The sequence below is a fragment of the Schistosoma haematobium genome, chromosome 3, assembly GCF_000699445.3.
Source record: "Schistosoma haematobium chromosome 3, whole genome shotgun sequence".
Lineage (NCBI taxonomy): Eukaryota > Metazoa > Platyhelminthes > Trematoda > Strigeidida > Schistosomatidae > Schistosoma > Schistosoma haematobium.
In genome coordinates, this window is record NC_067198.1 from 33,336,400 (window position 1) to 33,408,488 (window position 72,089).

Genomic DNA, 72,089 nt, shown 5'->3' on the forward strand with positions numbered 1-72,089 from the left:
AGAATATGAGAGTAGGAAGTCTTATACGTTAACAGTCTTCACCTGGAACACTTTTGTGAGTAACCCAAATACATGACTTTGAATACCTTTGCCTCCTGTGAGTCTCGTATAACAGTGTCGACTGCCTCGGATGCTCCATAGCGTCGAAGAGACCCACTAAGGTCTTCCTGTCATAGCTGTCGGGTGCATTTCTGTAATTAATGAGGTTATACAAAAACATGGGTTCCATTCAAGCGATTGTTCAGCAATGATCCTCACAAAGGTCAGCCTGTTGGTTTCACTTGGGCTTGTCACACTTTTAAGATTTTTGTGGTACTGATAGCTGTGTGATGTCTCTGTATCTCGCACACTTACTTAAATCTCTTTTTTAATTTATCTTGATGAAATATTCCCCATTCCAGTCTGTTGGCACTACTTATAAACCTTTGCATTTATCAGAGTGACATGCATCCTGACAAACTCACTCTAAGATTTGTTGTGATGTCTTTCTTAGGAACGTCTCTCTCAATCACAAATATAATATAAAATTTAAATATACGTGTCATCGTGGTTGCAATTTTCATCTTGCAGTACAGTAGCTCATCAGGTAATGTCTATTTGTTGAGAGGTTTATATGTAGTGGTATTGGTCCTAACCACGCGATACTCAAAGCTGAACATAAGATAACTGAGAAATAAGATATTCAGCATTTGATATGGAGCGAGGGCCAACAGTGGTGAACGCGGGAATATGCATTCAGTCAGATGGCATGGCTTAGCCTTGTAGACGTAGTCATTCCGTATAACTAGTCTCTACTCACATTAAATATATTATTCTATCCTTAACCTAAATGTGTTCTTTACTAACTTCAAACGTTTTATCGCGGATTGTTACGAATCGAATCAGAATAGATGATATAACTTCCACGTAAGATCTTATAGATTAGGTTGTCATATCATGATAAGTCTACAATTTTAGGATAAGGTCTATCATTATAGTAGTTCCAATAACGAAGTAGACCATAACTCTACATATCGTTTAGTTACGTTCGTCTTTATTCGGAGCCATGTGGAACGATTACCTATCAATGACACATAGCGAAAGCTAGTGAATAAACACAACTTTCATGGCTTTAAGTTTATGAGGGACTAATCAGCTGAGTTTTGCGAGTACGAACCATCTGTTTGGTGGGAGATGTTGTTTTCGATTTCGAGCGACTGGAGACCCCTTGTAATTAAATGTGGAAATTCTCTTATTCCTCGGAATTCAACTTGTGAACATGGTTTAAGTAAATATATTTCCAGATTATCTCATTTAATTTTTACTTCGCTCGACACTTCTTACGGGACACATCAATGATTTGCTTATATGTATGGCGTCACTCAAAAATCCTAGCAAATTTCTTCTCAGTTTTGATTTAGTAAGTTATAGAACTGACAACCGGGATATGTAGTGCCTAGTAGTAAAACATACTCATATTATTCACCTTAGTGTTGGTGAGACATTGATGAGTCAGACAGCGCGTGACATTGAGTTGATGTCATGCTATCAAATCAGAATTGGATCAACATGCCACTAAAAATTTCTCTAAGTCTTACCCGTCGTTTAATTCTATGAATAACGCGAATTGTCCAATCCTTTGGTCCATGGAAAGAACATAACAGGAATTATACTCTTTTTTTTACCAATCCTGCTCTATAACTGATCGGATACAGACCGAATGAAACAAACAGTTAATGAAATCTCTAACAAAACGATGTTATGTCATTTTAGAGTGTTTAAATGTCACTATGAGGTCCTGAACTTCCTATATATGCTAACAGCTTATGATACTTAAGATTCAGATCCTAAAACGTGTTTGTCGTTTATGCCTGACAAGGATTGAAAACTGAAAGAGAATGAAATGCGCTGACTATCCTCTCATTGTGTTCTAGCGCGGTTTGTGATATGTAAGGTTTTAGCGGGTTAGGCCATATGCTTCTCATTCCCATTCCGAGATTGTCTTAGTCTGAGTCTTGTGTTGTTTCTGATTGTTGTAGATTGATACTGTCTTTAAATATACGTGCTTTGTGTGCGCTTCCTGGATCGTCGATCCACCTTTTCTTTTTTCTCTTTACTAGTCTTCCTCACGCTACTGTATGCTACCCTAGTATACAAAGTATATTCTGGCTAGACGCGAACCTCCACAAGGTTGAAATATGATACCGGCTTTGATTCTCAATTGTTTATTACCTTTATCGTCCGGTTTCGTAACCAGACACTTTCCGTGGTCAACCATCAAGAATCCGGAGTTCACATATGAAACAAGATACTTTTGGACCAGGGTACTTATTCACACAAGCAGTATAAAATTCTCAATAATTTAGGTTGATCACTTTTCTTTCGTAAATGATGACAAGTTCTTTATCAAGTATCTAATTAACAACGAATCGTTCACTCCGGGTGGCCCGATATTTTTTTACACAGGAAATGAAGGTGCCATAGAAATATTTGCAGAGAACTCAGTAATTGCTTGAGCACTATAACTTTGATGACTCTAACTTCTATAATTTTTACAATTTAGGGGTTTATCTGGAAGCTTTCTCAAGAACTTAATGCTTCTGTTGTTTTTGCCGAACACCGGTATTACGGAACCTCTCTCCCATTCGGGAATAATTCTTTCAAAGTGAGTTTTAATAGTTTGTCATTTGTTATCTCGCATAGTACTCTTTGTTCATGGCCATTTTCCTAGAGAACCCTCTTACTTATGGTTGCATTTAGTTAAGTGTTTTTAAAATTTGATCATTGTGCAAAAAGTTGTTTTTCAGTGGTATCTTGACAGTTTTTCAGAATACTTACCATGATATCTTAACGGTAAAGTAGTTTTATGGGCTTAAGAACTTACAGCTGCAGACTCTTCAGCTACTTTTAAAATATTGTATATTTACCCACTGCGCCTTAGACTTTCCTAATTAACAACGTCTGGATGCTGACTTAGGCTGACAAAAACTAGTAAACAGTCTTCTTGATCTACTCTCAAGTTTTTGCTTTCTGCGCCTTCATGGGGTATTTAAACATTAAAATTCTGTATGGATTTGTGACATAAATGGTTCCTATCTAGCTAAACAATTTTTACTAGAAACCAAGCTGTTTATAACATTTCATTCCTTCAGTTTACTTCTTGATTTTACTTATGCCTTGCTGTACACCCTTAATATATCGAGAGTTAACTAATTTTTCAATACTTTGCTTGGAATTTGTTGATATCAGAACCATGTTTTTTTTTAAATTCCAAAGGACCGTCAGCACTTTGGTTACCTAACTGCAGAACAAGCGTTGGCTGATTATGTACTTCTAATTAATCAACTAAAAGCTAATTATTCATGCTTTGCTTCATCACCTGTAATCGCTTTCGGAGGATCCTATGGCGGTATGCTCTCTGCTTGGATCAGACAAAAGTACCCTAATCAAATTGCCGGGTAGTTAAAGGTGTATTTTGATAGATTGTTTTTCACTTATTATAAAGAGTTGTTTGCAGTCCAATACATTCATTTTTGCTCTCAGTGCTTAAATTCATTGAGAAATATGACTCATTGGTGATACTTGTTGTGATTAAGAAGTAAGTTTATAACTAAGATTTGACCATTGAAGTGATAGGTGCAGTTATGATAAGCTGTTGCTGCAAAACAATAATATGATACCTAGTAATTGTTGATTGCATAACTGATTTTATTGATCTATTACATTCACTGAACAATAAGAGCAGTTGATTTATTGATAGTACAATTACAGTCATATTCTTTGGATGAATAAAACTTTACGTTCTATCCAAAGTACACGAAAAATCTGTATGTTCAGAAATCACAAATCGTTGTGAAACAATATTCAACTGCTATTAAATGCTCAATAAATTTTAGACGTTGCTGAGAAAATAGTGTAAGGTGTTTTCATGGCGACATTCCCAATAAGTTTACTGTGTAGTTTCTTCCTGTCTTTGTTCATAGCATGTTTATGTTTCTTTTGTAGGTCAAAGCATTAATAACTATGTTATCACCTCTCCCCCATTTTCTTCACGCAGATTGACTTGTAGTAATATTGATACAATCTGCCGAGTTTCAAATAACAACCTAATTAGTCTTCCTAACTCCGTTTGTCGTGATGAGATCAAACGGATGACTCTAGTGTGACAGTTGGTATTTATTATCTTAGGATTTGTTAAACCTTCATTGCTGTATGTGTACAAATATCGTAAGCTTGTATTGTTTTGAAATTCACATTTTCTACTTGAACTGTTGCAAGTTTTTCGTCATGGTCTTTTTTTAGTGCTAGGTAATCCACACAGCTAGTACACAACTAACTTTTGGAAATAGTTAGTTCGAGATTTTTGTATGGAGGCAAAGAGACAGCCAAACATAGGTTACGCTTCGTTTTAAGTACGGATAGTCAGTCGGCCAATGAATTCATCAAAATACATTAATTGAAATTGCTAGATTCTGTTACGCATACTAATGGATCATAGATCCCAGAATGTTATGTTAACTGGAGTAAGTGTAAATTAGAAAAGTTGAAAGTGGACATGATGGTATAACTGTTGGGTTGTTTTCATGGACAGGGACCACCAGATATAGGAAATCATCATTTCAAAGCCTCGTGTAATGAATCTCAAAATCTATCCTTGTGCTGCGAATCCGTCTACACTTTTCGACCTTTTCTCAAATCATTAGCATGTCATTCTGTAAATTTTTACTCTGTTTAATGATATTTTTAAGAGTTCATCTTGTTGGTTTTCTGCTTTCATTATGTTGGTATGAGTACTTGAGACTGACTCCTGTTTATCTAACAATCATAACCAAAGTATCTTTATTGTAAGCTACATTTACAATGATCCGTTTATTTTTTGTTACTCTACTTACAGTGCTATAGCTTCTTCTGCACCAGTATGGCTGTTTCCCGGATTATCTGACTGCAATGGTTTCAGTATGACAGCAACAAATAGCTTTTTGAAATATGGTGGCGAGAACTGTGTGAAGAATATACAACTTTCCTGGAGTAATATTGTAGACATAGGTCAAAGTAGTAAGTTATGAACGAATACTAATGATATTCAATGTTGTTGCAAATTAATAAAATGATTTTATTATTAGTTGATTTATACATCCCCCATAATTCATGTTACTACTATATGATACAGCGTTCTACCTTATTACATATTATTCAAGAATAACCAGACAAAAACATGGCATTGGTTTACGAAGTCACTAATTGTTGACTTCAGTCGTGCAAGTTTGCCGACCGGGGTGTGTTGGGTTAAGTGTGGTCATTAGTTGAATATTTTGAGTAGTACGACTTCAGTTCTTTGTCAGTGGCATATTTATTTTTTTCAAGTCCTGAAGACAGTATTTCAATATCATCATAAATTTCGTTCTGAACGTTTTTTTTTTTCATTGTGTGACAGCTTGGCCCGGTAAACATTTGTGGCACTTTTTGATATGCTTGCATCTTCGACTCAGTCAGTCATAATCCACGTAGATCACGACACAAGTTGCATTACTAGTTCAGGACAACGAAGTTGGTCTATACCCTAAAACCTGGCGAATTGTCAGGATTTGGTCTATATTTTCACTACCAGTTCTGGACTGACTTCTTTTTCTCGGGTTTGCCGTTTATGAGCTTCACCAGATGTCGAACAACTGTGGAGGTCATTATTTTAGACACTACATTTGTTAGACTGATTCCTTTGTGGTTGTCATAAGATTTCTATACTTTTGTAGAGTAGGACGAGCAGAGATCGAGGCTAGTCAAATGGTCATATGTCCAGTTTCCAGACTTCAGCTAATACCTTGATCAACTTAACTGTTAAAACTGGATTATTATTATACTCAAAGACCTCTAGAGTTGGCTTACACGGTCCCGTTGCTCATCGATCCAAATTAATTGTTTCCTTTTCAGTTTCGATAAGAGCTAGTGGGCTTGTTTCAATCTTCCCTTCAGGTTGTTTAAAAAGCGTTAATTCATTTTTTGGTAGTTCTGGAAAATTCATGGCTATAGCTGTCTATATTTCCCTAATTATCTAGGTGAACTGACATTTATTAAATCGTTATTAAGCCTTCTAAAATTCTGACTTATATTAACCTTTTCGTCCATTTAATATTTATCTTTATTTATATGATCTTTGTTTACTGGACATTTTTCAGTTACTATGATTAAATATACATTTAATGTATATGTAATATATATAGTGATTGAAACACGTTTATTGATCCCTTATCCTAAAACTACATTACTGTTACATACACCCGGTTGATACGTTATATTTTAAATGGAAATCGTTCGTTTCCGTTTTTTGCTACACAATTTTCAGGTCATGTTATGCGAAAACACTGTTTGAAGTGTTTTCATCACATTAGCTGCTATTACAGAAGTAGTCTCTGAAAATGTTATCTGGCAAATACTACTTTATACTTTCGTGATATTAAAGTATGTTTGTGTGTGATAACAAACGAATCTCTAACCTCATCGATTGTTGAAAACAACAGGTTTCCTAGGGATCATGCGCTGCGAATAAAACTGAAAGTGAAATTTTGGTACAGATTTATTCTTTAATCACTGCATAACCCATACTACAAAACAATTGAGACTCATTAATTTTTCGGGATAGTTGCCATTAGGACTTTGTTTCTACTCATTATGTTCGTACCGTTCACGTAGGTTACTAAGTAGAGCAAACAAAACAGTTTCTTCATAATTATTCATCAAGATATTTGTGTGTGTACTGGTACACTGTCCCCCGACCGTTGTTGCTACCTTGACGTGGTGGTCGGGCTTGCCTATCGTGATGAAGCAACCGAGCTATACTGGCTGGAACAACCGTTCCTCGAGGTCCTACCATGTCAGACAGGTCGGTTGGTGAACGGTAAAACTAAAAGCAGCAACTCAAGGTCTGAGGGCGAAGTCGTACTGCTGACTGTAGAGAGGTGTGACAGCAGTAAGGTGTTTCCCTCGGACAACCAGCATGACAGCGATGTTGCCTTCCCACAAGGAGGGGTGAGGTTAGAAAAGGTCGACCCTAAAAATGTCACACCTCACCTTACCTCACGGATTTCCGTCTCCGGCGGTAAGGCCCTTTGAAGAACGGAGCTAACACGTCAAAAACCTTCCACAAAAGGCCGTGCGCGACCGGCCTCAAGCAGTTGTCCCTTGGGCTCTACGGTCACGCTCCCAGGTCGTTAAGACCAACACTAATCCAATTTCCTTTTCAGGTTCCTCAAGAAATACCCTTCCACGGTATGGGCAGCCGAGAAGTGACATCAGCCCTCATACCCGTAACAGCACACGAGACCAAGGTGGTCACATTCAAATCCTTCCTACACCTCCTAATACCTCTCTTATCTCCCCGACTAACCCTCCCCACGTCTCTTTATCACCTCGCACCGCTAGGGCAAACGATTCGAGTACGTGGAACGCCATTCCTGGTCTCCTGAAACCACGCTCTAAACTACACGTAGGAGCTTTTAACGTACGAACACTTTGCCAAATAGGACAGCAGGCTTCCTTAGCTAAAACTTTAGAATCTCGCGCCATCGATGTGTGCTGCGTCTCCGAAACGCGCATACAGGATCCAAGTAGCGTCATTCATTTGACCTCACCATGCCAAAATAAAGAACCGACTCGATTTACGCTTCGTGTATCTGGAAGCCCTGATTCTGCTTCCCGTGGTCTCGCCGGCGTAGGTATAGCATTGAGTCCTAGGGCAGAACTAGCTCTCTTAGGGTGGATCCCAGTAGACAGTTGTTTGTGCGCTGTCCGACTGAACGGAACAGTAAGGATACGAAAAGATAGGGACACTCGTCGTTGCCTCTTCGTCGTCTCTGCCTATTCTCCCACTGACTGCAGCTCAGATGATGTAAAAGATGAGTTCTACAGAAAGCTTTCGGACCTTCTCCGAAAAGCTAAGCGCTCGGATGTAGTAATAGTGGCCGGTGACTTTAATGCTCAAGTAGGTAAACTAAGCGATAGGGAAAGACACCTAGGTGGATCTTATGGTGTCGTGGCTCAGAGAACAGATAATGGCGACCGTCTGTTGCAGCTATGCTCAGATAACCGCCTGTTCCTTACAAATACTAACTTTCGGCATAAGGAAAAACATCTTTTAACATGGCGACCCCTAATTCGTCCCAACGTTGGACCCAAATAGATCACATCGCTATCAGCCACCGATGGAGGGGCTCGATAGAAGACTGTCGCTCATTCTGGAGCACATGCCTAGATTCAGATCATGCTCTAGTGCGAGCTCGTATTTGCTTGCGTCTTACTGGACGTAGGAAAGACGCTGCAAGGAAACCTCTTAGGGGCCTACTTAATGATAGTTAAGCTAAAAGTATATTCCAGGAACAACTAGGAAAACAGTTAGGCAGCCATGTATGTGATGCCCACCCCGATGCAGCATGGAATGATATCCGAAAAGCTGTGGAAACAGCAGTGATATTTGCTAGTAAGGTAAACCAGAAGGTTAGGGAGCAACACTGGGTCTCAGCAGCATCTATCGCACTGATAGATGCTCGGAAACTCATTCCACCTGGCTCTGAACATAATGAAGAGCGGAGTCAGCTTAAGCGCAAGCTGACAAGAAGTCTACGCAATGATCGTGAACAGTGGTGGGTAGCGAAAGCAAGAGAGATGGAAAAGGCAGCGGCAATAGGTAATAGCAGACAATTGTTCAGACTCGTTAAGGAAACCGGAACTAGGAACCCGACCGTTAGCGAAACACTCTCAGAGAAAGATGGACGTATTATTCATTCTCAATCCAGGAGATTGGATCGATGGGCAGAACACTTTAGGGATCAGTTCAACTGGCCTTCAGCCACACTTCGGTTTCCCACGATCTCTAGTCAACCTGAATGGCAAGTTAATGTAGGTCCTCCGTCCCTTTACGAAGTTGAAACAGCCATAGGAAATCTGAAACGAGGGAGAGCAGCAGGCCCTGACAGGTTTACTCCTGAGATTTTTAAGGATGGTGGTCCAGTATTAGCCATGAGATTAACCGAGGTCTTAGGTAGGATTTGGGAACTGGACGTAATCCCATCTGACTGGTCTCAATCACTGATTGTGCCAGTCTATAAGAAAGGACAAAAGTGCTCTTGTGACAATCACAGAGGAATCAGTTTGACTAATATAGTATCTAAAATATTAGCTTCAATAATACTTCGACGCCTTACTAAAGCTCGTGAGGAGCAGACTAGAGAAAACCAGGCCGGTTTTCGACCTGGACGTGGTTGTATAGATCAGATATTCACACTGCGTCAGGTTCTAGAACACAGACACACATTCAGACGCCCCACAATTGTAGTATTTCTCGACCTTAAGGCGGTATTCGACTCTGTTAATCGTGAGGTTCTATGGCAGTGTTTGTCACTGAAAAGAGTACCAAAGAAGTACATTAACCTTATAAAGGCTCTCTACTCGAACACAACTGGTCGAGTAAGAGCTTATGGCGAACTGTCATCAGAATTGATTACCTCAAGTGGTGTTCGTCAGGGCTGTCCACTCTCCCCATTCTTGTTCAACTTTGTGGTCGACGTACTTTTAGAGATAACACTCTCCTCATCTAAATTTCCAGGGGTTGAACTTCTACCGGGAGGTTCACTTGTTGACTTAGAATATGCTGATGACATAGTTTTATTTGGTGAAGACCCTGACAAAATGCAGAGTCTTCTGACCACTCTAAGCAACAATGCAAGCATGTTCGGGATGCGATTCTCTCCCTCGAAATGCAAAATGTTGCTTCAGGATTGGGTTACATCGACACCCGAACTAGTGATAAGGAGTGAAGTAGTTGAGTGTGTCGACCGCTTCACTTATCTTGGAAGTCTCATCAGCCCTTGTGGTCTGGTGTGTGTTGAAATCTCAGCACGGATACAGAAGGCTCGACTAGGTTTTACCAACTTGCATCATTTATGGCGTAGACGAGATATCCGTCTATCAACCAAAGGACGTGTTTACTGCGCAGCAGTTCATTCCGTCCTACTTTATGGCAGTGAAACATGGCCGGTAAGAGTAGAGGATATCCGTAGGTTACTAGTATTCGATCATAGGTGTCTTCGAAATATTGCTCGTATATCTTGGGACCATCGAGTAAGTAATGCAGTTGTTAGGAAACGGGTACTAGGTAAGGATGGCAAATCAATTGATGAAGTAGTGAAACCTCATCAGTTGAGATGGCTGGGACACGTGTTACGTATGCCCAACCACCGACTGCCCCGACGTGCTATGTTCAGTGGTATAGGAGTAGGTTGGAAGAATGCTAGGGGCGGCCAAACCAAAACATGGCACAAGTCCATGAAGTCACTGACAAGTGGACTGAGTCGTGTTGGTAGGTGTAGACTACCTGGTTGGGGACCACGAGATGATAGCAACCGATGGTTAGAGATCCTGAATGACATGGCTCAAAATCGTTTGCAATGGCGCAGGTGCATCCACTCTCTGTGTTCTCCCAAATTCTAATCTTCTGAATTCTTCATGTCCCTTTTTTCCTCTTTCCAAATTTATTTCACTGGATTATACTCTTTAAATAACATCTCCAAACCCTAATCTTCCCGATTACTGCTTATACTACCTCTACCACTACGGGATTTGAATCGACAACTGTATCTCTGTGCTAATGTGGTGTGGCAACTCGAACTGATGTACGTACGTACGAAGTTCTACGTTGTTACTGACTGACTGACTGACTGACTGGTACACTGTCCAGAGCATCCAAACCGAAGTAGGTGCTTTCGTTAGGGTGCTACTTCTCAACCATTTGGTTTTAATGTCCAGTCTACAAGCCAGTTAAGTACTATCAAGAAATATTTTTTCATGATAGCCAGTGACCAAAATAAGTCCATGCGCCACTCGTCGCTTCAGGATTCTGGAGCCCATGTACACTATTCGTTTGGAGTCGGGATTATCCAAATCCTTTTGGTGGACCCTCCGAATCCACCGACTTGGTTTCAAAGACGGACGTTTGTTCTTTGTCACTTTTTCGTATAAACAGATTCGCCACGTGAAGCTAATGAGTAAAAATTCCCCGAAAGAGGCTATTAACATGGCCATTTGATTACGTGTTGAGAGTCAAATAGAGGACTATCCATTTTCGACCGTTTCATATTATTCGGTGTACTATTCCCTGGTTAGAGTCCTTGAAATGTTTCAACTCGGTGGATTGAGATGTTATGACATATCGCTTAGAATGGAAACTAGTGGTTATCCCGTTGTACTTTCCTGTTCCACACAATAATACTGATATAATCCTCCTTAAGTCTTTCTGTGTTGTATCTTTAACTGAACTGTATTTTCTACTAAATACTTTGTTTATTTTCACTGATTGTTACCATTGTCTCCTATTTTTCCACAATTTCATTGATTCATTTACTTCGCACATTCTTTTGTGGCTCTTATTGTACCAGGATTTATCTGAATAAATAAAATATCCTTCACCCATCTACCATCCAAAGGACAAGTTTGCTGAGCAGCAACTCGCTCTGTTCTGTTCAATGTGTAAAACGACCATTAAGAACAGAGGATATTAGTGGGTTACTCGTATTCAATCATATGTGTCTTCAGAGCATTGTTCATGTATTTCTGCACCATTGAGTGAGAAGTGATAGGGTCAGACACGGGATACCAGGTGTTTATTTTATTTTATTTGAACACATATATTGGTACAGGAGTGCGCCAAACATATATGCGCCACACAATTTCAGTTCATTAATTGCGTGTGGGCTGCGTTACTGCCCGGGTGCCCAGACCGAAGCAGGTGGTTCTCTTAGGGGGCCACTCCCCGAGCCTTTGACCTAAAGGTCTAACCCACAAGGCAGTGGAGCATCGTAAGGAGATGCAGTCCCATGGTAGCCGGTGACCAACGATTGGTTCATACGCCATTTGTTCCCGCAGGATACTGGTGCCCATGTGCACCATTGGTTTGGAATCCGGTTAAAGCGCCGGACATTCGCTTTTCGTCCTCTCATTTTCGTAAACAACACCCCCGCCACGAGAAGGCAGTGAGTAGGACTTCCCTGGCAGAGGCTGTATAGGCGTGGCCGTGTGAGAGTATTTCGAGAGGGAGGGCGAACCCACCCCGCTCTCGGCCATACAGGGCGTTTGGGGGCGAATTCAAGTCTTTTGGTGAGGTAGTGAATCTTCATTGATTGAGGAAGTTGGAACATTTATCACTTATGCCTAACCATTCCCTGCCTCGACATGGGATGGTTTTTGGTGTTGAAGTAGACGGGAAGGTCACAGGGGTGGCCGCATCAAGACATGGTATTAGTCCATGAATTTATTAACTGTTAGTCCGAGCTATGTGGACAGGTTCAGACTACCTGGTTGGGGTTCACGCGGCATTCACGATCAGTTATTGTAGACGTTGGGTGACCTGACTCAGAATCGTTCACAATAGCCCAAATGCATCCAGTTTTTATCTCATCTTAGATTCTGAGTCTTGAAATCACTCTGTACTTTTATTCTCTTTCTATACCCAATTCTTTCTATTACTACTGGTGTTACTACTTTTACTACTATGAGATTTGTCTTGATAATTTTATCTCGTTGCACAAATATGGTGTGAAAACTTCAACCGATACACATATTTGCTAGGTTCTCCATTGCACATGACTGGTTGTATTTCAATAGTAAATGAACTTAAGTTTCTAGACTTTATTGATGCCCTCTCTTTTTAGCTTAAGACTGAGTAACGCGCTACTGTTGGTAAATGGGTTCGTTTAAAGCGTCATCTGGCTAGTTGAAAAGACAATATTATTGCGAGTATTCTTAGGGTAACTAGTGTAGTGAACAAGAACACGGGTGGGGACAATCGGATGTATTTAGCACAAAAATTACAGACTATCTCAATAAAATCTGAATACCATATATTAAATCATCAATTTGCAAAATATCAATTCATCATATCAAACTGGACTGTTTCCGTTGCAAACACCAATCCATTGTCTCCCATTCCGTTGTTCACGCGTTTTCTTACAAATTCCATTATGTTCTCGCTCTTCCTTTCTTGATCTTCTGCTGCCAGACATTCCGTTTTAACTCGCGTCATATACTACTTATATCAATATAAGTAGTACGCACCACACTAGTACCAACGAAATTAGAAGAAAAAGTAAGTAATCAGTTTTTAAATTAAATCAGTGAGTGTTTTCTACATATGTGCTTCCTTCTTGTAACACAATACTTATGTTCGCTTATGCGTTATCATTCCACTTCTAGTTTGCCATATGTATTTGGAGTATAAAAAAACTCTGGTTAATATTTCATGCTAAACTATATTAGATACATTTTAGGCTAAGATGGATAGTGGCTAGCAATGAAAACCAGGATGCACACTTCGTGCTGTTCGGGACTAGCCAGCTGGATATATCTACATCCCAGAGTTGATGTTCATTCCGTGACTCAAACCCAGTACCTCTTGCTTCAATCACCGTTGCGTTATCCACTTAGCTACTGATTACAGATAGCCACTGATTTTATGGACTCGTCTCAACTCTTTGATATTCTGTTGATTAAATAAACTCATTTTGTATCTTCATTTGAATAATAGTTTTATTAAAAATACATGTTTCTATAGCAATCTCTTTTTCTCTGTTCACAATTATTTTGTTTTTATTAGTTGATGGGAAAGAATTATTAACCCACATGTTTAACATCTGTACGCCTTTAACTGATGTTCAGAATATCATAGACTACTTCTCCGATTTTTTGGGAACGATATCTATGGTCAATTATCCTTACCCAGCCAACTTTCTGCTTGCTTTACCTGAATGGCCAGTCAAGGTTTGTGGTATATTTATTGTGTGTCATACATGTCTATCGACACTCAAACTATACGGGATTTATCCTGGTTATACTGTTGGTTGAACTCTATTATTTCCATATCGATTATTTGTGTTATCTCCTCTTTCATATTTGTTCACGATATTTTCATTTTGTTTCATATCGTATGTTTCTTAGCGTCTTTGTGTAATGTACCAAACTTTTTGTGTTATAAATCATAAAATATACTACGATAGTTAATTTGGGGCTAAGGTGAATTAAATTTTCGTAATAAAGTCAGTACAAGATATAATCAAAATACACTTATAGCATCTCTCTGTGACTTTCTTCAGAGTTGAATAGTGATTTGATCAACAAAATCGGTTGTAATTAAAATTTTATGTTATGCACTTTGTTATAACCTAATTTAAGCCATAAAAGATGCATGTAAGTTTAACCCGCTATTGTATGTCACTCGGAAATAAAATTTAAAAGACTACATAGGATCTATTTCCTCGTAAAAATCTAACCCGTTACTGTTAATTATCGTGCGAAAAAATTTTAATAGTTCAAAAGACAATATCTCATGGTTTTAAAGTTTTAGCCCTGATGGCACATTGTATTTTGGAGCAGTTTATATTACATGGTCAATTGTGCATAAATTGACCTCAAGTAAAGTACTATCTTGTTTTAGGATTATTAACGGATAAGATGTATTCTTCACAATAATTTTATTATTCAAATAACAAATTTTAAAAAACCGAGTATACTTATTGCGTAGTTAAACATGATTCACTATATCTGTTTGAGTTTTCAGTCATACTGTTTATTTCTAAAGCACTAATTACTTATAAAACGTTTTTAATTGACTAGAATTTCAGTAATAATGTTGTTTCTTCGTATTCTCCTCTGATAGATACCGACAAACTAGAACTTGCGAATCCATAAAGAATAGGCCTACTAATATAACGTTGAAGTTTATTACTTGATTTTTTTCATTATCAGAACCTTTCTAAGGGGTCTGTAGTCAAATACTAAAAACTTACGCGTATCTTCTACTCTTAATGACCACGTTTCCCACTGGTAACAGATTTTTCACTTGGGTTTTCCTCATTAATCCAGTATTTGTGTACCAATTTATCTGCATACGACCCTCAACAACCAGTGGTAACCAGAATATCTTTATTAGCCAAGGCTATACTATCACTGACAAATTATACTGGGAATCAAACGTGTTTAGACATTTCAACGAGTTCGCCAAGTCTGGACACTACTGGATGGGATTTACAAGTTAGTCCCATTGATATTTACTTTGTTTTAATGCAGGATACTTCATTTTCGCGTGTGAGAGTGTTTATTTATTTATTTATTTTAACACATAGATATTGTTACAATCAGGCACCAAATACATATGCGCCACACAAATCTCATTCGATATGTGTGAGGGCTGCGATACTGCCCGGGTGCCCAAACCGAAGCAGGTGGTTTTCTTAGGGGGCCACTCCCCGAGCCTTCGACATGAAGGTCTGATCCACAAGGCAGTGGAGCATCGTAAGGAGATGCAGTCCCATGGAAGCCGGTGACCAACAATCGGTTCATACGCCATTTGTTCCCGCAGGATACTGGAGCCCATGTGCACCATTGGTTTGGAATCCGGTTAAAGCGCCGGACATTCGGTTATCATCCTCTCATTTTCGTAAACAACACCCCCGCCACGAGAAGGCAATGAGTAGGACTTCCCTGGCAGAGGCTATACACGCGTGGCCGTGTGAGAGCATTTCGAGAGGGAGAGCGAACTCTCCCCACTCTCGGCCGTACCAGGGCATTTGGGGGCGAGTGTTACATCTTATCTAATTACTTTTTAATGATTACTCATATGTTAACTTTCCAATTAGTAATAGCTCAGTGATAATCGAAAAACTCACATAAGGAGTACATTTATCTTTTTTATGAAATGTTTCTTCAGTGTTAATCAGTATCCAAGCCTTATTTGACATTAAAATATAGAGAGATTGACTACAGTAAACATTTCGTTCATTTTTAAAAATCTCATGATTACTAGAATGTTGATTACCAATAGAAGCGTTAAGAATAGAGAATTGGTTGGTCAATATTATTTTGGTTAGAATCTATTAAAGTCAAATCACTTTTAATTGGATACTGAGTTCACACTCCTGTTAACCCATAATTTATCTATTCCATATTTTAATTTATTTGAAATGAACTAATAAAACAATTTCAACTTTATTACCGTATCAAGAATTTGTAAAACTCGATAACTTATCAGATTAAAATCAAATATTGAATATTATTAAATAAGTATATAATCACGAGAATAATTATATCTTACAATAAATATTGATAGTCGTTACCTTTGAATTCTATCTGAAATCATAGTTCATTGAATATGGTTATCTATAGATTAGGACTCATCTAAAAAACGTGATTACTCTGCCTACATTGAACTTTGATTTATTATTTCATTTAGGAAAAAAAGTATATTTGAATGCACGATTAATGCAATAGTTATACTATTTCGACCGATTACAATAACAAAAGGTGAATATAAAGCGATAAGATTTACTGTAATAAGTTAGTCAAGATAGTCATGGCATGAGAATTATTCAGTCTATATTGTTTAAATCCTCCTTGTCAAAAGTACTTGGATTTCATAGTACGTATATCAACAGTTAGTTATACCTATAATTTTCTAATCTAATCAATCAACTCCACTATATACAGAATAAATTGTAAGAAAGATACAACTTAGCTTTTTCCCATATTAATAGTTAAATAAGTTACTTTTGTATAACAATGAATCTAATTAACATCGAAAAAATCAAAAGAAAGCTTACAGTAAGGGCTACATAACATTGTCATAAAACATTTGTCTATCCAAAGATTCTACAAATTACATTACGCAATTCAGTTAAGTTCAATTATTCGACTTCCACATTTCTAATTTTCTTTTCGTCTTTGTCAGGATATAGTAAAAAGCATTGTGTTCTCCACTTCTCTCAAAGTTTATGATTTAATACTAAAAATATAAGTAATGTTTAAAAAGTACGTAGGAGGTTTTAATACTAGTCTTTCACTTGAAGTGAAAGCACAAAGCAATGTTAGATGGGTATGCAGTGTTTGGATATTAAAAATGTTAGATACCACAATGGAAAGATTGACTTGATTGTCCTCAAACATTCTACTTATGTTGTTTTGATGACCACCGTATAAACCTTCATCAACTCAATTGGTTGAAACATGTGTCATATATAATTACGCACAGCCTACCTGGATGTCCAATACTGGAACAAAAGTTTTAAGTGTTCATATGGCACAGGATCTGACTTAGTGATATAGTCTCATCTATACCTCAATTGAATTCACTTTTAACTATATTTTTCATGCTTCCGTTTTAGTGAATAATATTATTTTCTCTCCCCTTCTGACCTTGTTAACCCCCTCTCTGGATTTAATAGTGTGAAGTGGGTTGTTACTCATCTGTGTTATTTTCAACGTTATTTATAGCTGACGGTCAATCTTCTGTGAATGCTATTCTTGTCGAAATAATATTTTTTTAAATCTAAGATTATAATGGGCATTGTTATCTTATCTTGTAGACTTGCATGGAGATGACAACACCTATGTGTGCATCAGGGCCGGTAAACATCATGCCTCCATTAAATTGGGATCTTAAGTCTTTCTCAATCTCTTGTCAAAATCGATTTGGTGTAAGTCCACGCGTTGAATGGCCAAAAGTTGAATTTTGGAGTAAATCAGTACATACTATTACCAACATAATTTTCAGGTAAAAAACAAAACGTCTTTGTTATTTTTTCTAAAGAGTAACTTTTTTTATATAGAACCAGAAATAATCTTTTAGTAACAATTTTACATGTAAAACCTGTCTGTAAGTGAACATTTGGTATAACATTTGAATTATCTGGAGTCATGACGCTTACATGGGAACGAAATAAAGGAACTTTCACAACAGCAAGGATTAGATCAGCAATTTAATTATAATAAACAAAGCATCTGAATTTAAACTACCAGGTTAAAAGTTTGGAACGTATTCCAGGTATTTCCATTTCAGCAAGAGACTAACTTCACTAGCCCTCGTCAAAATATATAAGCTAAAGTCGAGTCCATAAACCTGTGCTTCGTGATTGCTTCACATCAACACTCACCAACAAACGTGTTTCTTATAATGTTGATGTCTTTATCCAGTCTTACCGGGCATACATTTAGTAATCTCAGTATTTAATCTAGAAATTTACCTAGACCAATGGACCTGTTATTAAAATTTGTACATCAAGTCATATTGAAGTAAGATTTAAATTTGTTGCTATCACGTTACTTGGTTCAGACTCAGTTGACTAATAATATTGGAATTAAACGGTCAGTCAGCAATTCAGTGTTGTTAGCTTAAAAATATGTTAAAAATATATAGATCTTTCTATGTATACGTATGCAGGTATGTACGATTTCTTTAATTCAACACATGAGACAATGTTTTTATGTTGTTCACATGTAATTTAATATCTTTTGTCAGTAGTTGTCTTTTAGTCATCTAACCGTTCCAACCTGTCAAAGTTTTTGTTTACCTTAAAAAGACATTTCCAACATAGTAAGTTATTATTTATTGTCAACAATCATTTGAAAATGTGTTTGGTAATTGCATTATCTAGGTTGCGGTTCGTATGTCTATTTTTTCAATACATGATAGTAATAACTGGCTATTTCGCACGCAAATATATGACAGTGTCACTTAAACATTACTCCATGTTTAGATTATTGAAGATGAATTGCCTAAATTCCTGTGTCAATTCTCTGTGTACTCCTTAAAACTTTATTTCTGCATTGTAAGACTATCTCACTAGTCTAGACACTTGATTCAAAACTTCTTCCTTTATTGTCTTAAGCCTAATGTACGTATATCAGTTTGATGAGCCTCATCATCATAGCTTTTCATTAATAAGTTTTACGCCTCATAACGTACATTTTCTACGTTCAGTTTGAGGTTGAATGTACTATTTTCTTAATGTTAAAAACTATGTCAATATTTTTGTATTCCGCTTCAATTAAGTAGTCTATTTGTTTACGATAGAATATTTAAATTCTTTAATAAATTAATGGATATGTTTCTTCTTATTTTATTTCTAGCAATGGTGAAATTGATCCATGGTCAGCATTATCAATTACAAATAATAGTTATGTCCCATTTGCTACAGTCATTAATATCTCTGATGCTGCTCATCATTTAGATTTGAGAACTCCTAACCCGGCTGATCCTCAAAGTGTGATTAAAGCAAGAGAAATTGAAAAACAGAAAATAATCCAATGGATAAAAGAATGGAAACTTAAATACAAATTATTGAAATTTTTCAATAGCATCAGATCATTCATCTCTTTACTAGATTACCTTGGCTAATGTTTAAAGAAATACTTTGTATTTTTTGTTGTTGCAATTTTCATGATAATAATCCTAATTTAAACTGACATTATAATTTATAATCAAATTTTTTACATCTTGAAAAGTAGTTTTTCATGATTGACATAATTTACTCATACAGTGTTTATGGACGTATTGGGACAAGTTAAAAATTCGTTCATTTAAATAGTGCAAAAGGATCCGTAAAGCGTAGTTAGAAATGATTGTTGGTTATAAAACGTAAAGTAAACAATGCTCTAGTAGGTCTTTTTCTGCTCTGCAATTGGTGAGCACGAAGGTTTCAAGCCAAATGTGGTCAACAGCGTTATGTACTGCTACCGTTATCCTTAAAACGTTGAGATCATGTAAAGAATGTTTATATCTGATAGAGGAATCATACGTACATAGCTTATTTTACAACTTCATATTATTGTGTTGAGTAAATTTATCTTATATCTATGGGTTTATTATTTTCAAATTACGTACAATACATTGGTTGTCTTAACGGATAATGGTGTTGCAAGTTGGAAATTTAGTGTAACGTACGCTTTATTAAGTTTTGTATGTGATTATAAGCAAACCAGAATAATGAAACCAACAATGAATTAAATCTTAATGCATCGGTATCTAATGATACTGTTTTCAAGATATTTCTGGCATATACTGGTAGTCAGGTGTAAATAACTTGCAGAATTTTCTCTAAAGAACTAATCAATAATAAATATACATAATGAAATAGGGTGTTGTGCACTTTGTTAGTAAATGTAATCGAGTGATTCAGTAATTACTTATCGACTTTCTGTCTTGTTTTAGTGGGTGGACCAAATGTTTGCCAATTCCACTTGAAGGCTATGTAAAAGATTGGATCAAACCGTATTGTGATTTCTTGATCTGAGATAAGTAACTGTCTAAGGTTTACATAATAATCACTCCAGACCATATTCAAGCTATACAATACGCACTTGTTCATTTAGCAGCTAGTGTTCAAAGGTATAGCGTGTGCTTTACACCTACATCCAAAGTACTTTTACAAGATTAGTAGGAGGTTGTGTTTGCACTCATTCTTGCTAGTGAGCAGTTAGGAGTAGTCGAGTTCATTTATTTGGATAGGTATTTAAGTCCTGGTGATGGTGTTGTTGAAGAGGTGAATTTACAACGAAAACCAGAGCTACCTATGCCAATCTCGTTCATCCTTGACGCCTTTATGATGTTACCCTGGCTGTAAAAGGTCAGATTTACAATGCATCGGTTAGAGCAGTCTTGCTCTAACCTTGTGAAACCTGACCTCCGAGTTCAGAGTGGTGAGCGACTCTCTGTGTTTGATTATCGTTGTCTTTGAAGGATCGCTGACAGTGGCAACACCAGGTTATTATGCAGAAGTTTGGCAGTGTATGTTCGAGCACTGACATTAATTCGATTCGTGTCGACATTTTGAAATATCGGCTTCGGTGGTTGGTTATGTACTACGAATGTCGTCTCAACCAGTTCCACGTCGTATCTTATCAACGCCGGGAATAGTTGGGGAAAGCGGTGAGGTGGTCAGCGCATGTCGTGGTATAAAAGGAAGTTATACATGATTGGCTTCTGTTTGGAGTCATGGAGATGGTGCGACATAGTACATGAGACATTATCAGATATTGGTCAGAATATATAATTATTGAAAGCTTTTTTCAACTAAATAAAGTGAACCCTTCGATGGGAATTGTTCACGTCTACATACTTTGATCATAGGTTCAAGATAAATAGGATTATCATGAATTATTTTTCCAAACTTTCATAAACTATAATACCCGATTAGTTTGCATATTGATTAATTAATTGTTTTCACATAATAGTGAGGGTATTAGTGAATTTCCCAGTATTCATGATTTGGCACTTCACTAATTTTTGAATCGTTTAAATATTTATCCGTTCAAGATGAGTCAACTTTCATGTGTTAATACTATCAATAAATAGTTATGATGGCACTTGAAAATACGAACATATTTCATGATTCGAAAAGGTGATGAAACCAGAAGTGAGTTGTATAGCTTTGTCGAACTTCGTGATTAAGGTTGAGCAAGGCATTTTGAGTTATTAAATCTCTTCCATTGTTCAGTGTATCTGACTTTATTGCAAATGTGAAGGCGTTTATCCGTCGCTTTCTGTCGAATAACTCATTTATGCTCTAAGTTAATTGTTATATACGGTAAAACTTGTATACAGGATATACTCAAAATACTTAACAATAAAGTCCAGATTTTTAAAAACTTTTAGTATTCAATATGTTATCGTTAATACGTTAGCCAATCACGAACTATGTAATGGAATCCTAATTGCGGAATGTTTGGTGTTGTGAAAATTCTTTAAATAAAACCAATGGAATTCATATATGTAATAACTGATTCTTTTCAATAAACGGTGAAATTAAAGAAAGTAGATGAACTATCTGTTTGATACAAATAATCTGATCTAAACAGGTGGGGACTGTACAAGGCTTGTTATTCACCATGTACAAATTTAGTGCCTAGATTAACAAAGACATACTTGTTATAGTATTAGATAAGCCAAATGATTTGATGTGCTCTGACAAACAAATGTTAAGATTGGAGTTATTGTGTAACAAACAGAAGTAGACTCAATGGCAAAGCAGTTTTCTCGAGTGTCTAAAGTATTCAGGACACCTAAAAAAAATTGCGAATCGATATTATCCGCAAACATTTAACAAATTTTGAAATGGCACAACCGAAATCAAGATTTTGAACTGTATCTCATCACAAGTATCGATGGAATTAATTTCTAGTAAACCACTTATCAATAACACATATTATTCCGTTGAATTTAGTGTCACTTTTTAACTTCTAGTGGGTCTTATCCAAATGATCGAGTTCTTTTTTTCTATCATATTGAATACCTCTTTTTCTTAGTTCTTCATTAACATCAATATATAACCATACGATATTGTTTTAACCGAGTGTTTTCTTGTAAATATCCTTATAAGTTTATTTTTAGATCAGTAGAATGATGATGGAGAGAGAATGAGAGTAATACAAATCACTAATTTATTCAAATTATACATTACGATAATTGTCATTATTATTCAGTATGTTTGTATTATATTTATTATTCAAAAAAATAAGTATAAAGCAACATTGTTTCTCACTTAGAAATTGAGAACTGTTTAGTACACAAGCAATACTATCAACTGGTTCATAATAATAATAATATTATTATTATTATTGTTATTATATATTTAGAGAATTCATCATCTGAAATATTTGGTCAGTAATGAATTGCTATGGATCTCAAATGCTTTCTTTTACATTACAATAGACGAGTAATTTGAACTCCAATAGCTGAACAGACATAGTGAATTCACTTTAATGATACCACTTTGAATTTCCATGGAAAATTTTCATTCTTGTTATGTTTTCTTTTAAACTACTATTATCATTACAAATAATGAACAATGGTGTACAATTTTATAATCTATTCGTGTTTTCATTGTTGTATTGTATCAAGAGACTAAAGTATTTTGTTATTTATTACGTAATTACAAGAATGTAAAGAAATAAATTGAAGTTTTAAAGTTGAATAATTTTTTGAATTAAATGTTCAGTGGTTTATTGGACTATTTTTTCTTTAGTTTGTTAATAGTCACTGGTTTCAACGTGATGATCTTGGTGTGTTTATCATAATCACCATCAGGAACAATAATAATTCTGAAGGTGATTTTGTTGTTGTCGTTGTTGTTTTTGTTGTTAAATTCAATTATATTTTTAAGTCATATTAACAAAAGAATCATAATCAAGGATACATGATGTAACAGAATTCGTAGAAATATTATCATTCCATTGATTAGCTGTTCTGATAAATTTTTGTTTATCAAATAATGTTGAATATTGTAGTTCACTAAAATTAATTTTACTATTGTCATCATTTTGTTGTAAAGTTTTTTCATCGTTGGAATATGATAGAGTTTTCGATTTTTTTGTTTTCATTCTACGATTTTGAAACCATACTTTTACCTTGATTATATGTAAGAAAAAATAAATCACATAAATTACCATTAAACAAACTTTAAATTGTGATTATTGTACTTTATGGGTAGAACTTTGCCTGGAGCCTCTCTTGAGCTACTGCCGGTCCCAAGTCCGGATAAAGGAGGAGGGTTGGACTTGGGGTTAGCAACCACACCTCATAGGAAACTAACTCGCTAAAAAACGCTAACCAGAAAAAACAATTCAAACCACTTAAACTCTGCCCTGGGAGTTAGAAGGTCTTCATTTAGAAGAGTTATGACACCTGATGGTGAAAATCGAGTTCCTTCGGAAGTCACGAGGCTGATGTCCCTTCTAACAACCAGAGCAACCATTAATTTAGGTACATGGAATGTTCATACAATGTGGAAGACCAGGAGTCTTCCAGATTGCTACAGAAACTTTTATTATTAAAAAAGACATGGTAAGAGTACAACTCTGGAGATTGTTTAGTAATCGAGTATACACGTAATTCCATTTGAATTCATTAAGCTATTGATTCACAAGTAGTTTCATATGTATCAATTTACCCCCGAATGTAGTATATACCTATCTAAATCTATTATGTACTGTATAATATAGTTTTGCATCTATGAATTTTAGAGTTTGACCAAAGAACACATTGCGCCGGGAATTCGAGGCAGACATCAAAGGAATGAATAGCAACTGGAATGGAGATTCTAGGACGGAGCTGTTTATAGAATCCTCGTCGATGGCCTTTGCTCCACAGGTAAGAGGGTTAAGTAACTTAGTGAGTGATCTTTATATAAATGAATTTCGTGTGTTCTAATATCAGTATGAGATAACCAAACGACTTAAAAATCAAACTTATAAGGAACTTATAAAGTAACTAGTCTGCCAAACTGATCTACTAAAACTTATTAAAAATATACTACTAAGTGAACTTCAGTGTCGTTGAATTTCTCTGATTTTCAAAAACTACTAGATTATGCATCAGTAAATAATCTGCTTTTATTTGAAACCATGTAAGCATTTTGAATAAATCATCATAATCATTATACTGATGGAAGAATAATATTTCAGTGGAGGAATCTCAGTGTCAAAACTTTTATATATTATTCAGGATAAATTACATTGAAATAATTTCTCCGTAGTTTTCAGTTTATGATAACTTGTCATACAATGATGATTTTAATTAGGAGAACTTAATATTTGTCTGAGGTTCTCTCAAGAAGTCGAAAATGTCTAAATGAATCTGAGCTAATCAAGTTGCTTTTTTAAAACTTACAGTATTTTCTGTTGTATAAGTAGTAACGTTTAATTTAATATGTAGTTGATGACTGTCATGGTGTCAGATTGAGATTGTGAGAGCTTATCTGTTAACCACAAGAAATGTAAACATTTGTAGATCAGTCGTTGTCATTCAATTGGATTCTTTTTTCACCATCCAAAGCAATTGTCTACAAGTATCGAAATCATGTTCGATACTTGTAGTATTTACGCGTACATTTAGCAATACATCACAACCTCCTTGCTTTAATAAATTCACTTATTGCTCACAGTGCATAACAGTCCCTATGCTGTTCGAACTTTTAATGTTCTAGAAAGTTCCTTAGATGTTGAATCATGTTTGTTCTTGGATGATCTGATTGGTGAACTTATTACTAATCGTAATATTATTTTAGGAACTTTCAGTTGTTTTAAAAAAACAAATAACAACATAATTAAAGCTTTTTATATTTTCATCATCTTATTGTTTTTCGAGTTCAACTGTCGAAGGTTGTACGAATTTAAAAATCTTCTGAGAAATCAACATCACAAGCATTCAGTGTAATCTCCATTGAAATTTCAAATTAAATGAAATAAATCTGTTGTGTATATAGCTGTTGACTGGAAAATGAATAAAACAGTTTGTTGTAATAAATCTGATGTATCCTTGTTTTGATCAATTTTACTACTAGTGAATGTTGTTAATTTAGAAAATCTTGAATGAGAAAAGATTTAAACCAGTTGTCATTTAACTATCGATATGGAATCCTAAATAAATATTTTTTTCAAAACCTAATTACTACTCAAATCTCAATATTTTTTTTAATCGCTGTATACGTTGTCTTAGTTCTGTGTGTTTAAATCATACACAACTGTCATTTAATTTCAAAGTAAATTTGATAATTTCATACAAAAGACATTCATAAAACTAACCATAAAAGTCAGTAATTGACAAACTATCTATGAAGGAAATAATTTTACTATAGATTGTTCTGTAATAAATACTTCTTGTTCACATATCAAAAGAAATGATATCTTGTGTTTATTAGTTGATATTAATTTATGAACTATACAGACTACAAGAGCTGAAGATCATGAGTTCGATCCTTGAATACTCACTGCTGAAGAGTCTCATAATAAGATTAAGCAGCTGTCTAGTGCTTCTTGACTGACTAGTGCTTCTAGCTTTATTCAATTCATTCTATAAAACTACAAAAATGTATAATTAATGTAAATATATAAATGATATACATTTGATAAATTTTGTAACATAATCTCACTTGTCTTTCACTTAATTGTAATTTATTGGAAATTTCCCACCTTCTTTGACGAGTAACATATGGCATTAATGCATATTCTTTTTCTAATATCATTATTTGATTTCTTGAATAAGGTTTCCTTGATTTTCTTCTAGATTGACCGACTTTTAAAAAGAAACATTGAATGGAAATGATCTATGTAGATGTTTTTCACATATTAAAACAAGTTTTTCTAGTCCCTAATTTAAATGTTACCGTTATCAAATAGCAAACATCAAAATCTTTATAGTACTGGTAAATTTACTAATTCCATATTGAAGATTCTGAATCCTTGGTTGAAATTTATAATGTATATTTTTACTGGGAAATAAATTTGTTGAAATATGCACGGTAAAATCTCTGGGGAGAGTCGACTCTTCCTCTACAAATGCACTCACATGGCTACGTGTATACAGCCACTGTCATGGAAGTCCTACTCACTGCCTTCTCACGGTGGGGCTGTTGCTTACGAAATCGAGAGTACGAAAAGTGAATATCCGGTGCTTTAAACGGATTGGTGGACACGGAGGGGAGTTGGAAAACCATGTTTCCAAATAAATGGTGCACATGGACTCCAGGATTCTTAGGTAACTAATGGCGTATAAACTTATTGTTAGTCACCGGCTACCATGGTACTGCATCTTCTAACGTTACTCCACTGCCTTGTGGATTAAACCTTTAAGTAATAGGCTCTGAGTGCAGCCCCCTATGGAAAACACCTGCTTCGGTTTGGGCACCCGGTCACTACCACAGCCCTCACACAAATCGATAATGACTACTGCTAGTCACGTTGTTACTGTGTGGCGCATAGGTATTTTTTGCCCCTTTGTACCAATATTTGTGTGTTCCAATAAATAAATAACTTCATAAACACATGTAGAATATGATAGGAATGTCATCAAATACATTTAATCTAATGGATTATCTATCTAAAGTTTTGTAAAGAGCTATAACTAGTAAACTTTTAAAAACTCAATCAATCACTGAATTTATACTTTTAAAACTCGAACAAACAACCACATGAATAGATTGATATCGATGTGACAGTATAACCGCAAGAACAGTAACAGAATTTTTTATCAATGATGATTCATTTTAAATATCTTTCTTTTGTTAAAGTATGATATACAAGTTATCTTAGTACTGAAAAATATCATTTATTGAAAGATGATCAATGGCCAAGAATGTATATTACTTCTTATTTTTAAATGTAAATGTATATATTTATAGTCTAACTAATTGGTAGTCTTGAAGTTTGTATCACCCAATCACCTTATTTAGACAGCTATTGGAAACTAGGAAGAATCGGACGGTTATTGTCTTCTCTTATGAAACCTCTTGGCAGTACACATACATGGCTGCATAGGGGATCGGAATCGAGACATTCAGGTATTGCAACGAATATTTAGCCTTTACACCACTTTATTGGTACTCTATTGCTTATATTTTTAACTTCAGTCAGTTCACAATATTATACACTCATCATCAAATGCCAGTAGTAAATAACTGTCTTACTTCCGAAGTGGTTGAATCCACTGATCATGAGTACTCACTAGAAATCCAGGTATTACCCTTCGAAAAATTCACTAGTGAGCACGGTATTGTTACTAGAATAGTGGCTTTATTGTGCTTGCTGCTTTTCATAGTCTGCATCACGGAATGACTTTAATTAGTTAACTGAATTTCAACTCCAAATGAAAATACTGCTAAAAGCATTATAAACGAATAAACTATGTTACCGATTATCAAATCCAGCTCTTCTATTCATAATTGACTAGTTTGAAAATTATCAGCGATCAATGATAACTGAATAATTGGTTGCTGTTATGATATATTCTTAGGAATATAAGCTATTCACATGACTGAAGCTTACAGCCTCTCGTCTTTTCATTATCGTGATACCATTAAGTTGGTCAGTTTGTTTTCCTAACTCCAATTAACTATTCACACGTAACGAGTCGTTCTACATATAGTTATGTACATTTAAATCATATCTCAAATACATGTAAATAATACGAATGATTTCATGCACAAGCTTAACTAAATTAACACAGAATAGCAGTTATCAGGAAACCTGGGTCCAGAATTTCCTGTCGATTATTTCCAATCACCTAACGTCATAACTTCCTATATTTATAAACATCGAAATATTGACTTAACAATAAATCGAAAATAATACAACCGTAAAGATATTCATCTTGGGAACATTTGATATCTCCTTAACTATTCTAATCTTTAAGTATTCATTATATTACCTTAAAGTTCTGAAATCAATTCCTAATATGATAATGAATACAATCTGTTTAGAATTTCTATACTAAGATTTAATCGGTATATTCTTCTTCTTTGATTTTCAATTGTATCCCAAATAAGATTAATCAATAATAACTTACTATGATCATTGGTTATTGTTGTTTTATAATTGTATATTGAATCAGTTTTATTATGATAATCCTTTAAATTATAATTACAATCAATTTCCCATTTATTAATATTATTTTTTAATTGATTATCCTCATTGGTTGTTAAAAGGCATAAATTATCATTTGGTACATTCATTATTACATTTTTAACCATGGATGTTAAGGAATTTCTATGTTCAATTGAATTATTATTATTATTATTTAATAGATAATTATTAGAAACATTAAAATATCCTTTAGGATTATTAAATTCATGAAAATCATAAAAATGATGAACAGATTTTGATGGACTATTTGGTTTCATATAAGAATCAATTATTGTTTGATCTGAATGAATGAAAGAATGATTTGTTGAACCATAAATAGAGTTTAAAAAATTATTGCCATTTTTTAAATAGTTTATCCCTGATGGTGTATTCATTATTCTTTTACTTTGTTTGTTTTTTTGTTGTTCTTGTTGTTGTTGGTGGTCGCGGTGGTGGTGGTGGTGGTTGTGATGGTGGTAAATTTGAAATCAATTCAATTATTGTGTAATGTTTGAATAAAAGAAAAATTTATTTATACATTGTATTCTTCATAGATTGATAATTAGCTTAAGAACAAATAAAAATTAACAAATACTCAATTGTTATGCCAGATTTGTTTAAAGTAAACCACCACAACAAACATATATAATACTTTATAGGCTAGAAAACAGGAATTTTAAGTTAATCGATAACCAAAATTTCACTGTTTGAAATCATGACTCATAATATCTAAAATCTCCACAAAACTCTTTCTGATAATAATCATCTGCTCGCTAGTGACTGACTTCAAGAGATACTCCTGGAGTTCTAGTGAGAAGCCGTTACCAGTTGAGTTCAACCAAGTCTGTTGTGAGATATCAACTCACCGAAGACAATGGTGTACGGTGGCGCAACTTCGTGAATTGATTGAAGTTAGACATTAACACTATTGGATGGCGGCCAGCTCAGTGGTCTAGTTGGTTAAGGGCCTGGCGCGAGACTGATAAATCCTGGGTTCGAATCTCTCGGGGCGAGGGCGGGATCGTGGATGCGCACTGCTAAGGAGTCCCATACTAGAACGAAATGGTCGTCCAGTTCTTCCAGGTTTTCCATGGTGTTCTAGCTTCAATTGACTCATGATTTCAAACAGTGAAATTTCTAAAATCTCCACAAAACCCTTTCTGATAATAACCAAAATACCATTAATTATCAATTCTTAAACCTGATAGTCAACAATTTCTGACTTCAATTACTAAATTTCCTATCAGAACAAAACCATAATTCGATATGTCGTAGTTCCCAATTGTTTCATGGTCACTGTTAATCTGTGATGAACGAAGACTACGTCAGAGGAAGATCTATTAATTGTATTATTCAAAATCATATACTGATTTGTAAAATATAAAAATAATACATTGATACAACATTTACACTTTTTCCTTGAATTGTCTCTTACAAACTCCATCGTCTTTCCATTCCTGTTACCACCCCGATTGCTACTGTTTGATTCCTTCTGTCAGTAAGAATCCTACTTCTAGTTTCTGATACATGCTACTTATATCTGTCCGTATAAGTAGCACACACCACAGTATTATTTCATAGCTAACCCTGAAGATTGATTCCATTGTCCGTTAACAGACGTGAATACATCAACTGAATTAAAAAATAATTTACTTATCAACTGTATCAAAGTCTATAATAATCAAAAACTGATTAAACTTTTTAAGTTGGATAATGTTGAAATCATCAGATTTTGACGCTATTTTCTGCTTAAGATACAACTTTGTACCCTCACGGAAATCATATTTCTTTTTTTTAAGTGATTAGAAAAAGTTCGTTTTCTCATTCATTACCAATATCTGAAATCAAAATTTTTTTTCACTTATATATGTTGTTCTAAATACCTGGAATAACTTCATATAAAAGGCTATTACAACATGAAGTTCATTTTTGGAATTTGAACATTACTTTCAGTTATTAAAGTAGTTGGGAGTGTAAAATAGGATGATCCTATAATTTATGGACGACCTTTGAGCCACGTTAAAATGACCATGAGGATGTTCACTTATGAACTAGAATTAAACGAGCGTTATAATCCAGTGTGAGGCATTAGAATTATGATTTGTAGTTGATAGTTATCGTTAGGAATTAGATTTAGTGTTTTCATCACGAACTGACATCAACTTAAATGCCGAGACATTATTTAGCCGAATGGATGACTGAATTTTGCGCCAAAACTCAAGACTCGTTATCTTATAGGTGATTGATTCGTCCATAAATTATAGTCTCTCCTACGCCTGATATCTGAATGAGTGAATAAATGCCCAAAGTTTACGTAATAAAATAAAAATTTACACAGAAACACTTTACTCAATGTGAAATTAGTTTTTTCAAAAGTACAGTACAAAGGCTATATAACAAGTATTAGTAATAATAATACTGAAAAAAACAGTCTCAATTTAAAATAACCAATTAAATAATTATCATTGCTCACTACGTGAATGTCTTGGAAATATTCTTGATTCAAAAATACTAATATATATACATGCAGGTGAAGATAGTCAGTGTGGCAGAAGCCTTTGCATCAATAGGCCTCAACATATACAATGGAAAATGCAAGATACTCAAATACATCGCGGAGAGCACCAACCCAACCACACTTGATGGAGAAGCCCTGGAAGAGGTGAAAACCTTTAGGTACCTGGAATGTATCATCGATGAAGGATAAAGATCTGATGCAGACGTAAAGGTGAGGACTGGCAAAGCAAGAGCATCATTTGTACAATTGAGGAACATATGGAACCAAAAATAACTCAACCAACGTCAAAATCAGAATCTCCAATACGAACATCAAGACAGTTCTGCTGCGTGGAGCTGAATCTTGGAGAACTACTATGACCATTATCAAAAGATTACAGGTTTTTATAAACAAAAACACACTGAAGCAGACATCAAAAGGATGAATAGCAAACGGATGATGATAAATTGTGAAGTCTATATCTTAATCGGTTCTTATTTTTAATTTTTTTCAATAAAACAAAACAGTTTAGTATAACCCTTATTTCAATTAAATTAAAAAATTCTTTAGGATTTAAATAATTAAATTTCAATATATCACGAATAGATTTCAGTCGGATTTTGAACCGTTGATTATAACCTCGTGGTGGAGTTCAGCTACTACGAGTGTGAGACAGTTACCCACTGAAGAGGACTGTAGATGGTCTCTCAATATAGCGGATTGATTAAAGTTAAACATTAATATCACCATATGTCGTCCCAGTGACTTAGATATTAGGCGTCCGTATGTTAGACCGAAAGTCCTGGGTTCGAATCCCACCTGAAGAATCGTGGATGCGCACTGCTGAGGAGTTCCTTATCAAGACGAAACGGCCATTCAAAGCATCCAGGTTTTCACTGGTGGTCTAACATTGATCGATTGATGATTTTAATGAAATACATTTGTTTTTATTTAAAAAATTTTTATATATAGACATATTGAAACATACCTTACAAAATATTCTTTTTATTGTGGTTTCATGTTACCTTAATTATTTTTTTAAAAAGATGTATGAATATGAACCCCATTTTTCAAAATGTCTTGATCATTTATTGCAATTTAATGAAGCGCAATAAACCTATATATATATATATATATATATATATATATATATTTACACCTTCAGTAAACTGTCATTCAACACTTTTCTATAGTTTCTCACCTATCTAATAATTACTATAATATTTAGGTGAAATATAATTAGATGATAAGCTGTAAATCAGGTAGAATATTTATACTGAAATAACACAGTCATTAAATAATTATATGATAAATATTTATTCCTAGTATAGGGGTTGTGTAGATTATTAAGTTTTTGATTGAGACCATGAACCTATTGATGTTAGACCACCTTTGAAAACCTGGAAGCACTGGACAGCCGTTTCGTCCTATTGTGCGACTCCTCAGCAAATTCGTGGATTGGTTGAAGTTAGACATTAACACCACTGGATGCCGCCCCAGTGGTTCAGTAGGTTAGGCGTTCGCGCGCGAGACCGAAGGTGCTGGGTTCGAATCCCACAAGCGGGATCGTGGATGCGCACTGATGAGGAGTCCCACAATAGGACGAAACGGTCGTCCAGTGCTTCCAGGTTTCCAAATGTGGTCTTACATCAATCGGTTCATGATCTCAATGAAAAAATATTTATTCGATGCAGTGTTTATTTTTACCCCATTAGCACAGAGATTACAGTTCATTCAAGTATTATTTTGACACTTACCCGTGTTTTCTGCTAGATCTATGCAAAAAGTTCTAAATGATCCTATCAAGCACAATTAATCAATGAAAGACTTATTCTACATTATATCCTGTTAAATATTGAGGGACTCATTGTTTTCTTTTAGACAAATCTATCAATAATATTGTGAATATCAGTATTTAGCATAGAGAGTTTTAATGAATTCGAATTTGATAATAATCTTCTCTCGCAATTTATGGCTTATCATATATTTAACTGTTGATCAATGTCATCCTGTAGATGCTTCGAGTATTATTCATGGATCCAGATATACTTGTGGAACTAAGTATTTACATAGAACTTTGAGTAGTTTTTACGAGATTTTAGAAGTAGATTACTTTAAGTTTACACCTGATAAGAAACAAAGCTTGATGAATAATGGACAAATCTTTCAAAATTGTTTTCAAACAAAGAATGTCATGATTAACTTCTATTCTTTCTAATCAATTAGGATTCCATGTTTCAGACTTGTATACATAAAATTCCTAACCAATCTCCTCTTGCTTAATAATGATAACTATTTCAAAGAGATTACGCTTAATATCGAACCTCACGTTTTTCCAAAACCACTAATTTTTAACTAGGCACAACCTATTGTTTGGTAATTTAATCCAGGGGTCATAACTACTTATTTTGACTTTAGTAGTATATTTATTTACTTTCCATTTACTCGTTTTTTGCTACTGATATAATAAGTTGTGATTACAAACCCTTTTCGTTAGAAGAGAAAATATTTCTGATCAAAGCAAAAAACAACAAGGTTTTCAGAATTCATTCTGTTTCGCCGTTTCTCATCAGCTGCATACAACCTAAAATTACAACTATAAATATAATTATTGACAAATGTTTAGTATACATTAGTTTATGAAGTTTAGATAGATGTTCAAAGTATAAACAAAATCATAATGATAAGAAAAATAGGGATATAAAGTGTATGAATAAAAATGGTTAAGATTGATGTGTATTTATATTCTGGAAATTAATAATTCAAAGGTTATGTAAAGGTAATGAAATGAATAAATGATTGGATAATCGCTCAAAACGATAAAATTAACAAATATCTGAACATCAGTGAGATTATGTGGGAGACAAATATCGGAACGAGGGAGATCTGATGCAGTCATAAAAGCGAGGATTGGCAGAACAAGGACTGCATTCCTACAGTTGAAGAATATATGGGACTCAAAAAAACTGACAACCAACATCAACGTCAGAATCCTCAGTACGAACGTCGAGACAGCCTTACTGTACGAAGATGAAACGTGGAGAACTACTACAGCCATAATCAAAAAGGTACAAGAATTTATAAATAGCTTTTGCGCAAGATACCTAATATCCGTTGGCTGAATACCATCATCAACAAACTACTGTAGGAGAGGACAAATTAGTTTCCACCTGAAGAAGAAATAGGGAAGAGACGTTGGAAATGGATAGGACACATATTGAGGAAAGCATCAAAATGCATCATGAGGCAAGTGTTAACTTGAAGTCCTGAAGGGAAACGGAGAAGAGGAAGGCCAAAGAACACACTGCATCGAGAATTAGAAGCAGACATGAAAAGCATGAATAGCAACTGGAAAGTATTTCCCAAGACAGAGTTGGATGAAGAGTGCAGATGGGAAGCCTATGCTACCCCACGATGGATAACATGTGTTAGTAAGTAAGTATATCGTCATCTAAGTTTATTTATATCATACTAACTGATTAAATTCATTTTGTCGTACTTGATATTTTTATACTACCTTTTAATATGTAAATACAATTCATTTAACACTTTTATACTACCATTCTTATACACTATATACCTATTTCACTGTAACATCATATTCAATAATAGACACAGATAATTATTGTTTGTATTCATAATGATTGAAATGTTTCTATATTTTGATGATTAACTTTTGAATGACAGATAATGATCGTAAATAATAACTGTGAAATACTAATTACTTAGATAGGTCATTTATAATAAAGTACAGAGAACTAGTACGTTGTAGATTGGATATTCAGTTAACGTATCATTGGCAAATATTATGTTTATAATTTTTATAAACTATGGAATATTTTGATTTGTTGTTGTTGTGCATTCAGTACTGTAGTCCTATAGTCTTTGCCAATGTGCAACATCGATGCATCAACAAATCTTGGAAGTCCATTTTTGGTTGCTGTTGCACAGGTGAATATACGCCGGGATTCGTAGACTTAGAATTCGTCTTTAAACCACCCTAACTTCGACTGTGTAGATTTAAACGAACTGTTAACTGTGAAAAGTTGGTCTTAACAGCACTGTAAGCTCACCTTTTTTGAATTTCTAAACGCAAACATTCAAACTTAAAATAATATTATTCAGCAGTCCGTGCCGGAGAATATTAAGCCAGATAGTTACGAAACACTTGTAAATTGGAATCTCAGTATTTGATACCCATTGAAGTAAACGGTACTGATAACTTTGATGTTCACGATGTAATATTCAGTTAGTTGAATGTGTAAACTTACAACCTATTGTTTGGCAGTTCAATTTGAGGCTTATAACTACTTGTTTTGACTTCAGTAGTATATTTATTTGCTTCCCATTTTGAAACAACTTTTTAAGATGAAAAGTAGATAAATGCTGTTAATTATTCTCAAGTGAACATTCAGAGTGTTAAATAGTTAGAAGAAAGAGCAGAATGAATCTTGTACAAATAATGGTTGTTGTTAAAACTAGATATACACTTTCACCGCACTCCAAAGCCATCCCATTAAAACATAGATCATATAGATTTCACTAAACACGTTATTAACATACATTGACAATGCAGTCAGTGTTTAAAAAATGGTCAACAAATATTACACTCCAGTTCATAACCCGTTGGTTTGCATTCAATGAAGTTTAGTTGTATTAATAAAGGGAATGAACTCCGCCATATTGGTTGGAGTATATCGTTTGAAGTTTAAACCGTGAGTATTACGATCAAGATATTTAAACTTGCTGGTTAATATCCAAAGAGAAACTGTGATAAAAGTTTTTCAACACTGCGGTTATACTATAAAGCTGGACATACAAAATTGTAAATAAAATAATTTTTCACAGAACACTCATTTTATGCTAATTATCACCGTTTTTAGAAGATTTCTTCGTATTTTCCCAGTAAAAATAAATAAAAACTGATCCCGTATTCAATTAAGCTCCACTGTACTGTGATTATGATTCACTTCAAATCGAAAAACTAACAATTTTCTAAAAAACATCAAGTTAGATTATCAATGTCTGTAATTAGATATGTCAAATCGGTAGTTTTTTCACAAAGATCAAAATCATTTATGCTCATATAACTGAAGACTTGTCTGTGTTTAATAGTAAAAACTATGGAAACAGTCATTTGTGAAGTTATATATTCATAAACCAAATAATTTTCCACTCTTAACAGAATTATTTTCAGTATGATATGTAGCTACTTAATTCAATCTTTAGTAGTATATTTACCAAATAATATATTTTTGGGCGAATCACGTAGGCTCCAAGAATAAAAATATTGACTGAGCAAGAGGTTATGAAGGGACGATACTTTTTTACAAAGACTTATATTCAACAAACGGAATACCCCCTGTTATTCAAATTAGTTGTCAACTTCAAATGGCATTCACTTCACTAGTGAAACGCAAATCAACAAATATCTTCATTTTATACATATATTTTTATAAACATTATTTACAACCCCAGCTAACTCTAAAATATAGACAATGATATATTTGAATGGAGATTACTACTGGTTAGTTTTTCGGTCATTTTATTTCTTTGGCAACTTAAATAAAGTCTTTATTAAAGCATAAAACCACACAGATATAAATTTGTGGTAATATTTTTATCAGATAGTGAAACTAATTACGAATTGTCCTAGATAATTGTCGTTCACCATTTTTTCGTAAATTAGGTCACTCCGACTGTTCAAATAAAGTTGACCAGAACAATGCATCATTTTTCTACTATACCCCACCCGCACTTCAATTTCTGCAGTTAAATCCAAATGTCTGACTTATTTTTCAAGAAGGAAAGATGATAGAATGAATTATCAGTTCAATTCCTATAGTAAATGAGATTCTTACGAGTGCGCAATACTGGCTGAAATTAGGCTTGGTTTTCTCGGGAGACAAATATCTATAATAATGAACGAGTTCGTGCACATATTTGGGTTCGAGTCATTCAGTAGAAACTTCCTAGTCATTCTGGGTTTTATCATACAAGTAACAGGTTGAGCTGTCATGCAGCAAGAGTAAATATCAGTATGAGACTGTGACAACTGCCGAACACATCATAAATTCTCTACTTAATATATATGTAATGGTTTGAGTGTTCCAACTGCTGAGGTTGAGGACTGTACTCGATCAGTCTCTATTAGTATATATGCATCCATTTTTACTAAAACTTATAACTAAAGACACTGTCGAGGCAACTTGCCTAATATGCACACATGCCAGTAGAGACTGATTGAATATATTTATATATATGACTTCATACACGTTGAACGAGTTGGTGGCTACCTGGACTTTATAATTCAGTCCGAAATGGGTGAGTATTCGTAACAAAAGGTTATCGGTTCAAGCCTCACTACTAACACTAACACTGATATGCTAGTATATCCAATTGGCGAGTTGCAAATGGGATAAAATATGTCATCTGGACTCCATTACTAATCACAAGATATCTTTTAAAATCAGGTCTCATATCATCGGGTTTACCATACCTTTTAAGTATGCTACAAGTAAATTGCAAGTATACAGTGCGCAAAGTGCATGCAGCCGAATACATATGATCACAGATGTGACGAAAAACTGGATCGACAGCTAAACTATTTAACTAATAGATTCGTTATTTTAAAACATAAATCGATCTCCATTAAACTATTTGTTTTCAATCAGCTTTCCAGTACTCCTACTAATAAAATACTGTTTCCTACCTGCTGCATCCTATCCGTTTTTGACATTATTACTATCGTAGTGAAGGAGAACACAGGTGAGGACAACCGAATTATATTTTGCACATCATTACAGAGTTACTTGGTAAAATAGAAGAACCTAATTTGCAAAATGTTCAATAATTGTCTCGGACTTTATTGTTCTTGCATTTCTATACTGATTGCTTTCTATTCCCGTTCTTCCTTTCTTGATCTTCCCAATCTTCTGCTGCCAGACATTACATTGCTGAATCGCGTTGTATACTACTTATGTCAATATAAGTAGCACGCATCACACTATGTTCCCTTGCATTGTTCATTAACATTGCTGTACTTTGAAAAATATTCATCTGTGATTATACATTTTGTTTACATCATATACGTTACATCACTAACATATTTTGTGACATCAGCTTATGAATCTCATCTTTTCAAATAATCTACTCATAATATTTCAAATACTATATTCATTTTATATCATTCTAATTGTCCCTGTAAATTAGTATGTATTTTGCAGTTATTTACTGGATGTATCTATTATATTACGTAACGAATAATGTTCAATGTTAATATAATGTAACACTATTTATCAATTCGAACACATTAAAACGAAGTATGAAGTTTCTCATAATTGTCAGTAAATTAGAGATATATCTATTTTTATTAGGAATAAGATGGTTTTGGATCATTTAGTTGTAAACTAAGTAGACAAAAGTTTCTTATTTACTCTTATTGGAAATTTACGCAAGTATTTCACTTAGTATTATTCCATATATATTTGACAATTATTACATCCTCTCCCAACGTTAAATGTATCAGGAGATATAAGTATGGATTCAAAGTTTTGTCAGACTGTAAAGCTAAATTTAAGTATAAAATCTGAAAGTCAGTCGAATTGTTAGTTTCCAGTTATAAAAATAAAAAATTAAGGTAATTAATAAGCGAAGTGATAATACTGAACTTTAGTTTAACTTACCGCACTATGAAATTGTCTTTAACTGGATGTTTTCCATGGTAACTTGAAGAAATGTTAAACAACAGTGGGTGATTTTTTGTATCAGGTATAGTCTACCAAAATATTTTATATTTAATGTATTAATTAAATCTGGTACTTACTTACTTACTTACTTACTTACTTACTTACTTACTTACTTACTTACTTACTTACTTACTTACTTACTTACTTACTTACTCACTCACTTCACTTCACTTCACTCACTCACTCACTCACTCACTCACTCACTCACTCACTCACTCACTCACTCACTCACTCACTCACTCACTCACTCACTCACACTCACTCACTCACTCACTCACCACTCACTCACTCACTCACTCACTCACTCACTCACTCACTCACTCACTCACTCACTCACTCACTCACTCACTCACTCACTCACTCACTCACTCACTCACTCACTCACTCACTCACTCACTCACTCACTCACTCACTCACTCACTTCACCACTCACTCACTCACTCACTCACTCACTCACTCACTCACTCACTCACTCACTCACTCACTCACTCACCACTCACTCACTCACTCACTCACTCACTCACCACTCACTCACTCACTCACTCACTCACTCACTCACTCACTTACTCACCACTACTTACTTACTTACTTACTTACTTACTTACTTACTTACTTACTTACTTACTTACTTACTTACTTACTTACTTACTTACTTACTTACTTACTTACTTACTTACTTACTTACGCCTGTTACTCCTCGTGAAGGAGCATAGGCCGCTCACCAGCATTCTCCATCCAACCCTGTCCTGGGCAATCCTTTCCAGCTCCTTCCAGTTCTTATTCATCCTTTCCATATCTGCTTTTATTTCCCGACGTAATGTGTTCTTTGGCCTTCCTCTTTTCCACCTTCCTGCAGGATTCCAAGTTAGGGCTTGCCTCGTGATGCAGTTTGACAATTTGCGTAATGTATGTCCATCGTCTTTTCCTAATTTCTTCTTCAGCTGGAAGTTGGTTTGTTCTCTCCCACAGAAGGCTATTGCTGATGGTATCCGGCCAATGGATGTTGAGTATCTTGCGTAGACACCTATTTATAAATACTTATATCATTTTTATGATGGTTGTTGTAATTCTCCAAGTTTCAGCTCCATACAGTAGAACTGCCTTGACGTTCGTATTGAAGATTCTCACTTTGATATTGGTTGATAGTTGTTTTGGGTTGCATATGTTCTTCAATTGTAGGAATGCGGCCCTTACTTTGCCAATCCTTGCCATTACGTCTGCATCTGAACCACCTTGTTCATCGATGATGCTTCCCAGATATGTGAAGGATTCTACATCTTCCAGAGTTTCGCCATCAAGAGTGATTGGATTGCTGTTCTTCGTTTTGAATTTGAGGACTTTGGTTTTCCCCCTATGTTGTGAGATGTGGTACTGATAATAGAATATTATATCAAATACTTCTAAAATCAACTTTATATCCCAAAGTTATTCGAAATCAATTTCTAACTTGATTAACTTAAATTAAAGAGCTTAATATCAGATTATTGTCAAGTTTATTTATTTATCATATTAAGGAGTTCTGGAAGATTTCAATCTACTTTTTATTACAATTCAATAAATTTGCTGAAATTTTATTTCATCTGATTCTCCTTAATTATGTAACATCTCTCCAGATTTAACATTAAATTATAATTTACTACCGATGGTACATTCAAAATTCATTCAGTCATAATTAATGTAGTATGTGACACAAGTTGTCACATTTGATATAAATAGGAAGAGAATAAATTATCACAATGCAAATCAAGGGATTTGAAAGAACTGTATTAATAATCATAGTAAAACCCAGAGAACTAATCTAATTTTTACCATGTTCAATTGAAATCAAGCATGCTTTAAAAAAAAGGATATATATGGAGATATTAAAAAAAAACAAGTGCATTTATGTCATTGCTATCGATTTGAAGCTATACTACCTAATGTCTCTAACATTTACTTACAAAATCTTATAGATCATAAGTTGAAATAATGTGACTATCTATAGAGTTCAGTCAAATTGTCAATGACTTTATGGAATGCTACCATATATTCTTAAAGTCAAAAGTATTTACTATACAGTCATTGTATCATATATCAAATAAGTTTGAATATAGGACAGAATATCTATAAATTATCATTTTGTAAAATAGTCTTCTAAAATATATTTATCACAATTATTAAGTAGGATATAGTTATATAAACCCATTAAATTTCAACGGTTTCTAATAAGTTGTTACCTTTATAATATATATAGACATTATATTAATCCTTCACCTATACATATTTACCATTATTACGAAATAATAAACGTATATACATAATGCAATTAATGTTATTTACCAAATTAACATGCTTGGTTATTTGTTTTCTCATATAAAGAAGAAAAACTGTAGTAAAATTGAAAGAAATAAGTATTCATGCCCTAACTATCCATAACTATTTATTATTTTCAACCAGGTCTGTTGTGAGATATCAACTCACTGAAGACAATGGTGTACGGTGGCGCAACTTCGTGGATTGGTTGAAGTTAGACATTAACACTGTTGGATGGCGGCCAGCTCAGTGGTTTAGTTGGTTAAGCGCCTTGCGCGGGACTGATAAATCCTGGATTCAAATCTCGGGGGGGCGTTATCATGGATGCGCACTGCTGAGGAGTCCCATACTAGAACGAAATGGTCGTCCAGTTCTTCCAGGTTTTCCATGGTGGTCTAGCTTTAATTGACTCATGATTTCAATCAGTGAACTTTTCATTTTAACTGTTAATTTGTAGTACACTTAATTTTAAAACTATTAAAGTTTACATTAACCTCTACAAGTAATAAAAATAATAACAAATACCCTATTAATAAATATTGACGAAAGAAAAGGTTTTCCTATGTGAAATTTCTTTACATGAATTAAGTGTAAATAGTTATTATGACATGTGAGTTTTATACTATGGATACTCATTAAATATTCGAACCATATACGGAAGAATGATTAGTTTTATAACAAGATATATATATGAATATATTCTATTTCTTCATTTAATTACAAGTTCTAGTGTGAGGCCTTGATCATTGGAGTTCAACTATGTCGGATGTGAGACACTTGCCCACCGAGGACAAAGGAAGATGGTCATGAAATAACATGTACTGATCGAAGTTAAATATTAACAGCGTTAGATGCTGGATCAATGGTCCAGATGTTAAGTGTTCATGTGCAAGGTCGACGGTCCCGCGTTTGGTTCCCTGCCGTGGGGTTGTGGGTGCGCTCTACTGAGAAGCCCCATACTAGAACTAAATGACCATCCAAGGTTTCCAGGTTTTTAATGGTGGTCTAATACAGGTCGATTCATGATTTCAACAAAATTCAATGATCTCCACAACCCGGTACTGATATATCTATCTATCTATCTATCTATCTATCTATCTATCTATCTATCTATCTATATATATATATATATATATATATATATATATATATATATATGCCTGTAAGCATACAGTTTGGCATTTCATTAGTGAGATGAAAAACATCTCCCTTATTTTTATTTGATATTTACCAAGTGAACTCAAGAATGTCGCCGCTGTGTTAGATGTAGATCGATTTCATATTCTATCAAACCTTTTAGTCAGAAAGTAACCATCTCTATTATCAATTGTTTTGCGACAACAACGTCATTGTTATTTGCAAGAGGAAAAATTGTTGAAATCCCCTCCCATTCGACTTCAGCAAAGAGAGCGAGGGAACATTTGTCGGAATTTTTTTTCACTTTAAACTTGATGAACAAATAGGGGCTGTCCGGTTTATTTCTCAGTGAACTGGACCATTCTGAAAACCAAGGAGAATAAATGTGGAACTATGTCGTGAGCTCAATGACCGTCCTTACTCATTTACCATTCATTGTTAATTTTCGGTAGTGGCCTAGTTATTCAGACCCGAAATCCCTATATCTGTAAATATGAAAGACAGTAAACCTCAAATAAGATTTAGTAACTTGAATTGATCTTTTGTTAGAGATTTGGTCTTAATTTGTTCTCATTCTCTATTTACAAAACCAAATTAGGCCAGGAGTTTGTCAGTTTCATTTATCACTAACTTCACTGAATATCACCGTGTGTCAGCCAGTGACGAGTTACCCTCAAATTGTTGACTGAGATAATATGAGGTTAGAGTAGTCGTCTAATTCGGTTGAACAATGTTTCTCAGGTAATAGATGAACTTTCTAAATATCGTTTAAGGGAGATACATTTAATTCGAAGGGGTTTTCATATTTCCACAACCATATGTTAAACGTTCCATTGGCTTCAGGAACGTATATAAATTCAGCCAAATTGTAAGCACTAATTTTAGACAAAGGTGAGTGTTGGCTAACAGTGGAATCTAGGACATGCGTCTCATTCTATTTAGGACTTGGCGTCTTGATGAAGCTGGATTCCAGTGTTGATGTTCAACCCAGGACTTGAATCCATTGTTTTTCGTTTTAAACCTCAGTTCGTTATACATTTAGCTACTGAGTCCAGATAGCCACTGGCTTACTAGGATTGTCTTATAGCTTTGATCCTTCCCGTTGCTGATGTTAAAGACTACGGTTATTCAGTCTTTTTTTGAGATTCATATACCCTGATTGAACTGTTGATGAAGTGTTAGTGTTTGAAGTGAAAGGGACCGATTTCGAGTCTGGAAGTGAATATCAACGCTAATATGCAAGTACATCCAGGTGATGAGTATCCATTAGGACGAAACCTATATCCTTGCTCTCATAGCTACCCATTATCCATCTCTACTTAAAAGTGTTTGTGACCAATGATAATATCTAGGCGATCCGTACAGCATTCAAATATCTCAAAAGAGACTGATCGATTTCAGTCCTTAACACTAGGAATGAGGAGATTCAATTCCTTACAACCGAATTGTGAGCAGTATTTTCTACTGATTGTAGTGCACTCGAAATAAGAACATAGGAAGTTGTTTGGTGTATCATCTTGTAGGTTATAAACATTTGCATTAATCTAAGTTGTTGCTGTAATATTAATAACTGCTAACGATTCTTTGATATCAGGATACTAATGGTACTTTTTCAGTTATCTCCAGCAACTCCAAAACGGAAATATTATAAAAAAGATTTATTCAACAGAGACCAGGAAGGTATAATTCACGTTTAAATTCATTCGTTTGTATACCTATTACGTTCAAAGATTATCAGTTAGAGACTGTCAAACCGAGGAATTGTGATGTGTCACATTGAATTAAGCAATATAATCAAATTTCACTGAAAGTCAAATATATAGGAATTACGCTACATTTATTGACTCAAATGGATAACCTACCAGGTATAGTATAGTGTCCTTGAGAAAACCCAGACACTTACTAGGTTCAAAATAGGTTTATGGACCAAAGTGAGAAATAGTAATATAAGACAAGTTTGAAAGTTAGGGAAGGGACTTAGACCTAGGGTTTTGATTATTAACTTACACAAGTTATAATTCCAGAATTTATCTCGTCGTATGGATAAATGAATTTCACACAAAAATCCAAAAGGCTATTTCATCATACATTTTATTTCTCTGTTCACAAATCATAGTCCTGACAAAACCAACTGAACAAAAATAATCTTAAATCAAGATATGAACATTATTTCTTCCTAATACTTTTGTATTTAATATCTCAGTCAAAATTATACAATGTTAAATATTTCGAGATTATTCTTATCCCATTTAATCATCATGTGATCACTTCACTTAGTATCTAAGTTACAATCGTCTCTTAAAGTTATTTTGGTTCCTAGACTTATCTTTGTCATAATATTCTATAAACTAAATTCATTTGAAATGTTTTCTTTTACAAAAGAAAATTAATTTGGCGCTAATTTCTTTTTAAAAATGTTCAATGTTCAATATAAAATGTTGAATTAATTAGATCTTTTCTTTTCTTACAGGTGGTAATTAATTTGATTTTAATATCCCATATGTTTTTGTCCATTTTTTTTACTTTAATTATTAATAACAAATGGATTTAACTGTTACATTCTTGGCTACTTAAATTGTGTGAACGATAACTTATTTACTACTTCACTGGGTATGTTTTATTTCTTTTTTAATACTTTTTCAACTATCTTCTTTGTATAAAGTGAAGGACAATCTCGGTATGTTTTAATAATTTAAAAATTATGCAAAATATATATGTATGTATATATATAGTTATATGTGTACCGATATTTGTATGAATCCAATATAGACAGACAAACACATAAACCGTCGGCGCAGTATCTAAGCCAAAAAGAAAAAAACACAGAAATAAATACGAGAAAGGACAAAGTGAAGTTAAGACCGACTGTATACATGTATATATATATCTATGTAAGTGGACGAGAGAGCGGCCGCGTAATCTATTCGATATATATTAAGAAAAATTCATAATTATCTTCAATTTTCTTGTTATTAATAATTTTGACATAGTAAAAAGTGATTTATAATATTCTGTGTTAACTTCTTTTTTTAAAGATAGAAAAAAATGAGTAATAAATAGAAGTCATTTATGCATAAATACATGCATGACTATACTAATCATATATACATATATTATGTCTATTTATATACTATACAATATGTATATACAGGTTGTCCAAATGAAATGGTATGCGTTTGACTTTTGTTATCTCGTTATAATTATTTTTGTTATTATTATCATTATTACTGTCGATGTTGATGTCGTTTACCAAGTTAACTAAAAGAAAATAGAATAAAGAAAAAAAAACAATACAAAATTTTGTTCAGACACTTTTAATTCAAGATGAAATCATGTTTAGAATAATCATTATAACAGTAGAAACAATAGTGGTGATAATAGTAGGAGAAGGAGAAGAAGAAGAAGAAGAAGGAGAAAGATAAAACAAGTCTCTAACTTCACTAATCATACTCTTTTCTCTTTCTTTACGAAGCAAAAATATATAAATATAGTCTTTATTTGTTCATTTCAGTTTATGTATTCGGCTAAAAGAGAACTCGTTTCTTTTTTTAAAAAAAAATGAATAGGGAACACTGTTCGAAAATAGTTTACAGTTGGAAATAGAAAAAAGTGCACAGTTGCTGTGATAGGTATTGTAATTTACATACATACATATAGGTTATATATGTGTATAATGTAGTTTGCCAGTAGAATGTATGAATTGATACGTAAACTTACTTAACACTTTCTTTTATTCATCTTACAATGATCAGAGCGTTAAATACGATGATGCCGCGTTTGTGAAAGAAGAATTCTCACTATATAACACTGCATTATTTTTCTAACATTTAAATTATAGAGACTGAATTAGAACTGTTAGTGGTACTGTTCTTCTATTTGATAATAATAATATTATTATTGGTGTTCATGTATTACTGATAATAGATAAAACTGAGGAAAAGAAAAACAGAGAGAAGAATATGAAGATGAATTTCAGATTAATCAACTTTATTAATTTGATAATACCATAAAAGCGTTAAATGACTAAAAGATTAATATAAAATTAAAAAACCTAACACCCGACACTCACACACACACACACACACTTTTCATGTTTATTTGATAGAAACCGTTTTGCACTTTCTCTCTCTCTCTCTCTCTCTACATATATATATATATATATATCAAAGGTATGCACAATTTACATGCATTAAAAAAGTTAAGGGTGAGCAAACCAATAGAAACTGAGAAAAGACGATGAATATGGACTACTGAAATTTAAAAAACAGTAGTAAATAAATATTATTATTGTTTTTGAATAGATCATTGATATTTACATATGCACATATTTTTGTGCACTATTATGTGCAGGTATCAACAGTCAAGAGCTAAAGGAAGCAAGCAAGCTAATATGAACGCATTGGTGTATACAGGTAGATATTATATATTTCCAGTTATTTCTATATACATATATGTATGTATGGATAAATTAACAGATTACATTTAGTCATATTGTTATACATTTATTTATCAAATACATTATTTGATTACATCTTTGTTTTTTTCCCAATTTATCATAGTTTACTTCATTTTTTTAAAGATCCACTGAAAATTGGTAGGTTGATTAATTGAATTACAGAATCCTTATGATTCTGTCTAGTTTCTATCTGTAATGGTTCTTGACCTGATCTAATATGATGTCGTGGATCAAACTTATTAATAAATATTAAACTTGAACGAAATAGTCATCTAATATTCTTTTAGTTCATTGTTTTTTTCATTTGAATTCAATGATTATTGTGTTTACCGATCTTTGGGCTCATTGTTTCTTTAGCTGTTTCTAGGAAAAGATAGAGCGTTTCAGCTTTTCATATAGCTACTTCCATTTAATGATATCAGAAGGGGTTTTGTGGATATTATAGTAATTTGAATGATATCAGTTTGTTGTTGAAGTCATTGTTCAAAGTATCTGAGTATTTGTTAGTTTTGAAGAGAAACTGCATAATAAATCTTATTACTAGGTCAACTGTTATAATACAAAAACAATGTTCCGTATTGAGTGATTTGAATTCATAGAATTTCTTAATTAATTATGAAAGAGATAAACACGAATATTCTAAGCTGAACGTTGATAACCATTGCTATTTAAATTTAACAAACAATATGGGAAAGATTAAGAATCCGCAATCAATAGTTTGTAACTGACTATTATAAAACTCATATTTACATTCAAATCTATTAGGCATATTTAACTAATTCCAATCATTCATAATAAATCCTTTAAATGATTTAACTTAATAAATTTCTGTATTAAATTGAAATATTTCATGAAAATGTATTATTTCTATCATTGGGGATTTTCGATTGAAAAAAATTTATGATTCGTTTAATTAATTGAATTCAGTTTCTTTTGTTAGACCTACACCGGTATTACACTTCTTTACAATAAAGATCTTCTTAGATATTTATTTTCAGAAGGGGTTTTGTAGAGATATTTATAAGTCTCAATAGTTCAAATTATGAGTCAATTGAAGCTAGACCACCGTGAAAAACCTGGAAGCACTGGATGGCTCACTAGTTATCGACTTCAAGAGGTATTTTCTGGAGTTCTAGTGACAAGCCGTTACCAGTGGAGTTCAACCAGGTCTGTTGTGAGATGTCAACTCACTGCAGACAATGGTGTACGGTGGAGCAACTTCGTGGATTGGTTGAAGTCAGACATTAACACCGTTGGATGCCGGTTCAGTGATCTAGTGGTTAAGAACCCGCGCGTGAAACCTATAGGTCCTGGGTTAGAATCTCGCGGGGTGGGGGCGGGATCATGGATGCGCACTATTAAGGAGTCCCATAATAGGACGAAACGGCCTTCCAGTGCTTTCAGGTTTTCCATGGTGGTCCAGCTTCAATTGACCCATGATTTCAATTATTGAGATATTTATTTATTGACGATTTTCATTGGTTTGTCCAATTAATTTTTAAGCTCAGTTTAACGATAAAACTTATCTTGAATGGCGATATTGTTATATCACATAATCTTTTCTCAGGTAATTAGAGTAAACTATGGATATCTACCCTTAGTCAGATCTTTGTTCCGGTGTTTAGAATTCAAAGTTTTCGAAAAAATTAACCACTTGAAATATATCAGTGAAAATTGATTTCATAAATAATATTGTCTATAGTAAGAGTACATACCTATTTATCTCAGAAAATTAATGTAAATAACATTTTATTAACATCAGATGGGTTTTTTGTGGAGATTGTAGTAATTTCAATGGTTAAGATCATGAGTCAGTTGAAGCTAGACCACCATGGAAAACCTGGAAGCACTGGACGGCCGTTTCGTCCTATTGTGGGACTCCTCAGCAGTGCGCATCCACGACCTCGCCCCCTGCGAGATTCGAACCCAGGACCTACTGGTTTCACGCGCGAGCACTTAACCACTAGTTAACCATTAATTAGCAAACAGAACGTTTCAGTTATATGGACCACCAGTAACTTATTTAAAAGATAATATATTAGTTGTAAAGAAAAGTGATTGTTTAGTTAGATATAATTAACTCCTTTCAATTCATAGTTTATTTATCTTTTTGCATAATAACTTCAATTCAATCAGCACTTCTCTTAGAAACCATATTGTTTTTCAACTAAGCTACTTTACAATATCAATTAACTAATGATAAATTGATTTGTAAATCTAATTTTCATAACATAAATTTATTCATCATTATCAGATATAGAAATGTATGAACTACATTAGTAATATATTTAGTGTAGATAAAGTTTGACATACCAGTATTAAATTGTATACAAATATTCATTCATTAAACTATTTACTATAGTGAATGCAACACCTTCAACAATGTACCATTAATTGTGTACAAATAGAATTTTATATCACCTGATAGAAACCACAGAAACCATCCATATTAGATTTACCATATACTTGAGAGTGTTAAAATAGATTACATTTATCATCGGACAAGATGGTATGTTTTATTTTATTCTGTACTTTCAATGATTATCTTTTAATCTACCTTTAATTCATTGTTATTGTTCTCTCCTTTCTTTTTGTTATTACTGTTAACTGGTCAATTGATAACGTATTCTAAGAGGATAGGAAGAGCTTTAAACTAATGTTAATGTGATAGGATATGATTTAAAAATGAGTCAAAATTATACAAATTAGCATATTAATGAAAAACAGAAGAGTATGATAAAAAGTATACACTTATTGTTTGTGAATACACTTAGTGTTTGATGATTTGTCTTTCAAAATATAGTGACTTATTTCTTTTTGTTTTTTTCTAATCTCCGACATAAGATAACAATCCATCATAATGATAATCAGTCAGTGTGCAAGTTGTTCAATTTAGAGTTAGAAACAACATAATGTAACTTAATTATTAATGAAATAGATAGTTGTAAAATTTATGTATCTAAGTCTTGTGTGATAATACGATATAAATTGTATGATACTAGATCAATTTATGGTTGTCAATGGGATGAATTTATTTACTAGGATGAAATGAATGTGGAAATGTTTCAAATGAAAAATAGTTTACATTATGAAGTTGCTTTAATTAGACTGTAATATAGAATCTTGAATACTGAACAGATGTTTTATGCTAAAATTAGATTTTCCATCTTAGTAATAATAATAATAATAGTCGAGTACCTACATGTGACCAACTTGGAAAAGAATTCTAAACGTTGTAGTGAGAATCCGAAAGAGTTGCTATTTATCTATAACTGAAATAAAATAGATATAATCTATTGCTACGGATGGTTGAAACATAAACTAATTCACTACATTGCTAAAAGCTCCTGGATTAGATTGGTGGAGCGAGTTCCAAATGCACATTGCTATGGAGTCCTATACTTTGGTACAATATCTGTTCAGTTCTATCTGGGTTTTTAACTGTTTGGTTACAGTTTGGTTAGTCGAATAGAAATAAAGTATTAACTGACAGGAAAACGAAGGAGGAATTGGTAAGACGAAAGATAATACTATTACCATTGGTAGGGAGAATTTAACGTGTGAAATGAGATTCTGAAAGATCAGATATAATTAAGGAATAAGAATTATGAACTAATACTTAAAATGACGATAAAGAATGGGCAATATTACTCCAGTATCACAGATTCTGATTTTCGAAGTTCCCTAAGCTTGATTTACGGATATTTGTGCCTTACGACATGAATTAACTTAGTTCCTGGACCGATGTCAGGCCTTGTTTTAAATATCTTAGCTGAGCATGGATAGTACAGGATGTGATCAACATTCGCGACTAAACAAATATGAAATTGGGTGCCACTTAGTGATTAATTTATGTAAGCAACTCAGTCCTGTAGGTGAACTGTTGCCGCCCAAATATCTCAATGGTAACACCACAGACTTTGAGGTCGGCTGACGTAGGTTTAAGTCCTAATCAATGCATCAGTTCTCTCAATATTTCATGTATCCTTTGCTGATGAGTGTCAACTAACGGGAAACTTGAGTTCAGAGTTCGCTTTCAATTACCTGCAACCATTAAAAGATAAATCATAATTACTGTAGTTGGTAAAAGACAATGATCTCATTGATTATTTTGTCATCTCTAGCTGTTACCCTACCTCTAACATCATCCTTACTAGTTAAACGTGAGAAATACTTAAAAGTAATATCAACAATCTAGAAATCATTTCCATCGTCGAAATCTATGTTTCGCAAACTAGGAGTAATACAGGGTGCTAAGTGATAGGCTTACGTTTCAACGGGGAATGGACATCTAACGTATGTTTAATGTGATCAAAGTTGTCTTCCTACTGTTTGTTTACTTCTTCTTACAATGACGTTGGAATATCCTATCAAGGCATATATCAAAATAGACTGGAAAACAATATTGTGTGCACTGCTCGACATATCTACTCCATAATGTGTTGTTCGGCAACAAACACGATCAAACTTAGTGAATATCTCAATATCGTCAGCTCAAAAAGCTAGTTACTAGTTATTTAATCTTCGCAATTTTGAAAAACAAGATTGTTGGAAAAAATTCTTTTCTCTGAAATTTCTCTGAATTATTTGACACAGAACCAGCTATTTCTTGATAACTACGCTTTCAGCTATCGACTGTACCTTATTCATCTGATAATCTTCTTTGAAATTATTCAGTCATAGTATGAATTTGCTATCCTTTATCCATTAGTCCCTCTATACCCTATACCTCTTATGGGAAAACGAATTAGGCAACAAAGTTGGCATTACTTACTCCCAATGGAGCATAGGCCGCTGACTGTCATTCTCCAACCCACTCAGTGGGGCTGGTCAATTCAAGAGTTCCCTGAAGTGCTCTACCCACCTGTTCTGCTGTTCTTCAATGTTGGTGATTACCTCGCCTTCCTTGCTTTTCACTGGTCGGTCTGGTTTGCGGCGATTTCCAGACAGTTTCTTTGTCGTATCATACAATTGTCTCATGTTTTCTTCTCTTACAACCTTTTCCACCATCGCTCCCAGATATTCCACATATTTACGTTTGTCGGTTCTGATTCTCCTCTTCATTTGTTTGTTTACTTCTGTGTATTCAGCTTGTGCCTTGGATTTCTCTGCTCTTGTTCGGCTGGTATTGATTGCTGTCCTTTTGCTCCTCCTTTCTTGAATCTTATCCAGTGTATCGACAGTGATCCATTCCTTGTGATGGTGCTTCTTGTGGCGCAGAACCTCATGGCATGTTGAAGTGATTGCTTCTTTGATCCCCTTCCAGTTGCTCTCCATAGTAGTTCCTTCTCCATTGAGTAAATCGTGAAAGGCCTGGAACTTGTTGCTGAGGACTATCTTGAATTTTTTGAGTTTGTCAGTATCCCGAAGAAAAACCGTATTGAACTTTTGTGATATTGTCCGCCCCGTTGTCCAGTAGTTCTTGAGTTTCAATTTCACCTTGGCGACTAGTAAATGATGATCTGATGCTATATCAGCTCCTCTTTTGGTTCTCACGTCTTCCATCGTCCTCCTAAACGTTCTGTTGATGCAGATATGGTCGGTTTGGTTTTGTGATCCGGTGAAGTCCATATGGTTTTGTGAATGCGCTTATGTGGAAATATAGTGTCACCAATGACCAGTTTATTGAAGGCATATAGGTTTGCAAATCTCTCACCACTTTCGTTCCTATCTCCCAGTCCGTGTCATCCCATGATATCTTCATATCCAGTGTTGTCCATTCCAACCTTAGAATTTAGGTCTCTCATCAGAATGGTCAAGTCCTTTGTTGGGCACTTCTCAAAGATTGACTGCAGCCTATCGTAGAATTGGTATTTAGCGTCTTCATTGTAGTCGTTAGTAGGCGCATAGCATTGGATGATGTTCATTGAAATGCCCTCTTTCTTTGTATTGAAGGAGGATTTGATGATCCTTGGTCCATGAGATTTCCATCCTATAAGTGCTTTTAGTGCTTGTTTTGATCGCATCAGTGTTACCGAATTTGGCATTACGTTCATTTTAATTGAATACATTATAATACACAATTAAAAGTGTTGTATATGCAGTAATTTTTACGCAACAGTTAAGAATATTTCTATCATCACAAATACTGAGATCTTCAAGCTTTCAGTTAGAACCTTTATTACAAATATATATATACCATTAGTCTCCAATCTTTCAATACCGAGTTAGTTTAACATATATAATTGTTAATACTATCTAACAATTAAATTGTCATCATTATACAATTCAAATGTATAATAATAAATTTTATTTTAAGGGTTAATAGCTTATATAAGTCAACAAATTTATGCAAACAAACTTGATTTATCATCTTATAAATGAATAAATAAAACGAAATTAACACATGAGAAACTAAATACAACTTGTTAGCTAACTACGTTACAAATTTATTTATTTATTTATCATAGTTAGTAACAATAAATAAACAAAATAATATTTGAAATAGATTAGTTCTCTCTCGAGAGAGAGAGAGAGAGAGGTGGAGGGGGGAGGGTGTGTTTATTCATACAAAACATGAGATGCTATTTATCACCTTTTCATTCTACTCATTTATTCTAATTGGCTTTCATTTAATACCATGCAAACATGAAATTCATTTTCATAATTCAGTACAATACACAAATTACAATTTTGTAATAAATATTCCATAGAAATTCAAATATATAATAGAAAAACAAAACAAAACAAACAACATCAAACGTATGTTATAAATTAATCTCTTTTTTTTGTTTGGCGCAATACATGAATAAACTCATTGAAAACTACTACTGTTGTTTACGCTTATTTGAGAACAAAATTCTATTTTTTTTTTGTTTGTTTGTTTGTTTTAATTTATTAATAAATAGAAGTGAGTCAGGAAAAAGGAAGTTTTATTTGCGGAATAGTTTCTTCTTTTTTTTCTTGCTTTCTCACAACTATACATAAACATATGTACATATATAAAATGATAAACATGTATTATACTACTCACAATTTATTTTCAACCATATATACACTAAATTTGCATGTGTACACTAATTTTATTTGTGTAATTTTGTACTTCGTAAAGCGTTTATCTAGATCCAGTTAATGTCACTATATATATGTATATGTGTTTTTGTTCCGTTTTCTCTTCCATTTTTATGTATATCTGTTTGTGTTCTCTTTAAATTTGTTTACAAAACATATTGACCAGCATTATTAAAGTATAAACTCACATAAATTTCTCATAGATATAAATATATATATTTATTAAAGTAGAAAATGGTTCACATTATGCATATTAACAAATTTATCTATTCGGTTTCCTTTGATATAATTTTCTTTTGATAATTATGCCGACTAAATTGAGAGAATCGGTTACTACGATTATTATTATTATTATTGTTGTTGTTGTTTACATTTTGTCATTTTCCATTATTTCTTGTTGTTAGATTCTACAAAATTCTAAAGATTAATTCATTATGTTTATTTGTGTATTTTTATAAATTCAGATAATTGTCATAGGTGTTCTTGTTGTTATTACATTTCAACCTTTACTTCCTATTTGGTTTATTGTTTCTTTTATATTCACATTATAACTATGATCATCTAGTTGTAATTCAAAGTGTGATATTTTGTATTTAGTCAAAGATATTAGAGAGAATGAACTAATCTGGTAATGTTATTTAATTAGTTCGTAAACAATATGATATTTTGCACAATTTGAGTAGGGTACCAATCACAGTTAGTAGGATGTTTATTTTATCAAGTTAATCCACTGTATATATATATTTTTAGAAAGTTTCCTTTCACAACCTTAACTAGGTGGTCTATATTCGAAATGTTCATGATTAACACAATAAAATGTTACTTGGTAGGTTTATACAACCAAGATAAGAATAGAAATATTTGTTGGAGAAATTAAATATATTCCCATTTAGATATTTCTTCATTCTTTCATCTTTTCTTTTTTATGGAGTAAGTTAAATTAACCCTATCTCAATGTTTCTCTTATTTTATTTTATAAACAGTTTAAAACTATAAACATTTCGAATAATAAATAGGCAATTATTAGATGCAAATGTTAAATTAACACACTAATAATTTCACAATTGATTGATCACTGGGTGGCGATCAATGTCATGCGTGTCTAGTCCTTCTTAGTGCAGATCGAATGCTATCGACCACTAATAATTGTAAAAGTCAATCAACTGTTTAAGTGAAGTTATTAAAAGTAATATTGAAGTAAATCAAAGCTGAATATGTAAATTATTAGATAGGAATTCAGTGATTTTAAGGTAATATGTTTGATAAAATGCCTAAAATTTCTAAACTCTATTACTGATAGAGATATAGATGTTTACTGAGAATCAGTTTCATACTAAAATAAATCTAATATCCAGTTCCTTCTCATTTTACTCACTAAGTAGTTAAATTCAGTCTACAAAATGAAAAATCTCTATACATATCACTTATATACTCTGTAAACTGAGTTAAACAAATCACTCAACATAAGATCTTATGGCGGATTTTTTGTGCACTTATCATCAGAATTTCAAGTTAGTTACGCTATCTTTATGTGTATATTGAAGACATTTTGTATTTGTCTAATACTTTAAAAAATCAGGTAGAATTAAATCTTACTTAAGATAGTGATTGGAGATAGTCAACAGGAAACCGTGAACCCGGGTTTCGTACTATTTGGCACTCGTTAGAAAGGTGTGTCTGTAATTTTGCGGGAACTGATGCTCCTTGACGGATTTGATCCTATGTCACCCAGCTTCACAGTCAGAGATGTTACCATTTGGCTATCCGACCAGCTACTGATCTGTAGGACTGAGATGTATTCACAATTGATTTATCACTGAATGGTGATCAGTATCATGTGTCGGGTTCTTCTTAAAGCAGATCAAATGCTCAACAATGTGCACGCAATATCAAGTCATCTAGACTAGTGGCTACATTAAAACTTGGTTGATAGCATTAAATCGGCACCAAGAAGGACCTGACATACATGACATTGATCACCACCCAGTGATCAATCAATTGTGAATAAATTTTACTTCCTATGTTGAATAAATATCTAATAGTTTAACAAATCACTGATTGACTTATGGAAACAAGAAAAAACTCGGCTCAACATTACAATGATTTCAGAAAAATACACTTTGAGTAAACTAAACATTAAGAGCATATCTAGTAATGAAATGTAGAAAAAATAACTCAAACTCGTTGAAACGTAGTCTATGAGCCAAATAAAACACTGACTTCGTTCAGTTGTTAACAATAACTTATCCTTGTCTAAACTTATCTTTTATTTGTGTTCCCAATTGAGTTATTACTGGAGAAATTACTTTTTCTCATTGTTTTTACGAAAACAATTGGTGATATTATAAATCAAATGTCAAGTAGATGAACTAGTCAATTTTCCTATTTGTGTAGTGACTTCTATTCTTCTTCCTCCGAATATTGTTTTGTTGAGTTTTCGAAAAATCCGATCGTTCAAGTCGAATTTATTCTCTAAGTAATAACTGGTCTTTTATTATTAAGAAGAAAACAGAATAATTACGATTACTGAAGAACATTATAACTTTACGTTTGTGTTTCGTGTAAGTAGATGATAGGGACCTGTTTGTTTGTTTGTTTTCATAAAAACCCAACGCATCTATCAAAAATTTTGACCTAAGCAGCTAAAAATTTACGTTTTCCTTACAATTCAATATGGTTACAATGTAATTAAATACACTCTGTATTACATTTTTCAATCAGTAAATTGACTACTACTAATAAATACTAAAATATTACACTTTTCTCTTAATCTTTTACAATTATCTTTAAGAATAAAAGAAATTTATAGCTTTACTTATCATTTTCAATGTCATGTTTGTTTTTTATATGTGGTACAATGAAATTTAAGCAAATCGTACGATGAGATCTTTAACATTCTGATAAAAGTTTACAAGAGAAAAAAAACTACCAAAAATAATATACAAGAAGAAATCAATTTTTGTATCTATGTGGTGTGGTTTTTTTATTTTTGAAAAAAACTAATCTTTATCTTACTTGGAACTGGGTTAGAGAAAAAAAAGAGAGAGAGAGAAATAATCTCCGAGTTTATTGTTTTAATGTTGGTTAAATCAACGTTGGTGGTCAAAAAGTTCCCTATGAAAATAAACAGTACTTTCTTATTATTATTATTTCTGTTTTTGTATCGAATTCTCTGATTAAAAGATTTATGATTTTATAGATATTAGAGCTGATATTTGCCTTCCTTTTTTCATGGTAATTTGTGTATATATATGTATGTATGTATGTATATGTGAGTGTAATTTATATAATAGTTGATAAAATCATCCAGACACCTGTCAAAAACCGACTTTGTGTTAATAGTGTACTTTGCACTTGACATGTATACACATACATAAATATGAACTCAGAAACAGTAACATTCAAGTGCTTGTATACTTATTCATTCATTATTTGATTTCTTTTATTTTCCCCCTGTATTTATATACATAAATAGACACTATATATCAATAATATAATAGTCACTTATTATACATTGTATTCACTGCAAATTATTCAAGAAAAATATACAGATACAATATGATTATTTACCAAGTTAACTTTAATCTTTAATCTATTTGTCTAGATTCCCGCAGAAATAATAAATTTCAATAGTTTGAATTTATTATTATTGTTTCTTCTCCGTTGCATGAAACACTCATTTGTCTTTATTATTATTATTATTTGACAATTCTTATTGATAAACACACCGAAACTATTTCAATGAATTTTGTTTTAATTAATTCATAAGGTTCAATAGTTTCGTTTGTATTTTGATGATTGTTCAATTGAAAGCGGATTTCTTTCTTTCTTTCTTGTTTTTTTTCTTTTTTTTTCCTGAATCTCCTTATGAATACAGTAGTACATAATATTGCTGTATTTGAAACGGAGTTCCATTATGAACTGATATGATTTGGAGAACTATTGAAGATATTTTTTTAAGAAATATATATTAGATAGTTATTTTATCCTCAATTAGAGAATATCTTTGTAAAACTTATGTTTATACTAAGTCAGCTATTGTCAAGTATACAATAGATATATAAATGACTGATATTGTTTCTGAGCATAACAATTAAGTGAATCGTATTATTTTGTAGTTGTTATAAACTGAATTCATAATATTTTAGTTTATTGATATAATATAAATAATAAAATTATAGAACAGTACAAAACAAAATTTATCCTTTCCAAATTCACTTGGTATTGTTTACTTGTATCGTTCCATTGTTATTTAAGACTGAAACTGGTCAGTCTCTTGTTAGCATATGTGCATCGTGTACGGATTGCGTTGATATAGCCTTAAGTCGCAAGCTTTATTAGCAAATATGGATAGTGGTTAGCAGTGGAATCCAGGAAGCGCGTCTCGTCCTATATGGGACTCGTCAGCTGGATATCCGCACAGGATGCACATATGCCAACAGGAGATGATCAATTGCAGTCCTAAATAACAATGGAAAGATACAAGTAAACAACATTAATTGAATTTAAAACTTCACCCCGTTGCGCAAGTAGGTGGTTATCAGGACTCAGTGGCTAAGTGGATAACGCTATGGTATTTGAAATGAACGGTACTGGGCTCGAGTTTCGGGGTGAACATCAAGTTTGAGATTCTTGGAATAAGTGAGACCCATTGGACCCAGGCTGAACAGAAAAGGTTAGCCTCAGAACAGTTAACGTTGTACTCGGGCCATGAAGAAAAAACGGTTTACACACACAAGGAGCTGCACTGATACTGTCAAAGAAGCACGAAAAGCACTTATGTGATTGGGAATGTATGGATCCAGAATCGTCAAAGCATTCTTCAAAACAAAGAAAAACAGAATTACAATGAATGTTATTCAGTGGTATGCACCCTCAATCATAGCAATGACGACGATGGAGACCTATTTTACGAGGGGCCACAGTCGATCGTGGAGAAGTGCTTAGAAGACGACCTAACCATTCTGATGGGAGAACTTAACGCCAAACTCGGGATGGACAACAACGGATATGAAGTTATCATGGGACGACATGGACTGAAAGAAATAGACGAAAACGGGGAGAGATTTGCAAGTCTATGTGCATCCAACAAATTGGTTATAGGTGGCACACTATTCCCACACAAACACATAAATGAAACTATATGGCTTTCATTGCTTCACACTACAGAGAATCAGATAGGTCATATTTGCATCACTAAAAATTCACAACGTCAATGGAAGACGTGAGAAGCAGCAGAGGAGCTGATATATATTCAGATCACCACCTGGTTATGGCCAAGATGAAACTAAAGCTAAAGAAACACTGGACAGCTGGGGAAACAATAGTACAAAGGTTTAATACTATCAAACTGAACGAATTCAAGATAACTCTCAACAACACGTTTCACGCCTTACGGGATCGACAGAAGTAAGAAGAAATTACTATGAAGGACAACTAGAAATGGATCAAAGAGGTACTGACTTCAACGTGTCAGAAGGTTCTGTGCCTCAACAAGTATCAACATAAGGAATGGATCCCTATGGAAAACCTGGACAAGATTCAAGAAAGGAAGAACAAGAAGACAGAAGTTAACAACAGCCGAACAAGAACAGAGAGAGTCAAGGCACAAGCTGTATACACTGAAGCAAACAAGCAAGTGAAGAAGAGCATTAGAGCCGACAATCAGAAACACACGGAAGCGCTAGCAACGACAACAGAAAAAGCTTCAAGAGAAGGAAATATCAAATAACCATGTGACACGGTGAGGAAGCTGACAGGAAATCATGGTAAACCAGAGACCAGTCAAGGACAAAGAGGGCAAGACAATCATTGAGATTCAAGAACAGAGGGATAGATGGGTAAAACACCTTAAGGAGCTCTTGAACAGACCAGCTCCACTGAAATAACCGGACATCGAAGCAGCACACACACCTTCCTATAAACGTCACTCTACCAACGATCAAAGAAATCAGGATAGCCATCAGACAAATCAACGGTGGGAGAGCAGCAAGGCCAGACAACACACAAGTACAGTGAACGAAAAGTCAGGTAGAGAAGACTAATTTATATTTTAGTGCAAAAAACAGAGTGCTTTCGTAAAATATAAAAATTACACATTAAACATATAATTGGCACATCTTTCACCAGTTGTCCTTTAAATACTTCCCGATTGTTTCAGTTCTGCTGTTGTTACAGTTACTTTCTGTTTTCTTCAACTGAATCTTCTCAATCTTCTGTTCCTAGGCATTCTACTTACGTATGGTGCTACATGCTACTTATATGTGTCAACATAAATATCATACACCAAACCGGCTGAAATATTGAAGTCGGACATAGAAATAACTGCTAAAATGCTCCATATTCTATTCAGGGAGATTTGTGAGGAAGAATAAGCGCCGACAGACTTCAAAGAATGATACTGCATCAAGATACCAAAGAAAGGAGATCTGAGCAAATGTGAAAACCACGGAGGCATCACGCTATTATCGATATCAGGAAAAGTTTTCAACAGAGTGCTGCTACATCGGACTCAATAGACGCCCAACTTCGAGGTCAACAGGCTGGATTCCGTAGGGATTGGTCGTACATAGACCAAATGCGGCACTAAGAACCATCGTTGAACAATCAGTTGGGCGGGACTCATCACTATACATAAACTTCATTGACTATGAGAATGTGTTTGATAGTGTGGATAGAAGAAAATTATGGAAACTTCATAGACACTATAAAGTACCTAAGAAAGTCCCCAACATCTTCCGGAATTGATAAGAAGGGCTACAGTGAAAAGTCGTGTATAGAGGACAGCTGACAAATACATTTCAATTAAGGACCGGAGTCAGACAAGGCTGCTTTCTCTCCCCCGTTCTATTTCTACTGGTGGTTGACTGGATTATGAAGGCCTACACATATGAAAGAAAGCAAGGAATACAATAGACAGCTTGGATGCAATTAGTTGATTTGGACTCCGCAGATGACCCGACCCTTCTACCTCATGCACATCAACAGATGCAGGTCAATACAACCAGTGTGGCAGCAGTCTCTACATTAATGGGCCTCAACATACACAGGGGAAAAGCAAGATCTTCAAATACAACACAGAGAACACCAACCAAATTGATCACACTTGATGGACAAACTCTGGAAGAGGTGGAATCTTTCACGTACCTAGACAGCATCGTCCATGAACGTGGAGGATCTAATGCAGACGTAAAGCAAGGATTGGCAAAGTAAGGGCCGCATTCCTACAATTGAAGAACATATGCAACTCAAAACAACTATCAACCAATATCAAAGTCAGAATCTTCAATACAAACGTCAAGACGGTTCTAATGTACGGAGATGAAACTTGGAGAACTACTACAACCATCATCAAGAGGGTACAAGTATTTATAAATAGTTGTTTACGCAAGATACTCAATATCCATTGGCCGGATACCATCAGCAACAGCCTTCTGTGGGAGAGAACAAACCAGCTTCCAGCTGAAGAAGAAATTAGGAAAAGACGATGGAAATTGATAGGACATACATTACGCAAATCGTCAAACTGCACGACGAGACAAGCCCCAACCTGGAATGTAGAGGAAGAAAGTAAATGAGGAAGGCCAAAGCATACATTGTTCTAGGAATTGGAGGCAGTCATTAAAAGATTGAATAACAATCAGGAACAAGTGTAAAGGAGAGCTCAAGACAGAGTAGGTTGGACGATCCTGTTCTGCAGTCTATGCTCAACGAGAGGTGACAGGTATAAGTATGTAAGTAATGCAGTACTACTAAATTTCAGAGGTTGAGAATTTGTATGAATTTAATTCATTATTTAAGATCAACATTGGCTGTAAAATTCACTCAGTAAACTCCGACTATCACTAAGCTGAGTCAAATATTGATCGTCTCCGTAAACGTTGTATGGTTGTTAAAAAAAATAACTGGCACATGTAGTCTAAAACAGTTACGTCGTATGGTATGGAAGAACTAAAGCTATAAAGAGCAAATACAAAATCCTTTGGAAATGATCTTTTGGAAGTATACCATTCACAGAAAAGTTTGCTAACAAGAGACTGACACTTTGTTAATACAATCTGATTTAGTCAATAATACTTCAGATTTCTCTGACAGTTACAATCTAATAATAAGTTAATTTAATCACTAACTGATGCTTACTCAAGATGTGTAAGAAGTAACGGATAGATATTTATTTCAAATGTAACACATCTAAAGTATCTACACTCACCACTGTATATGAGATCGAATAAAGAGTGTATTGGGTTCATTTTTTAGCCATTATTATCATTATGATTAGCTTCATTGGTAATATAACTTTAAAGATATTCGCTAACACTACAAAAGAAAGATACTACTTAAATAAACAAACAAATTTTTAATCATAAGAACATAGTAATATTGAACCAACAACAACAACCCATAATGTGAAATAAACATTTAAACCTTATCATATTTATTATTAAAGATAAATATCTCTAAACGGAAAAACAAAACAAAAAAAGGCAAGAATAGGAAAGAACAAAAAAAACAAGAATGGAATTATTTTAATGAAACAAGAAAAAAAATTAGCATCACATTATTTACATTTTTATTTATGTATACCGAATCGGAAAGATCAAAGGAGTAGTGTAATATTCATATGTGTTCTCTATACCTACACATATGTATACATACAATATGCAGATATATACACGTGCTAACATAAATTTCAAATGTCAATGTCCATTTATTCTCAATAAATGTAATGTTACTATGCCTTCACGTAAATGTATACACTAATATGCGTGTTCGTTTAGTGGTTCATGCTTTTATATATATATATCCGATTCAAGTTAAGTTATACAAAATAAAATTTGATCGGTTAGTGTAATATTTCACAAATGTATTTACTCTGGAAAAAAAGTAGTGTAAAGGAATGGTGAGAGTAAATTGAGTGGAGTATTAGTAGTAAGCATGATTGTATATAATTATACTATCTATATATAATATATAGGATGAATAAAGTAAACATTTATGTATAAATAAACAACATAGCATGATCATATATTACTTTTAATAAACATCGTGGTTGGTTGGTTACAATAAATTGATCTTAATATTAGTAAGTAGATTTCATGACGCCCATAGTTGTCCACATAAATTATTATTATTCTTTAAGAGGACTAGATAATATTACATATCAATGTAAATTTTATTTAATATAACCAAATTAAATTTCCCCCCTCCCATTTTTAATTAATTAACAATTTTTGTCTGGTGGTAGGGGGGAATGGAATATAATGAATAAATGACCTTATCTAATTGCAATAGTATTCTATAAATTGGACCTAGTATATAAGTTTATTCACTGATTAGTATAGTAATTATATAAAATAATCATTTATACACATGCATAATTAACACAATTTATCTATTTAGATTAACAAATATATTTATTCTAATTTTATTTTTAGTTGGAAAATTTTAACAATCGTTTCATAACACTTGTAGTTTAGATTTTATAAAATAATAATAAAAATAATAAATAGTACTACTACTACTACTTCTACCACTGTAGTGGACAAGAACACGAATGGGGACAATCGAATGTATTTGAACACAAAATTACGGAACGTCTTACTAAAATCTGGGAACAATACAGTAAATACTTAATATGCAAAGTATCAGTCCATCATTCATTGTTCCTGCATTTTTATACCGATTGCTTTCCGTTCCTGTTCTTTCTTTCTCGATATTCTACTGAAATACATTCTCTTCCTGACTATCAATTGTTATACTACTTATGTAGATATAAGTAGCTCACGCCACATTACTACTACCACTACTGTGGTATGTGCTGCTGATGTCGACAGATATAAGTAGTATGTATCACCAATCGAAAGTGAAATTAGTGTCGGCAGAAGGTTAAGAAAATCGAAGAAAAGAGAACGAGAACAGAGAGTGATTGGTGTGGAAACGAAGGAACATTAAAGTCTGAGATAATTCGTTGATACTTTGCAGATGAAGTATTCACTGAATGGTCCTCAGATTCTGCTAAGATGTTCTGTAATTTTGTATTCAAATACATTCCATTGTTACTATATGTGTTCTCGTTCACTATACTACTACTACTACTACTACTACCACTACTACTACTACTACTACTACTACTACTACTACTACTACTACTACTACTACTACCATGAATGTCCGAAATTCAAAACACTAAACATTGGGAGTAAACTAATTCCCGAAAATGGGTTTTAGATGCTAAAGATGAAGTTAAAAGAAAAGATATCTGTACCAATTAATAATCACTTAATCAGTAAGTTTATATAATAATTAGGTTCCTTTTTTGTTTTAATGCCTGTAGTAATATAAAGGACAATCGGTACTTTTATAGAATTTAAATATTCAAACAGATTAAATTTTCCAGACATATGGTCACCAGATGATAATACGGATTTGTTGAATTCTTAATGGATTTGCATTTAAACAACATAAAGTTAATGTATGGGTATTTATGCTGAAAATACTGAGGTTTTCAACGAAAGAAAACTTGATAAATCCTAACATATTAACAAGCCGTCTAATTACTTTTTTCATATGCCATCAGGATACTAATAATAATTTGTACAAAAGACTCCAGTAACTTTAGATCACTGAATGTAGAATTCTGAATGAATTTTCAAAATTTTTATCAGTTCCATGAGTAAGTTCATAGTTCAAATGTATACAATAACCAACTTCATAAGACCATAGTAACAACAGCCTCAGTAGCAGTAGGTCTCAACATACACAAAGGGAAATGCAAGATTCTCCGATACAACACACTTTACAGAGAAGATTTGAAAGACGTGAAAACCTTTACATAACTGGGCAGCAACACTGATGAGCACGGTGGATTCGATGCAGATGTGAAGGCGCGGATCGGAAAAGCAAGAGCAGCATATTTAAAACTGAAGAACATCTGGAACTCAAAACAACATTCGAAAAATATATATATATAATAGCACTGTCGTTTCGTATTTTTATATTTTACAGCAAAAAAGTACAATATGTGTATTATTACTCCAATTACGGGTATTCATTGCTGATCAATATCAAATAACACGAAACTTAAGTCGTAGGTTTCCTGTCGGGTAACAAAGTATCGATTATTTAAACATTCCGTTGATTAATCGCTTGAATTATGACTGCACAAAATGAGCTTACATTAATTTTGCAACATAAATAATGGACAAAATTAATTTATTATTTTTGAGGTCATAATCATTTGTTCGCAGTACTCATTGTTTGATACTGATGAAGAACTAAGTGTATACTTTAAAAGTTTAATCTTAAGAGATGAACGTTACTTGTTGTTATATCTAAAGAAGAATAAATTATGGGTAACTCCCGGGAACTATTTATAAAATGTTATTATATATATTTTTATTGTATAACTGTTAAGTAACTACATCATATATATTTATATTTCCTTTGCCATACACTTTTATTTGATCTATTGACTACTATTATACGATTTACTATTCTGAAATCATTCTCAATCTATTAGTTACAGTCCCTCACACTCACAGCCACTTTTGACTATTTAATGGTCGTATATAAATCAAGTATATCTGAAGAACTAATAAGGACTCAGAGTTGACTCTACGCTACTCGTATCAGTCAACACGTCATGGGTTTGGCATAGTACTAAGATTTTATAAGTTGCTTTCAAATTGGTGGTCAGTTACGTGGTAATTAACGGGGCAAAAAGACATAACACTTGCATGTTGATTTATTTTCTGGTAATTTGGATACAATTGCGTTTTAATATCAATATCAACTAATAGGATACCGAGAAACACTATAAAGACTGTTAAGTGGTTGATGATAGTCAGCAGGAAATCTTCTGTCGAGGTTTCAGGTTATTTGTCACTAGTCAGAAAAATGTACATACAATCTTGAGGTAAATGGTGCTACTTGAGAGATTTGAACACGTAATATCAAGTTTCAAAGTTTCAGTTCTTTGTTTAGGCAAGATAAAAATTTGTCTCATGCAACACTGCCAGAAATTTACCACTCATACCGTTGGATCTAGTTCGTAATAACATTGCACTAACTTTAAGACAAACAAGATGTAATTTTATTTGCCCAAATATGACTTGAAGTTTATACTTTTCACATAATTGTAAGTGATCGTAACTTATTGACATAAAATTAGATGAGTGTTTTCGTAATGGTTTGGATTATCTTGTTGTTGATATTTTAATTGAATTTCCACCAGACTGGCTGACGAGTCTCAAACATGACGAAACTTAGGTCCCGGATTACACTGTTTCCCATTACTCATTTATTCTATAATACTAGATATTTGTCATTAAGTTTTACGATCGTAAACTTATTTCAAAATTGAATAGTCATTTAACTTCAATGTTATTCTCAGACAATCGAACAGTGAGTTTATTTACATATAAGATAACAGAACTCAACTATTTCTTTTGTGTTTTTAAGATAGTTCCAATCCCATAGCTTGAAGAATACGCCATAGTTGTCCCGTAAATTATTCTATAGAATTTATTTGCCACAAAACTTGGAATAATTTCATCTTGACAGTCATCTACACTTATTACTTCATAATAATTGGATAGTAGAATACAATGTAAACTAAAAATGACAGATAAGTAAATAAGAAATAAGTAGATTGTTTCACATGTAACATCAATAACGTTTCAGATAACTGAATTCAGTATAAATTGGAATAGATAAATAAACATTTGATTTCTTTAAACATTCCTTAAAATTTAAACAAACATTTTGACGGAAATGGGCTCTCAAGTATACAGAAGACGTCAGATGCAAAACTTATATTTGAAGTCATCTCATGTTATGTACTTCTGATTATTTATTTATTTATTAGAAGCTTTATTCAACATTATATTTTTGGTACAATATAGAATTCTCAGCATGAAGTATTTCAACAAGTTTCCTTCTCTTATATCTTGATCGATTGTGACGATAAATTTCCAATGATGACCAGTTAGATGTTAAGAGTTCGGTAATTCACATTTGATTAATATTTATTCGTTTCAATGCATATTGCCAATCACCATGATGACGCTGATTGTACCTTTTTGTATCCCGTAAAGCGAAAGGTTGTAAACTTTTCATAAACGCGGCTGAATAGATTGTGAGCACAATAGACATAATGATGTGCTAAAACAAACAAGAAAACAGATAACTTGATGAAATATCTAGATCGGAGGAACAGGTAGCCCAGATATTCAAGCAGGCAGCCAGTGTTGACTATTTCTCTGAAGAAGTTTGAAGCAGTTCGTTTGGTAGGATAATGGGATTATAAGAATTTTCATCGTTAGGATTAGTTTTAATAAAAATTTTACATCTAAACGTTTGATTTGCATAAATTCCGTTATATCTAAACGGTAGTGTAGTAGAATATCCCATTTTCTTCAACAATTAATACATTTATTTCTGTTCTATAGTAAACTATTGAATATATATCCATAAGGGGAACACCAGAACGAATCCAACTGATGAGACTCATGCAACGTAAAAATGAAGGCACATAATTAATAATGTTTATTTTTCATTTGATTATAAGCTATTATACATCAGTACACTATTTCACAAGATAAATAATATAATTAACTGTTGTTTAGCACAGATAGAACTTCCTTTATTGTGACTAAAACACTTTCCAAGAATCATTATCCTTTAATAGATAGTAAATTTTAATGACATTAATATACATCTTACAAAAGTACATAGACATAAAATCGAATTTACTGTTTCAATTTATATTACTTATTAGTAGAATAACCTTCAAATGAAGAAAACAATTCACACTCACTCTGTGTATGCGCTATACGTAACTTGTTAGTTTAATATGATTCTTTAGAAGTGTACTCTTAAATGAAGATATCGAAGATCAATACTGAAAAAAGATTATTAAATAATGTTGACAATTAACCATGCAAATTTCTTATTCAACAGGATATTTTAAATGTATTCAACAAAAGAATAGAAACACAAATTAATGATATAAACAGGTAAAAGATAGAAATATTGTTGATTGTTTTAGTTCATTCACAATAATGTGAAAATTTGTATCTTGTGTATCGACGCGTGCGTGTGTATGTGTACCTGTGTATCCATGTATCTACCTCAATATATAAGTATTTGTGCAAGTGAATATATTTAGTAGATAAAGACAATATAAATACACACACACACACATCAATGATTTATTTGAATATCTTAAGTAATTCTTCTACATGTATATATATATATATATATATATACATATATATATATATATATATATACCAGGTATTTACAGTCAGCACACAAACGTACCATAATTTTTTCGACTTTTGTTCAATTTATTTGTGCTAAAAATTTAAGTATAAGGTCATTCTGAAAACCTTTGATCTTATACCGCTTCATGTATATGTGAAAATAATGTAGTTAGATGTACACTTTATGGAATGTAATGTAATCTATTTATTGTATATATTTGTAAAGAAAGATAACCATAAAGTCAACCTTGATATCTTGTATTAAACACAAAAAGAAATTATAGCATAAAGCGAAAGAAAAATAAGACATAAGCGAAAAGTAACCAAAGTAACCGAAAGGATAAATACGAACGCCCTCAAAAATAGAAATTATTCATAATGTTCCATGGAATGTCTTATTTCTTTTCCGATCTACATTATTACCGTTATTGTCATCCTCCGACTTTGAAGATCTCCTGCCCCTATATACATATATATATGTCACTATACTTATTTAATGTTTCACTATTCCGACCAAATTCCAACATGTTATTGCTTGTATGTGTACGAGAGAAAGAGGGAAAGAGGGACTATACATGTACATTATGCAACGAATAATAAAAACAGTAATAAGTAAGAATTAATTTCTTTAAAAAATTTATTCATAGTCTGATTGAAAAGAAGACGAAGAAAACAACGAAGATGTCTCTTATTAATTAATAATCAAAAGAAATTTCTTTTAAAAGGACTGTTTTGACATTGTTTAGTAGAGAATATATATATGATACCGACATGTATTTGTCTGTATATATATATATATATATATGTACTTATGTATGTCTGTATTTACACATATGTATAGGTGGCAATAGTGAAATACTAATAAGATTGGTAGGATATCAATAAAACAAAAGATTTTTGTTAAAAAATATGACTTATAAACGGAAAAGTACTTAAAAATACATTTTTTCCCTGCAAAATTAGTTTAGTGAATTAGATTATCGATCACTTGGTTAAATCAAATAGATTTTACACTTATGATTGATTTTTTTTTGGTTAGTTACTATTTGTGTAATTACTAAGTGTTCACTGTTTCGGAAATATATAAATACTTTTAGCAACTTATGAATCCTCATAAAATATTATATTTTAAAGACAAAGAATGATGAATGGAACAACTGTACTGTAATAGATTGATAATTATTACACTAGTCAAAATAAAGTATACATATATGGATGAGATAATGTTATATGCTAACATAGTGAAGATTTGCATCGATTACAGGTTAGATAAGACTTAAATATTGAACTAACGATAATATAAACCGAAAATATCCTCTTAGATAAATAAACAGATAGCTAATTAAATTATAGGTTCACAACTGATTGTCAAAGAGTATAGGCCATTTTATGGAAACTGCATTATAATCATTTGATTGGATTCATGAATTCAGAATTGTTAGTAAATGTTGAAGTAATTATTCAGTGCAATATATACTTGAATTTGATTGTACGTTAAATTAAATTATATAAAATAGTACGAAGTAGAATTGATACAACAATTTGGAAGACTCTCCTGGTCTCCCACATTGTACGAGTATTCCATGTACCTAAATAAATGGTTGCTCTGGTTGTCAGAAGATGCATCGGCCTCGTGACTTCCGAAGGAACTCGGCTTTCGTCATGAGGCGTCATGGTTCTTTTAAATGTAGACCTTCTGACTCCCAGGGCAGAGTTTAAAAGTTTTGGATAATTTTTTTCTGGTTAGCGTTTTTTAGCAAGTTAGTTTTCTACGAGATGGGGTCGCTAACCTCATCCCAACCCTCCTCCTTTATCCGGACTTGGGACCGGCAGTAGCCCCCGGAGGGACTCCAGGCGGAGTTAGAATTGATACAGAGAAATAATAAAACATTTCGCTCTATCCTAAATTGATTGAAGTTAAGATTATACCACAGAACACTAACTCAGTAGTTTTAATGGTTAAGCATTCATCTAGAGACCTTAAAGTTTAATCTCTGGTAAAGTTGTGGGTGCGCAACAGTAGAAAATTCCATACTGAGAGTGGATAGTTGTCCAATGCTCTCATGTTTCAAGTAGTACCTCGAGGGAGATCAAACGATAATAGTTGAGACTTACAAAATTATTAATTTAACCAAACGTTCTTATGTTTTTATTTTGACATATAATCTTATTCATATATTTACTGCTTATATTAGTTATTCCAACATTTACAAACAATCTTAACTTCATAAATTCAGTTGTTTGAAATTTATGTGAACTAAAATTAACCACAAATAGGATGAACATTTACTGAAAAGAATATTCTTCCTTCATATATATTCGTCCAGTTAACTGTTAGACATAAATTCGTCCTAATGGCAGAAGTATTTGAAAAACTGGAGCTATATATGCGAATGAAAAATGGACAATCCTCAATTTAGGAGACAGCAAAATACACAAAGTAAACACATAATCATAATTCAAGTCTCTCACTGAATATCATAGATCACTTGTAAACTTTTTCAACCAGCCAGTAAGCCAGTTTGGATCAGAGTATATTTATTACTATAGATTATACTTGATAAAATAACAACCGAACTGCTTTCTATGTGTATTATTAGTTAGATAAATGGAATTTTAAGTATTGCTCCCCTTATTTACAGTTAAACTCACTAATTGCACATAGATCGGCTTTAAAAGTATGGTTAATTTAATGTTTTTAATGACATCGAGTGTAAGTCTAGCTGTCTGTTTGTGCCGAGAATTCCATATTGTACTAAACATGTAATATTGAATAAAGACGATAATAATAATAACACAAGAAATGGAAAAGTTTCGCCTAGATTATTCAAACCTTCTCAATGAAATTCATTTATCTACTGTCATAATTGTATTCTTTCACATTTGTTTGTCAAAATTCATATGATTTTATCCTGATCGCAATTGTTATTAGTTGAAACATTACTTTAAGATCAGTGAGTTGGCAACCAATGACTTACATTTTTAACTACGATGTATTTGATTACCTAAATTCTTACATTTTTGAGAAGCTGTAATCATTGAATTACAACATTATCAGAAGTAGGACAAAGATCATTAATTTTCATTGACGATGTTCGCGCAGTGTCTCGAATTGACTCGATTCAGAAATTTGAACTATGAATACTAACTAATTGGTCTAAAGGTTAAGCACATACAATTAGACTTAAAGGCCCTGGGTTTGATTCTTCAAACGGTCTTAAATACACAAAAATAAGGAATCTCATACTAAAAAGAAAAAGCTTTCTATTATCTTCTGTTTTCCAATAGTTGTTTTATTAATATCAGCCAGTGATGTAAAACTTTAAATTCAACAATTTCCCTGATACGCAATAACAAAATAAGTATATTTTGTATTGATGAATAAATGAGATTTTATCACTTAAGAGGACAATGAAAAGAGATTATATATAGAATTTAAAATGATCCAGCAAATCAACTAATAATCAGTAATGATGGCTTAATATTCTCAATCAAAATTTTCTAAAAGTTCATAAAAATTCCGAAAAAAAAGCTCATTTTATTACTAATCTAACCTAATCTATGCACTTTCAGTGAATATAATAACAACAGTTATAATTAGTTAATGTAAATTCTCATAAAGGGGGTTTCGTGGAGATTTTAGTAATTTAATATTTGAATTCATAAGTCAATTAAAGTTGGACCACCATGGAAAACCTGAAAGCACTGGACAACCGTCTCGTCCCAGTGTGGGACTCCTCAAAGGTGCGCATCCATGATCTCTCCCACAGGATTCGAACACAGGACTTTCGTTCTCGCGCGTGAACACTTAACCTCTAGGCCACTGAGCCCTCATCCAACGGAACTAATGTCTAACTTCATGAAATTGCGCCATCGTCTACCATTGTCTCCAGTGAGTTACTATCTTACAACAGACACTGTTGAACTCTACTGGTCACGGCTTCTCACTAGAACTTCAGGAAATACTTCTTGAAGCCAGTTACTAGTGAGCGCATGATGATTATTATCAAAAAGGGGGTTTTGTGGAGATTTTAGTTATTTATTAGTTGAATTTATAAGTCACTTTAAGCTAGACCACCATAGAAAACCTGGAAGCACTGGACGGCCGTTTCGTTTAATTTATTTTATGGTGTCTGTTCAATTGTCTATAGTCTAAAAACCATTGTATTAACTAGTTCATAAATTGGGGGAGAGCAGGCATATACTCTGTTCACATTTATGGTAAGGTTTTAACCATAGTTTAGCGAAAAGATAGCGAAATATATAAAAAAAACCTGTAGGAATCATTTTAAAAACTTATTATTTGCGGTACAAATATGTAAGTATTTTAAAAGATGGATTTGAGAACATCATTGATAAGTTTTTAATAGTTGAAATTAATTTCATGGCTTATATTTGATTCAACTAAATGACAGACTTGCTGGTAGGATGAAATGAACGAAGCTTGAACGAAAAGGAAAAAAAAATTGAAATTAAAATTTACTGTGGGAATGAGAGAGGAG

At 33.4% G+C, this 72,089-nt stretch overlaps 2 protein-coding genes across 2 annotated transcripts; one reads left to right on the forward strand and one right to left on the reverse strand.

Moving 5' to 3' along the window:
* The first annotated feature begins 1,616 nt into the window (after positions 1-1,616).
* On the forward strand, positions 1,617-19,890 carry MS3_00005578 (uncharacterized protein). Its single transcript, XM_051213670.1, has 10 exons — positions 1,617-1,928; positions 2,100-2,303; positions 2,346-2,483; positions 2,543-2,644; positions 3,256-3,437; positions 4,874-5,034; positions 13,616-13,779; positions 14,881-15,048; positions 17,376-17,563; positions 18,919-19,890. Exons 2-10 carry the CDS (start codon positions 2,178-2,180, stop codon positions 19,184-19,186), a joined length of 1,497 nt encoding a protein of 498 aa, XP_051069667.1. The 5' UTR covers positions 1,617-1,928; positions 2,100-2,177; the 3' UTR covers positions 19,187-19,890.
* A 2,366-nt stretch (positions 19,891-22,256) lies between these two features.
* MS3_00005579 (uncharacterized protein) lies at positions 22,257-31,759 on the reverse strand. Its single transcript, XM_051213671.1, has 4 exons — positions 31,668-31,759; positions 28,127-28,748; positions 25,716-25,858; positions 22,257-23,193 (listed from the first exon to the last, which is right to left on the reverse strand). Exons 2-4 carry the CDS (start codon positions 28,575-28,577, stop codon positions 22,945-22,947), a joined length of 843 nt encoding a protein of 280 aa, XP_051069668.1. The 5' UTR covers positions 28,578-28,748; positions 31,668-31,759; the 3' UTR covers positions 22,257-22,944.
* Positions 31,760-72,089: the final 40,330 nt, after the last annotated feature.

What these genes read in the sequence shown, in the direction of transcription:
- MS3_00005579 (XM_051213671.1), bottom strand. Translation starts at nt 28,577, where the DNA reads ATGAATACACCATCAGGGATAAACTATTTAAAAAATGGCAATAATTTT. An exon ending in AACAATAACCAATGATCATA is followed by an intron (nt 25,859 to 28,126) that starts GTAAGTTATTAT and finishes TCTTTTTAAAAG; the next exon opens with TCGGTCAATCTAGAAGAAAA. An exon ending in TACAATTAAGTGAAAGACAA is followed by an intron (nt 23,194 to 25,715) that starts GTGAGATTATGT and finishes CATATAATCAAG; the next exon opens with GTAAAAGTATGGTTTCAAAA.
- MS3_00005578 (XM_051213670.1), top strand. Translation starts at nt 2,178, where the DNA reads ATGATACCGGCTTTGATTCTCAATTGTTTATTACCTTTATCGTCCGGT. An exon ending in TCGGGAATAATTCTTTCAAA is followed by an intron (nt 2,645 to 3,255) that starts GTGAGTTTTAAT and finishes TAAATTCCAAAG; the next exon opens with GACCGTCAGCACTTTGGTTA. An exon ending in TACCTGAATGGCCAGTCAAG is followed by an intron (nt 13,780 to 14,880) that starts GTTTGTGGTATA and finishes TCATTAATCCAG; the next exon opens with TATTTGTGTACCAATTTATC.